This window comes from Sminthopsis crassicaudata, chromosome 2 (genome assembly GCF_048593235.1).
Source record: "Sminthopsis crassicaudata isolate SCR6 chromosome 2, ASM4859323v1, whole genome shotgun sequence".
Classification (NCBI taxonomy): Eukaryota; Metazoa; Chordata; class Mammalia; order Dasyuromorphia; family Dasyuridae; genus Sminthopsis; species Sminthopsis crassicaudata.
Window position 1 is genome coordinate 300,453,491 of NC_133618.1, and position 72,089 is coordinate 300,525,579.

The following is a 72,089-nucleotide window of genomic DNA, read 5'->3' on the forward strand; positions in this document are numbered from 1 at the left end:
TTCGGAACACCTTTTCATAAGACTAGAAATAGTTTCAATGTCTTTATCTGAAAATTGTCTGGAGCAAGTTCATTGGTTGAAGTATTTTTTCCCAGAAGCCCCTGAGTTATTCCACGCCCATTCTCTGGGAGGATAAAAGAGGGCAGCTCTCTGGAGGAAAAGAAGTCTCCACTCTAGGTCAGAGTTGGAGCGGCTCTGCTCAAAAATGAATTTTGTGTTAACTCCTATTTCCAAAATGCATCTGACTTGGATTTTACATAATTCATGAAACTCCGCAAGCCATAACAAATTTTCTCCAGGTTCCAGGCATGTCCTTGCTATGGATTTCCAATCATTCGGGGTTAGGACTTCATAAGACAAACCATCTAGTAACATTTTAACATAAGCTGATGTAGCCCCATAAAGGGTACAACCTTTTTTCAAATCTTTAATTTTATTCAAATCTAAAGGTGCATATCTTCTCCTTTTTTGACCTACAGAGTCAATATCTTCAATCACAGGATATGCATGTATAAAATTACTTATATCCTGTCCTTCTCTCTTAGCTTTAATCAGTGCTTTTTCTAATCTTGTCATAGGCTACTTCACAGGAGATTCTGTTTGTATTTTTGCCTCTTCCCCTCCTCCTTTTTGCTCCACCCCTGAAGGATTAATTGAAGGAGGAGATGGGAAATGCTCCTGTTGCTCAGAATTATACTTAACTCCATTGTTATCTGATTCATAGTTTTCATCTAGTTTAGTTGACACCTCCCCATTTTGCTCCTTCTTCTCTTCCTTTAGAATAACAATTTTTAAAGCCATTTGGATTAAATTGTAGGTATGAAATGTATCTTTGGAAATTAAGTTTGGTTTGGAATTGTAGTGTTCACCTAATTGCTCTCCTACTAATTTCCACTCATCTGGATCCAATTTTTTTTCCAGAGAAAAACAAAGACATATGACCTGCATTTTAAAAAAGTTTTTAAAAGTTCAGTAATCTCCTCCAAAATTATAATCAATCCTTGGCTTTTCATAACCTTGATAATGCTCTCTAAACAATTTCCTTGAACAGAAGGGATTTGCCCCATTTCATTAAAATTCTACTTTAGCTCTTTAACAAAGTTTAACAAAGTTTCCTTGTTACACACATTTCTGGGTCAGAGAGGCTTTTCTACTGGAATCAGGATCTTGTCTGTCCCTGTTAGGGCACCAAAATGCTAAGGTCTGTCTTGCGCCAATCCAAGAATTTCACCTCTAGTGGCACAATATGAATGCCCCCGGTCTTTAAAGGGAGTTTTACCCCTTTGAGCTTCTGGGGAGGAGCTTAATGTTTAAGAGGAGCAAGTTCATTGGTTGAAGTATTTTTTCCCAGAAGCCCCTGAGTTATTCCACACCCATTCTCTGGGAGGATAAAAGAGGGCAGCTCTCTGGAGGAAGGAGAGTCTGGCCAGGAGATTGAGTTGAGACAGCAGATCTCCTCCCAGTGAGCAGATCCAACTCTGACCTAGAGTGGAGACTTCTTTTCCTCCAGAGAGCCGCCCTCTTTTATCCTCCCAGAGAATAGGCGTGGAATAACTTTTAGAGTACAGTTTTGACTCAATATGCATCAATAAGAGATAGATAGATAGTAGTTCAATGGATAGAGCATTGGATTTGGAATGGAGAACACTTTAGATAAAATCTAACCTCAGGTGTTTAGTAGCTGGGTGAGCTACTTAAGTCACTTAACCTCTGTATTTCTCAGAACTGTAAAAGGAGGGTAATAATAATGCCTACCTTGTTGTGAGGAAGGAAGAGAATAAACATTTATTATGTACCTGTGTGTGTGAGAAACTGTGGGAAGCTTTTTCAAATATTTCATTTGAGCTTTACTACAGTCTTAGGAAATAGATGTTATTATTATCTTAATTTTACAAATCAGGAAGCTGAGGTAGACAGAAATTAAGTGACTTCCCTGGGGTCACATAACTAGTAAAAGTATCAGATTAAATTTTAACTCAGATTTTCTTAACTCCAAACGTATCCACTAAGTTACCTAGCTTCCTTTTAACCTAATATCTGTAAATATTTTGAGATGGGTAGAAAGCACTTAACATAATATACATAGATTGACTTATAGTAGAAGCTCTATAATTTTCCTTCCTTTATTCTCTTCTTTTCCTAACATTTTGATGTCAACCAAAAGAACAAAATGAAACCTTAGATTTTATCAGCAGACTAAGTGTAGTGCAGTGTACAGAAATAAGGACAGTCTATATATCTGCACAGGTCAATATTTTTTATGCACTAGTGTTTAATTTTGGAACTTTATTTCTGAATAAACTTTGGCAAAATGAGTTGATCTTTCAGGATATAGAGGCTGAAATGAGATATCCAAATTAAAACTGAAAATTGTGAAGCTGAAAATTTTGTAAATCGAAGCTCCTATTATTGTTATTATCATTGCTGTTTTTTTTTTAATTTTAACAATTGTCTTTAATTCTATATACATGAATTGTAGTCACATACATAAATAGTAAAGTCTCCATGCATCGTTCTATTTTAAATTAAATGACAATCTTATAAGATTTTATGGAAAAGTATCCACTTTGAATATTAAATGTTACAAATCCTTGCAATCTCTGCTACAAGTTATACTAATATTTTAAAATATTTAACCCTTCAGCTGACCAAATCTGGATTCCAGTGTCATCTATTACACATTAGCCTACTTACTGCTTAGGTTGATGGTCCTAGGGTGTGATGTCATCCTTGAACTTTAGCACTCTATATTTATTCCTAGTTAGTTATAGAATAGTCTTAGGGTAGGAAAAGGACTTTTTTGTTTCCCTTTACCTCCTTTTGCTCCCAATTGAGCACATTGCTTTTGCTCTCTCACTATAGAACTGAGATTCAGAATCATTTTCTTCCTTGCTTACAATAGTCCAGTGGAATAGATGGAATCAAGTATCATTTGTTCCCTTTAAAGTCCAATGAAAATCAGTAGGAAATTTCTTTATCTTCCCAATTGCATTTTCTCTATACAAATTTTTGTCTCTGTTAGGACAGAAGTCATATGGGTTGGAAAAATATTGAGAAATGTGCTGGTTAGGAGAACTCTTCTCTAACACCCCACCATTTTTTTTACAACAGAGGTTTCAAATTGATTCTGGCAAATTCCTAGAAAATTTAAGCAATTTTTTTTCCCCTTAAAGCAAGGGAAACTGTGTAATCTGTCTTTGTGTGATATTGTGAGTGTAAGTAATTTCCCAGTGTGCTCCATTACCACTTGTTCTCCTAACAAAGGAAGGAAAATGTAAGAGCACAATGGATGGGGTAGAGATCACTGAAAGCCTATAATGGACCCTGAAGGAAAACAGTTAACCTGATGAAGCATTTTGAGTAGCTAGCCTGAATGGATGTTTTAACTGTTTTTTCCAGATTTCTAACTCTTCCAACTGTCAGATATACCTCTAGCTACAAATCCTAATCCTTAAAACCACAGCCTATAACTTTCAGGGAATGTAAGAAGGAGGTGATTTCCATTTACTTCAGTGCCTTTTTTCTGCCTATTCTGCTATAATGGAAAGCTTGGAAAATTTTTTCTACCAGTCAAGAACACAATAATCTCTTCTCTAAGACAGTGTGGTAGAGCAATAGATTTATAATTCAAAATTTTGGGTCTGAGTTCAATTGCTATCACTTATTATTTCTATGAACTTGAGCAAGTCATTTTATGTTAATTTAACAAATTTTGCACTATTTAATAAATATTTGTAAGTGATTTGTTAACAAATATTTAGGAAGTATTTTGCCTGCCTTATTCAATTTACTGCAGTAGGGACTAGAGCCAGAATGATAGAAATGGTGGGGAGGAGGGGTCGGGAAGGAAGGAAGAAAAGAAGGAAACAAGCTTGCATTAAGCATCTACTATGTGCTAGGTATTGGGCAAAGCACTTTATAAATATTACCTCATTTCATCGTTACAGTGATCTTAGGAAGGATATACTATTATTACAATCATTCTATAGTTCAGGAAAGTGAGGTAGACAGAGATAAAATGATTTGTCTAGGGTCACAGAGATAGCAAGTGTCTGTGATTAGATTTAAACTCATCTTCCTGACTCTAAGGCTGGAATTCTATCCACTGTTCCACCTAGCTGTTAATTAGTTTAGACTCTTGAGGAAGAGATAATACTATGTTCCTGGCAAATAGTAGGTGCTTGATAAATGGAATGACTAGTATATTTTTCTACCTCAATGGATCTGGAAACCTCACTTATATGGATAATGAAGCTCTTATTTGCCAGCAAAAGTAGAAGTTACTTCCAAAATGTGAATTCCCTAGCTAGAGTGAGCCTTCAGGAAAAAGAGATGAGGATGTTGCATGTTTGGAATGCAGTCTGGAAAGGAATGAAGAATAGAGAGCTTCTTGGAGAGAAATTGCATTTTAAGTGACACAAAAGAGCTTGCAGTCTTCCAAACATCAATTTTATTTCTCTGTATTTTCCTACAGTAAGTATTTTGATGATGGAGATCAATGAAGACATGGCTAGCCCTGGGCACTCTCTTTCAATGGGAATTCCTGGAAGATCCATCCAATCAGAGGAACAGGCTGCAGGGTTGGAGGGCATTTCTGTTGTGTAAATTCTGTAGCTAGAATGAAAAGCCTAGAGAAACTGATACCAATTTTAATATATGCATGTCTATCAGTATTGGTTTATTTTGATTTTCAATGAACTATAATATAATGCCCAAGTCTCAGTTTCTTTATCTGTGAAAAAGGGATATTTTATATGTCTGTTTGTCTGTATATAAGTACATATGCTAAACTTATGGCCCTTTTCAAAAATGAAGGAAAAACAACAATGATGTGAGAAAATGGATTTGTAAACCATTAACTATTATGCAAATGTTATACAATCATACAATTAGTAACTTTTAATATTCCTACCCAAACATGCACCTACATCCAAACAAATGTTTTCCCTCTCTATGTAGTTATATTGAGAAAATTATGCTTCTTTTCTTAAAACTTCCATCATTCAAAAACATTTGTGAGTTCCTCTTTTATAAGAACAATTTTATTATGGATGTTGAGCAATATAACCAATCAGTGTGTGAAAAAATTCTCTGCAGAATAATGACAAAATTAGAAATAGAAAATATGATCTCTAGCCCAAAGCTACCTATGATACCATGAAAAAATAATACAATCACAGTTTGATATGGCACACAAATATACTTTCTAAATATAAATATAACTTGTAAGCCACACAGAACAATGAGTGGCAGCCCAGTAATAAAAAGAAAGTTATTTATTGAGTCAGAAGATCTGGATTTGATCCCTGGATCTTTCACTGTGTGTGGCCTTGAGTTACTTTTTTTTATTTGAGACATAATATCCTCTTCTGTAAAAATAGATTTAATTGTACTTCTGAGGTAGGTACAATGGGACAGGGAGTAGAAGTGGGAGTGAACACTGACTATGGACATAAGACTGCCTGAGTTCAGATTCTGATTCTGCTTCTTACCACTTGTGTAACTGAGTAAACTGCTTCAGTTCTCTGCATCTCAGTTTCCTCATTTGTAAAATTCAGGGGTTGGATTATATGGCTTTTTAGGTCCTTCTAGTTCTGGGTCTAAATCTGATGGTTGTTTCTAGTCTCTCAGGGAAGCTGTTACAAATAAGATAAAGCATGGGAAAACAAAATGTAATTATAGGTTGTGTATATGATATTGAAGATCTTTATTTAAAATGTTTCCATAAGTTTGGGTACAGTTGTATGTGCCTTTGATACACATGTTATATGGATGCATGCATATATTCATGTGTGCATATTGACAGTATTATAGAATGACTACTTTGTATGGATCCAAATTGATAACTGTTCAAAGTTTTCCTGGGGAGCTTAGTCTTTTGCATGTCGTTATATTAGAAAAGGAACAGGGGAGGAGAATGGAGAGGAGGCAGAACAATATTATAAAAAGGGACAATTTCACACTGGAAACTTTCAAATCAATGATTTGCAAAATAAGACTGTCACCACTGACTTGCAGAATTACTTTATCATGTACTATTATTAACTAAATAGTTATCTATGTGTCTCATCTCTCTACTAGATTATAGATAGCATGAAGACAGACTGTTTTATCTACACTTTTAATCTTTTTGAGCCAATTGACTCCATTTGAATTTTCTGTACACTGGAGCAGCTTATTAAATGTCTGTTTTTAAGTACGTTGCAAAGATTTTCCTTGATGACATCAATATATCCTAATGAAATACTTTTTTTTTCCTCTTGTGTAAACCAACTAGTCTGGTATTATTAAAATGTCTGAGAATTCATTTCCCACTAATATTCTTGCCAAGTTCTTTAGAATAATGGAAACACAGTTAAGGGTATTTCTTCCTAACCTGTAAAATGGCATACAAGCAATATTTGGTCAGTAAATTATAAAATAAAAAACTAGAATGCTAAAATTGAGCTTTAGAGATCACTTCATCCATTAGTCCCAGGGAAACTGAGGCTGCACATAGTCAAGGATTACACCTGTGGAACTGAAGCCCTGAACTTTTTCACTGTAACATTAAAGCTCTTTTCTCTACATCATACTTTATTTGTAATTGTAATCATAATGCATATACAAATCTTACATATATATAAATGTATAAACAATGTATAGAATGTGATAAGTATGTATGGAATATGGTAAAGGCATTGTTCCTACACTTGAGATACCATAATACATGGCAAACAGTACAAATGACAGAATTGAGGTTCATCTATGATACTGTCTACATGTGATATTCAACTTCCCTGAGTCTCAATTTTGTCTGTGGTATAATGGGAATAACAAACAATACTACCCCTATTTGCATGCTTTTTGTTTTGAAGGAAGAAATGATTTTTGAAATTATAAGATAAATTATAAAATTATTAATTATTAAATAATTTAACTGGAATGGAAATAAAAGGGAGATTACATAATTATCATTAAAATATAATTAAATTTACATGTATAAATATCTATAGTGATAATTGCATGATGTAGACACAGTGTATCATGATGAGAGGAGGATTGGCTTTTGCCACAGCAATGTAGCCATAGGTAAGGTATTTGATCTTTATGCCTTAGAAAAGATTTTTTAAGACTAGGGTTACTACTTTATTGAAATGATCTATCTATACCAGGAATGTCTTGTATCGGAAAAGATAAAATCACAGGTCTAGAACAAAAAATTGGAAAACAAAACCAAAAGTCAAATTGATATGAAAACAAAAAGGATTTTGAGAAGAAATGAACTAATATATATGGACATAGTTGATAACATGTCAACATTGAAACAGAGAGATCTGCCTAGTGAAAGGGTTTATTAAAACTTGTGTTTCTCAATATTCTGTCACTTTCTGAGGACATTTCTAGTCCAAATGGCTAATTAATCCTCATCAACATAGCCAAAACTTCCTCCTCACCCAATCCTATCTAGACTCTTATTCTTGTCTCTGTATATTTCCTATAATTGGTGAGCAGCTAAACCAAGTCATATGTGATTGATAGTTGGCCGCTGTCGTTGGGCTACTTTAACACAGTATAGTGGCAGACTGCAAACCCATCCAAATCAATTAGGTTGAGAGATCTTGCACATATATTCATGTATCAATTCTCTTATTTTTGATAGTAATAGCATCTTATATCTCTCTGATACTTTACATGTTTTCCTATTTAATGAGGATCTCAGTTGATTCTCACAATACTGTGAGATTGTAAAAGTATGATTGTTCTTATTTTACAGATGAAAAAGTAAATTATTTACTTGAAGCAACATAGTAAATGGTCATATTTCTCAAGTCCAATACAGGGCTTTTCCATTAAATTATTCATCAGTATTGTGTCTTTAATGCATATGTAGTTGAATGATGAGATTCATTCTTTTACTGGCTATTCCACCATATCATGTTGTTTTCAGATTATTAAAATAAGGGCAGACTAACTGAAAATCATTGCCATCTGTTTCTTAAAATAGGTACACAGAGGGTAGATTAAGTAAAGAGAACACTGTTGGATTCACATTTGAGGACCTGGGTTCAAGTCTCATATCTGCTCTTATTAATTACATGACTTCAGGCAAATTACTCAATTTTTTTCCATTTTATCTATAAAATGAGCATGGTAATTCCTGGATTTTTTAAGGACCATATGAGAGCATGCTGGTGAAAGTGATTTGTAAATGGCCTTATATGTATGTTATTAAATATACACAATAACTCTAATGGGATATTTGTAAAGCACTTAGCACAGAGCCTTAGAACATATTGGGCACTTAATAAATGCTTTGTCTACCATCTGTCCATTCATCCTTGAGAATAAAAGAAACTGAATGCAATGCAATTATAATAATCAACTTTGGGTCCATAAAGAGATTAGCATCTGTATCTTCCTTCCTTTTTTACACAGCTAAGGATGTTGAACCTTAAATACACTGACGGATCACTTGTTAGTGTTGTTGAAATGATATTTTTAACTCACTTTTTTTTTCTTTGTTGGAAAGTATTGTTGTCTTGAAAGGGGAAATGAAAGGGTATTTTTAAAAATGAAGGGGATGTCAAAATAAAATAAGAACATTTTAAATAAATTTATATTATCATGAGTCCTCATAATACAATTTTGGAAAATAGTAGAAGCTTAATAAATAGATTTCAAAAGACCTATTATGGAAATGAAGATTAGGATGGATCTAGGAGACATAAAACCGTTTAGGAACCATAAAATTATGGAGTGACATTTTAAAAAATGAACCATGGACATAAAGCAAGTACCATTCCATCTATTGACACATGGTTTCTGAGTATCTACCATATGTAATTCAATTTCATGAAATTCAAACTATATTCATGAAGTGCCTGCTATTTTTAAGACATTGTACTAGTCCCTGGGATATTGTATGCTACTTTAAACCACTTGTTAAGTTTTTTAGTGTGAACATCTATTGCTCAGAAATCAGGAAATGCTATAAATTTGGGGCTTGATTTATTGTTTTGTTGACTACATAAGACTTAAGAAAGTGATAGAAAAAATGTTATTGTTGTAGATTACACTTAAAATGTGTTAGAAGTTATATTTTTTCCTACAAAAAGTCAGTTATTAAACATTTACCAGCATAGCTCTGCATTGGTGATAAAAATATGAGAAATGAAATTGTTCCTATCCTCAAGGAACTTTTATGACCAGCTGGAAGGACATAAATTGTATATGGTGAATATGATGAAAAGGTAAGATGTGAAAGAGAGAAAAAATGATGACGAGGAAGTTTTCTTGGATATTTGAATTTGACCTCAACTTTGTTTTATTAGGTAGATTGACGCCTGACAGAGGAAGAATAGTTATTCATATTATAATACAAACTGAATGGTGGAAAGGGAAGTAATAGAGTCCTAATGACTATAATTTGTAGCCAATATCAAATTGCTTACACTCTCTGGAAAGGGACAAGGAAGTAGAAGGGGAAGGATTTTTTTAAATGGATGTAAAAATTATTTTTTACATATGATGAGAAATTTAAAAAATAAAAAAAAACACAGATAAGGCCTAAATAAAGGCACTTGGAAGTTATGTGACTTGTTGGAAAAATACCTCAAAAAAAAAGATATTTGAAACCAAATCTTCTTAACTCCAAGCATAGCACCATATTTATCAATTAGGATCTTATGTCTAGAGGTGGAAACGATTTCAGATGCCATCTTATGTAACTCGTTCCCTTTCTTTATTCTTTCATAAAAGCTTCCATTTTATATAGGAAGTAACTGAACCCAGTAATATTGTGACTGATCCAAAGTCATAGAAGTAGTAATCCCTAATTCAATTTGTGTTAGGGATTAAAGGAAGCAAATAAGCATTTATATAGCACTTGTTAAATTATTAGCAGTATTCTTCCTTCTGTTTTGTTTGTGAGAAGTGGTAGGTTATGGGGGGTGAGGAGGAACTGAATTTTGATTCAGAATAAGGAAACAAGGAAACAAGCATTTATGAAGTGCCTATTACATGTCATTGTGCTAAATTTTTAAAATATTATCTCATTTTGTCCTCACAATAACCCTGGGAAATAGGTACTATTGTTATTGCCATTTTACACTTGAGGAAGCTAAGGCAGATAGAATATAAATACTTTTTGCCTAGGGTCATATAATTAATAAATATCTGAGACTGAATTTGAACACAGGTCATGTTGATTCTAGGACCAGTATTCTCTCTATTGCACCATCTAAAATCCTCAAAATAAGTTCTTAATTTAAATTCTGGCTGCAAGATTTACCAGTTTTATGCTTGAGGAAAGCTAAATCACTTCTTTGGGGCTTATTTTCCTCATTTGAAAAATGAGAAAGTATATTAGAGGAACACCAACTATAATGGCTTCTTTCTCTCTCTATTCTAAGATTTTTTTCAATCCCTTATTCATTTACTCAAATTTTGATCTTCTCTCCAGATATATATATATATATATATATACATATATATATATATATACATATATATATATGTATATATACATATATATATATATTGCATCCATTATTCATGCTTATCCAACTCGTATCCTTTAAAACTTGAAAATGTCGTCACAGTATTTATTCTATACCTAAGGACTTCAAAGACAATTTCACAAATTCCCACAGTGGAATATTGCCCACTTTGGTATATGCTTTCATGACATTCTGGAAAAGTCACTTAAATGGTCTGATATTTATTTTCCTCATGTATAAAATGTGATTAATAATAATAGATACTATCAAAATGCTAAGAAATTATTTTGTCAGCAAAAGGTATAACATAAATGTGAGCTATTCAAATATAAATTTTATTATAAGAATTATCATCTCATTGCTTTACTGTGGCATCAGTGAAAAGAGCACTAGACCTTGAATCAGAGCACTTGAATTCCAATTCAGCCTCAGACAAGAATTCTTGCATTCAGGAAGGGCTGAATTCAAATCCAATCTCAGATTATCTGTGAACATAAGGAAGTCACTTAATGTTTATCTGCCCCAGGTTCTTCATTTGTGAAATAAATATTATAATAGCACCTACCTCCTATAATGTTGTGAGATTTAAAATAATAATGTAAAGCACTTCATGAATTTTAAAACTCTATAATGCCATTATTTTTAGTATACTATGATTATTAAATTACTGTACACATGTGAACTTTTATGATATAGTTTTTAAAATTTTATGACTCTACCTCATTATATCTCATAATGATGATGGTATTTATTCCTTTTTGTATAACTACATTGAGAAACTAACACTCTACTTGTCTCCAAGATGTTTATTTTTCATAAAGGAAAAAAAAAATCTGTATTGACTGTTAGTCTTCCCACAATTAAGCATTTCAAACATTTGGAGCTATTTTGGTTAAAAAGGGGAAAAATGTTGAAAAAAATCTTGAGCTGGCAATGTTCGAACACATTGTAAAACAAACAGAAACCACAGCAATTGGCCACCCATGCTGAGAGAACAGGATTCTGTGATTAGTTAAACGTCTTTACAATGACTGTCTATAAGTATGTGGGACATTTGAATGGAGAATTTGAGAGACCATGTGAACCTAACTAACCTAATTCACCTAACTAGCTAACTGGCCTATATTATCATGAGCTGTGAACATAGGTTTTATGACCTCTAAAATACATACCAGGCATAAATGTCTAATTTAACTAATGTTGCCTTCAACATTGCCTTTCAGAAATGAGTGAGGGAACCCCAAGTCTTGTTGTGTTGGTTGCTATTGTAGAATAAACATAGCATTGGTGGAGGAGGCTTGAATACTAATCCTAGCCATATTAATATTACTAGGGAAAATACATTTAGCTTCACTTAGTATTAGAGTTTTGATTTTATTTTTCATTAGTACAATGAGAAGAATGAATAAAAATGAAAAAGTTAATGTGAAAACATTCATTAAGTACTTACTATGTGATACTTTTTCTGGCATGAGGGATATAAATTCCAAAGGGAGACAATCTCTGCCTTAATGAAACTGCATTCTATTTAGAATAGACAGCATATATAAGAGGGTAATAGTTAGGGGAAAGAGTTTTGGTACAGAGGAATTATGAGTAGAGTCACAGGATAGTTGATTATCATGCTCATTCTAGTAGCAATCAATAATTTGGTTATTATTCCCAGAGTAAGTATGTGTTTGTATGTGGAGGGGAGTAGGAATGGGAAGAGTAAAGTAAGGAGAAGGGTACAGTATTAGCAGAATGTCTCACTTTGTGAAATGTAAATTAGGATCTGAGTCTCCTGCTTTTCAAAGATAGCATGTCAATTCATCATAATTATTAGAAAATGTTCTTTGACCTTTTACATAATAGGTTAGGCAAATTTGAAATCACTTGTTTACCAGTCAAGATAGCTCAAGCAAAGGGCAGAGTTCCAAAGACCAGTGTATTTATTCCTTCAGAAAGCTAGGGTAAATGGAGAGGAGTTGGAAAAATTGTCCCTGGAAGTTGAGTTTGGGAGTTGATAGTTCTAGGTAGAACAAAGCTGGAGGAATTCTAGACTCCATGATATATGTATAGATAAGGATTGGGTATATGAAAATCAAATTTAAAAATTCCTACATGAGCTTTAGGTGACTGGTATGGGAATGTAGTGAACAGTTTTGTTATATTCAAACTATTTTTCTAAGCTTCTGATATAGGGAATCTGGATCAGTATTAATGAGTAAGAAAATGATAAACAACAAAGAAGAGAAATATAGAGAAATGACAGCCTCAAGTGGAACAGTAATGTTTCAGTATAATTATGTAATTTTATAAACAAAGTATTAGAGAAGAAATAATGATTTTTCTAGACTAAGGGTCCTTATATGTTTTTTTTAATTTAATTTTGTTTCATTTTGGTTTTGATTATGGATCTATTCTGGTGAAACCTTTTGGATCCATAATGACACTTTAAATTTTATAAAATAAAATACATGAGATGACAAAGGAAACCCATTAAACTGAAATATGGTTATCATTTTTTCTTTTAAAATCAGTCCCACAAGAGTGGTACCCTAAGTTGAGCTTCTCATGACAATATATTCAAATCACATGGAAATATTGAATAAATATTTATTCAAAACTAAAATACCTTGATGTGGTCTTCAGGAAATATGGAGACAACTCCATTCAGCACAAGACTTAGCAATTTTTCAAATCTGATGTCTAAAATGCTCCACTCCTAAGACTTCTGCATCTTGGAACCCTATATTCCTTTAAGAAAAGACTTAGATGTTGCTTCCTATAAGGAGTCTTACCTAATGCTATCAGTCAGGAATATTCCATTAAATTATCTGCACTTACACTTACACACATATATACATATAGAGACTTCATATGCTACACATCTATGAACACAAATGTAATGGATATATGTGTGCACAGCATTTACTTGTCTTGGGAAGTCTATGGGGTGTTCAAGGAGGCAATTCTGGCATAAGCAATTGCTAAGCTCTTTTCAGGAAGAAAAACATAGAAATGCAAGACTTCCAAGAATACCTGATCAAAATGCCAGAGATATATAGAAACTTTAAAGTTCAAATATAGGAAGTAGGAGAAATATAAGATAAATACAATTATTAGGGACTAAACAAGGGTAAACTGCTTACAATCTAAGATGCTGAGAAGATGTATGTGTCCCCTCTGAAATCATTAAGAGTCTTAGAGGGATTCTTATTATATAGAAGGCCTGAAAACAGTATTGTTAATGTTGTGATAATCTTAAAGCAATGGAAAGAGAGAAGAAAGGGAATATACTGTGATAAGTGTGAGGAGAAAGAGAAAGGAATATTAGGGAAAGTTTTCTCAAATGATTGGAAATGTAAATTAGAAGTTTTCACAAATAAGGAAAGGAAGCAGAGCTGAAATTTACTCTTATCTAAATTAGTCAAAAGAGAGAATACAAATACAGAGAGAGCGAGAGCAAGAGAGAGAGAGAGAGAGAGAGAGAGAGAGAGAGAGAGAGAAATGTGTTTAACTAATTGAGGAAATAGAAGAGAAAAGGTAGAAGAGAAAAGGGGGAACTAGAGTGAAGGTAGATTAAGAGAGATTAAGTCCTAAGCAGAATAAACACTGAGTTTTCATAAAAAAATTTTCTAGGTCTTTTGAGGTAAAAATAAATGGTAATCAGAGGAATGGCTGAACAAGTTATAGTACATAAAAGACATTGTGCTATCAGAAATTACAAAGAAGATGATTTCAGAGAAATTTTGAAAAAATATTGCATAAAGTGATGCTGTTAGTATGATGTAGATCATAATCAAGAGAACAATTTGAATAATTACAATAATATTATAAAGACAAAAAAATCTTTGAAAGATATAGGAATTTTCACCTGTGAAATGACAACCATGATTCCAGAGTATTATTGATGAAACATCCTACCTACATACTGACAGAGAATTGAAGACTCCAATTCAGAAACAAAGAGAAGCATAGAGGTACACAAGACACAATACATATTTGAATATATATGTGTATGTATACACATATATCTATATCTATTTGTCTATCTGTCTGTCTATCATGTGGTGGGAGAGAAGAAATGCTAAAAATTAAAACCTGTTTAAAAAATGATCTGGCTTTTAAAGTCCTTTATAATCTGGCCCCTTCCTACCTTTCTAGTCTTTCATACTTTCTTTCCTTCCATGTACTGAGCCATCCAATGATAGCAAATTAATCAATAAACATTAAAAATCTATTATGTTCCAGGCACTTTACTAAGTGCTGGGCATACAAAGTAAGCCAAAAGACAGCCCTTTCTCTCAATGAGCTTATAGGCTATTTAGCCTCCTTGCTGTTCCTGGAACAAAATTCTTTATTTCCTAACTTTAGACTTTTTTACTGGCTATCTTCCATGACTAGAACTCTTTCCTTCCTCATTTACACCTTCTGGCTTACTTCAAGTTTCAGCTCAATTTCTACCCTCTGCAAGAAATCTTTTCCAGTCCTCCATAAACTTATTGTCTTCTAATATCTCCAATTTTTTTCCTTTATATATCTTGTTTACTCATAGTTGTTTGCATACTACTATCCCTATCTCTTTTTATGTGAATTTATGATAAAAGCTGTTTTAAATTTTATTTTATTAAAAAAAAAGAATAACAGAAAAGGAAAACAAAAAAATATCAAAACAAGACAAAACAGAAAATTGTCATGTACCTAGCAGAACATCAGGAAGGATTCAAATATATAACAATAAATTATTATTTCAAGAAAGGGTATATAATAATAGAAGGAATTCTATTCATGAGTGTCCATCTTTTCTTTACTTGTTTGTAGGTTGTTCTTTTGTTTCCTGCCAGGCATTTTTCTTTTTACTTTATTCTTCTCCCCTTCCATCTTCTCCACCTCCCTCAAGCAATCTATAATTAAGTAAGAATATAGTTGTGTATACATGTGTAGATATATAGAAGCACACACACTTGCTAACTGTTTCCTTTTATTCTGCTTTATAACTTGGCTTACTCTTAATTATCCTTTGCCCACCCAGAGATTTCTCTCTTGTCTTCTTCCCTCACCCTTTACTCCCATCTACCTAACCTTCCCCCATTATTTCTTTATATATTTTGGAGGGTGCTATTTCCTCCATGGTATACCCAATTACTTTTGTCAATCTTAAACATATGGTATAAATTTCCATGTTAAAAACATGGAACATAAACAATTTGGTCATGTTAAGTTCCTTAGATCTTTGATCTTTGAAATTGATCTTTGATATTAGCTTTTATATGTTAAATTTTCTTTTGAGTTTGATTGCAAGTCCTGAAAAGTTCATTTAAAGTCCATCTTTTTTATTCAATATTATTGATAATTTTGCTTCAAATGATATTGTGGCTATAAGCCTAGTTCTTTTGATCACCAATTATAATTACAGCACCTACATTTTTTTTTTACTTTGGCTGCTGCTAAATACAGAAAAATTTTCCTTGTGTTATTTCTTGCATTATTCAGTAAAAGCTGTTTTATTTATTCATGGCTTTGAGCTAATTCAATTATTCTTATATTTTCCCTTCTTGATTTATTCTCCAGATCTGTTGTTTCCCTTATATTTCACATTCTGTTTGATTTTTTTTTCATTCTTTATATTCTATTTTGTTATTCTTTGATCTTTTGTAGATGGCTTTCCCTTACCCAATTCTAATTTTGAAAGAGTTATTTTTTTTTCTTTAAGACTGTTTATCTTTTCTAGTTGAATAACTTTTTATAATCTTTTTGGATGATTTTCAATTACGTATTTATATGTTTTCTTTTCCTCAATGACTCTCATATGATTTTTAAATTCTTTTTTAAGTTCTATAAATTCTCTCTGGGATAATGCCCATTTATCATTAACCTTTGGGGTATAAAAAGCTTATTTTTTACTTCAATGTCCTCCTCTGAAAATGAACCACATTTTCCCTATTCTCAAAGTAAGTATCTATGGTTGGGTTCTCTCTTTCTTGCTGGTTCATTTTTATATTAATGAGAAGTGAAAGTGTAAGCACCTCTAATCATGAGGTAGGGGGACAGTGCCTCTAGCCTCACTTCAGCTATCTCCTCTGATCTGGAACCCCAAACCAAGAGCTCCACCCTTCTGCAAGTTCCCACAGCTAGCAAGGTCTCTGCCCCACTGTTCTTGCACTTATCCCATGTGCTCATTCCTTCTAGCTTGGGGACAGGGCTCTTCCACAAAACAGAGCCTGGGTCCCTCTGTTTTCCTGGATTCAGACCCCCATTTCCACAGTCAATCCAGGAGACAAAAGATCCTGCTGGAGCTCCAGTAAAACTCAATTAGCCCCAGGAGTCCCCACTTGGAGTATTTCTGTGGAGCTAGCCCAGAGGTGTTTGCACTTCACACTGGCTAATTTCTGCCTGGGGACTTTCTTAAGATTTTAGATTGTTTCAGGAGGACCCCTATTCTGGCTGAAATCCTCATTTTTCATTAGTCTGTTTGCCCTGAGGCACAAATTTGTTTTGTTTATGGGAGAAATCAGGAGAACTTGAAATTTACAATGTATTCTGTCATTTTTCCAGAATCCTCCCCAGAGTTTTTTGTTTGTTTGTTTTTTGTTGTTATTCCTTTCTTTGTAGCCCCAAAGTTAACTTAATGATATTTTTAAAATTCTACTATTGTCAAATATAATGTGGTGACTCCCAATATTCTAGTCCAACTTGCTGATTATAGATAGGGAAATATAGGCCAAATCCAGTGAAGTGACTTGCCTGAAATAACAAAGGATGTTCCTGTAGAATACACAAGGTAAACTTCACACACTCCCACTCTCTACCCTCGACTGGACCATGGTAGATGCTTATGGAATTGAATTGAATTGAAATAAAATTTCATTTGTACTTTTAATTTTTCCCCAAATTACATTCCTGGATAGATAGCAGAAAATGCATTGAGTGATACATAGTGCTTCTATAATAATAGATGTTCAGTAAATATCCATTGGCTGATTAATGCCCTTCTCAACTTCTGGCAGGTCTCAAAATCAGCTTAAATGTTAAAGAGAAAAGCAAAGTATTCAGCAGTGGAACATTGTGCAAAATGAAAGGGGAAAAAAAAAAAAAACTAGTCAAGGAGCTATGACTATGAGTGGGAAACCATTGAACTTCCTAATGAGTCCTTAAACTCTCTTTAGAGATAAAGAAATGTCATCATAACAATGCATGAGCAGTTTAAGGATATTAAACATGGCCCAAATGCTCCAGCCTTGGAAGATAAAAGGAACACTTTCTCAAGTTGCCCAAGATAATTTTTCTGCACGTAATAATAGCATCCCTCCTCCTCCTGTTTTAGCTGGGAAACCTGGCAGGGGCTGATAAGGTTCAGGCTGAGAACTGCCCAGGTTTAGTAGGCCCCTCCCTGGCTGTGGCCACTTCAAAGAGACTTGGCATTATCTACTGCTTGACTGGGAGACAAACACATGGCAGCTCTGATATTTAAATTCCTCTCATCCCTATAATCATTTCACCCTGTCAAGGGAAAAGAGAAGGGAAGAAAGAAAGGGAAGGGGAGGATAAAGGAAAAGGAAAAAAATAGAATCCTAGAACTTGGGAGCTTCCAGTCAGGGGTCAATTTTAACTGTCTTCATCTGTGACTTTCTTTTTACCCTCTTTTCTTTATTTCCTACTTCAGGAATACTTGTCTAGCTTGGTGAGAAAGGAGTATGGCTGTGGCTTGTGAGCTGAAGCTTTCTGGTTATTGTCCAGGGTGAGGCTGGCTCTAACTGCTTCCCTTTCTTATGTGGGTATCTTTTAATCTTTTCATGATTTCTTGTGTGCAGTGCTGGTGTATGTGGTTAAGTAATAGGATGTTTCAGTTCTGCAACACTGCCAGCCACAGTATCTCCAGTCCTGATTTGAAAGGCCAAAATAACTTATTTCAATTACTTTGTCAAGCATAAGCCTGAAGCCTCTTTAAAAAAGGAGAGGGGTGGTGATGGTGGTGGCATTTTCCTACTGAGGTGAGATTAAATTTAAATGATAATAAAAGTGCCAAAGTAATGTGAATGCACAAGCCAAAAGGGGTGATGCCCTTCTTGGCTGACTGGTTCCCTATTGGGTGCCTGTCATAATTTATAAGATGTAATCCTCATATGAACAGAACAAAGCCCTCCAATGTTGATAAGGGAACTCTGGTGCCCCTCGGTTAAATGGGGCTCGATGTCATAAGGTCGTTCAACACTGGTGATTTAGGAATTGTCCTTCGCAAAAGTACCAGCTTGACCCAGCCCAGGACAGTCAAGTTAAGGAATAGGATGGAAAACTCATGCTTTATATTTTGTTTTTTCTTTATTTTTTAATCTTTTCACTTTTTCTCCTTCTTTCTCCATCTGCCTTTCTCCCTCAAGAATGCTACCTCTTCAGTTCAGTTACAAAGCAACAGAAATTCCTTTCTATAAAAATAAGAGGTCTGTTTTATATAAAATGCCATTGCATATACACCCACACCCACATTTGCTTGTTTTTCTTAGCAGAGTCCAGATCTTAAAATAATTAGTCTAGGAAGGTGGAGTTGGGGTTAGAAATCCTTTTTTGGGGGGAAGGACAAAAAGGGGGATGATTGATTAATAATTCTATGCTTTTCAAGTGAGAGATTAGATAAGAAAAAAAATCTAAGATTTAAGGAATGCATCACATTATATGTGTATACATGCAGATAGTTATCCTTGCCTGTTCATATAACTGAAGGATTTCAGAAATATGGTGAATAGTTCAGATGATTGAGGTGAAACATCAGTGAAAATGTACTTGTTTTCCCAACTGAGAGTTCCAAATACATTCCTAAGGTAGCAATTTAAGCCATCTGTATTCAAAATACAATAAAGTATTTGGAATTTATAAGTGGCAAACGGTGAAATTTTATATCCAAAGTACAGAAATTTTGTAGTCTTTATAAAACTCTAAATTTTGGCTTTAATCAACCCAAATATCCTTAGTCTTTGTGTAATCATGATCTTGTACATAAAGATTTAACATCTAAAAGGAATGAAATCAGTAACCTGCTAAAAACCAATTTCCCAAGGAATATCTCTTCCATTAGCTTTCTACTGTGTCTGAGAGTCACACCTTTGGGCTAAGGCATTATATCCCTCATAGGCTACATTAAAATGCAAATATCACATTGAAAAGCTGTTTAATATGCTACAAAATGTGGAACTTGTAATCAGGAGAACTATGAATTCAGAACCATTACTTGAAGTGTAAACATGGCCAAGATTTTCAATTTATCTGAGCTTTAGTTTTCTTTTCTGTAAAATGGAAACAATAATAATATCCGCTAATTATGCATTTATTTCACAAGGTTTTTATAAAGAATCATTCTAACATAAATGAGCATATATTAAGTTCTAAGTTTTAATAAAATGACATTGAAATTAGATAAGGTAAATTCATAGGAGAGTCAGTCATCATGGTTCTTTTAGGGACTGGGAATAGAAGGCATCAATAATAGAGGAAAATTCACAGGTAGGCTTCAGCAAAGTGTAACAGGCAATAGCTTTGGGCCTCAAATTTTTGGAAAAGAGGAAAAGATAGAGTTAAACTGTGAGTAAAAGTCTGAGATCAGAGTAGAGGAACAGAAAGTCAGAGCAAGAATGATGGTCTGAAGGAGGTGAAGGTAACAATGAGGATTAGCAATGGATTTAAGAGAAGAAAGGCATAAAATGAAATGAAAGGAGGTTATGATCTGATAAAAGAACATCAGACTTCTTGATAATTCAAGCAGAAGATGTATAGGAGAAGGAAAGATCAAGAACATGACCATTTTTATGCATGAAGTGAAATAGAGGAATAGCTGATTGGAGTTGAGTCAATTGAGGAACTGGAACAATGAAATAGTTGAGAAAACAAATGCATATGTTAAAATCTCCTAGCATAAAGACTTTATGGAGAGAAAGACAGTGAGTCAGGAACTGTATTCAGAATGCCTGGGTGACCTTGTGTAAATCATTGGTGGCTCCCCCAAATGAAGTTCACTTCAATAAACTCAGTTTCTTGATCTTCAATAATAAAAGTGTTGAATTTGATCCAGATGTCTATCCCTTCCATGTTTATAATTCTAGAAATGAGAATCTTTCTGAACAATTCTTCCAGAGAAAGATCAGCATAGAATTAGGCCTTGGGGAAAGGAATTTTAAGTAGTAAGAGGCACTGTTCAATAAAAAAAGGGCAGGGTATGAACTGATACTAATTCAGGAGGTAAGACACTATAGGAAATCAATTTACTTTTTAAATGTAGGGTCAGGTCTGTAATTATTCAAATAAAGGACCCTGTTCTAAGGAGGAGGAGAAGGAAGAGAAGAAGAAAGAAGAAAAAAGAAGAAAGAAGTAGAAGAAGGAGGAGGAGAAGGAGGAGGAGGAGGAGGAGGAGAAGAAGAAGGAGAAGAAGAAGAAGAAGGAGAAGAAGAAGAAGAAGAAGAAGAAGAAGAAGAAGAAGAAGAAGAAGAAGAAGAAGAAGAAGAAGAAGAAGAAGAAGAAGAAGAAGAAGAAGAAGAAGAAGAAGAAGAAGAAGAAGGAGAAGAAGAAGAAGAAGAAGAAGGAGAAGAAGAAGAAGAAGAAGAAGAAGAAGGAGAAGAAGAAGAAGAAGAAGAAGAAGAAGAAGAAGAAGAAGAAGAAGAAGAAGAAGAAGAAGAAGAAGAAGAAGAAGAAGAAGAAGAAGAAGAAGAAGAAGAAGAAGAAGAAAGAGGAGGAGGAGAAACAAAAGGAGGAATAGGAGGAGGAGGAAATTAATTAGTTTTCCATATATGTAAATATAAACTAGGTATGTGTGACCCCCCCCCCCGCCAAGAATCAAATACTAAAATTATCACCCCTGCAAATTTCTTAATACCACAGTGCCAAAACAGGAGGCACAGCTTTTCTTAGCCCAAGTATAAATCTAAATTCTCTGCCATTATGGATGATTTTTCATAAAGATATCCTCCCCTTTGGTAATTCCAAAATAAGTTAATTTCTAGTAGAAAGTACTCCCAAATTCAATATTTCTCCAAACCTACTCCTTGGGTGGTATTTCCATTTAAGTTTATTTAGAGTTGTAAAGTGAGGAAGGTCACACTAGAGTGATAGAGTTTCAAAATTTAACACTGTTTCTTCATGCTTCCAATAAATAATGAATAAGGTAGATTCAGATTCTCAAACACCTAATGAATTTGCATATATACACACACACATAGGTATTAGACACATATCTATATAGATATGCAGTGTTTTACATATGTATAATATATGTAATGTTATATAAAAGTAATATATATATATATATATAAAATATACAACTTTATCCATGCAAAATATATTAAGATTGTTATATATATATATATATATAGTCTATGTGCATATTACATTGTGTATATAATGTTTTAAAATTTCCACCTGTGATATATTGGATTAATGATTGGCAAGCGTTAAAATTCTTTAGATTTTAAACTTGATTCCAGTAAGTACCCCCTAAAGATCAGGTGCTTATTCCACATAAACAAATCCACTTATCCTGAAAAATTACATAACCTCAGGAGGTCAGCAGCTTTCAAAGGCCTAACAAGGCTTCTCAATGCCAGACCACCACTTTTTTTTCCTATGGCATTTGAGAACTCTGTGGTTTTGCTTTCAGTTCCAAGTGAAAGCCAGAAACTTTAAAAGAGAGTTTTCCATATCTTTAAAATTTGCTTTAAGCTTTTTTATAAAAATGAGCAAAGTTTACCAAGATTTCAGGAATTTATTTTAAAGCAATTAAAAGTTCATTTCTTAATGTAGATTATGGGAAGCAAAAGGAATTCGTATATACTGGTTTAACTTTTGAACTTCTGAGAAGCTGTAATTATTTGAAGAGACCCATCTAAATTCATCCTCACTTCTTTCCACCCTCTTCTTTCCCATTGATCTTTTAATTTTTTTCCTTCTACTTTTTAAGGGGCAACTAGGTGGTACAGTAGATAGAACTTGGGGTTTGGAGTCAGGAAGACCTGAGTTCAAATTCCACCTAAGACACTTACTAGCTATATGGCCACTTAACACTTTTGCCTCAGTTTCCTCATCTGTAACATGAGCTGGAGAATGAAATGGAAGAATGGAGAACTGGAGGAAAATGAAGGAGGAAATCACTCTTGTATCTTTGCCCAATAATACCCTGAATAGGGTCACAATGAGTTAGACAGGATTAAAATAACTGAAGAACAACCATCCCTTAAAGTCTCAAATAACAGAAAAATAGAATTGCATTTCTAAAATGAGTTGGAGAAAGAAATGGCAAACTATCCTAGTATCTCTGCCAAGAAAACCCCAAATGGGGTCATGAAGAGTTGGGCATGACTGAAAAAGCTGAATAACAACAAAGAATTGTATCATAGCTTGTCAAAGTTAATAGAAGAAAATTATTCTATTTCATATTATCTATATATCTTAATCCCTCATATCCAGTCAAACCTAATTATATAGTCAAAGAATGAAGACTAGGCATCAGAAAGATCTGAATTAGAATTCTATCCTTGACGATAGGTATGTGACTCTTGGCAATTAACTTAATTGCTCTCTAGTATACTCATGTAAAATAAGAATAATAATAGCATCTACCATACAGCATCCTGGTAAAAATCAAATCAAATGAGATAATATATGTGAAGAGTTTTTCAAACTTTAAAGAACTATTAATGTTTGACATAAATATTATTGTGAACTTCAAAAGAAGCTCTTATATAAGATAAATTTCTCAATGTTTTCTTTTCCTCTTATATTCTTCTGTCTTTCACTTAATTTTTACTTATTTGAGGAATTTTGTCCATGTTTCTTGATTTGAGTCAAATTGATAATATATTTATGTTTCAAATAAGTCACCTACCAAAAAAAAGTGTGTGTTTATATGTGTGTATATAAATATATACATAGATGATACATACATACATACATGTAGTTTTCTTTGTGGATCACAAAATGGCTCATTGCTTTAAGAAAAGATCCTCAGCTTTTTCAAAATTCCACTCTGGAACAGTGACTAGACAAAGACATTAACAAAATATAGAGTTATAAATGCTCTAACAGGACAAACTATGTCCAATACTCTTCACCTTCTTTCTAATGCATCCCTCTTTTCCCTTGTGAGATCTTTATTACCCTACTCAAATATTTCCCTCTCCCTCTTTTATTCTCCTTTTCTTACCGACAAAACCTGTTTTTGCAACTGTTTGGTCATGTATACATATAGAGTATTTAATTTATACTCTAACCTATTTAACATGTATTGGTCGACCTGCCATCTGGGGGGGGGGGGAGGGAGGGGAGAGATTGGAACAAAAGGTTTGGCAACTGTCAATGATGTAAAATTACCCATGCAAATATCTGGTAAATAAAAACCATTAATTAAAAAAACAAAAAAAAAAACTGGTTTTTCCCTTTAAGAGAAGATTTTTTTCCTCTGATCCCCTTTCCACAATGAAAATTAACTATCATCAAAACAATCTTGTCCTAACTGACATTCCAACAGGGCTTTGCTGGGTCACTAGTTTGCTAATCTCTGATAAACCAATTTTGCTTGATCTTCCTCTGTATTTAGTTTGTCCACTCATATCATTTTGAATCATATCAGTGACTGATAGTTTAATTTGTTACTCTTTGCAGGGGTTTTGGCATTTTGAAATGCTTTCACACTCTCTTTGAAGACAATTTCAGAGACTGTGGTAGGTTAGTTATGGTTATACTGGGAAGGAAAATGTTTTATACCATGTCCTTGTCCCTCCTCCCCTTCCCCAAATGAACAAAGCTAATTTTAAAAGTTTTATTTTATTGGTACTTATATCACTCCAATAATCCTAAAGATAATTAAATAGGTTATTTTGAATTTTTAAAACTTAAGAATGGTTAATGCTATGAGTCACTTACCCATTTACTACTTATCAGTTATTTTTAATATTATAAAAAAAATTATACCAATGTAATAATACTGTATGAGAGATATTATACTTTAGATCCTTTCAGAAATCACCAATCAGATTGTCTCAATTAAAATAAATAGCAAGGAAACCTAGGTTCAAATCCTATCTCTGACACTTGCTGTATGTTTTATCTTGAATAAGTTACTTAACTTTTTCAATATCAATTTCCTCATTTGTAAAATAAGAATAAGGTTATGTTTTTGTTTCATGGAGTTGTTATTAATGTAATATAATAAGATTCTAGGCATAAGAGAACTGGAATTCTGGAATACTTTACCTTTCTCTTTAAAGATCCTCATGGACCATGTCATGTCTTAGACTACTGAAAAGAAGGGTTGAAACTTTTTTCCCCCTCATATGCTCTGGATCTTTATGATCCCATTCCCCAGCTTCAAAGGAAATCACTAAAACCTTAGATTTGTCTTATATCTATAAAGACATTTGCAATAGAAAGTAGAGAGTTATATAAGGAACATATTAAATAAATCACTTATGAGGCAACTATTTATTTCCTCTCCTGAAGAAAATAAGTTTAATAAATAAAAGAACTCATGCTAATTGACAAATGTCTATTACAAGACTCTGATTTAAAGTACTGGAATATGAAGTATTTAATGGAAACTATAAAATATTCATTTCATTTTAACCCAGGCCCTGCATTTTATAAACATCTCAATGAAAGTCCATATCTTTTGGCAAAGAAGGATATAAATTGACCTTGTCTTTCGGATGGTGGTCATCTTCTTTTCTGAGAAACATTATGGTATTCATAAGAGGAACCTTCTAAAAGGTATTTATCACTAACTAAAGGACTCAGTGACTTCCAAAGAATCCAGTGCTGAAAATTCCATCTCTTAGGATCCTTATTCAGATACCTACTTTGAAGGAAAAGTATCCAAGGCAGAAGAGTCAGTCTGCTTCTGGGTCCACAGTCATACTTGTCTGAAAATCTCATGTGCTTAAAACCTCCACAAGTTGTATGAGGAGAAGGTTGGTAAGAAGAAATCCCTTTCCTTTCCCTTCTCTTCTTAGGGAGAAGTCCTGTAAAGACGTTTAAGGCCCATGTTTAAGAGAATGAGGAAAAAAGAAAAAGGGAAGACCTAAGACTTTTAAGGTCTACTGAAGAAATCAGTTAATCAGCAAAATAGAAGAAGTACCTACTATGTTCATGGAAACATGTAAAGTGCCTCAGATACAAAGAAAGGCAAGAAACAATACCTGCTTTTGAGCCCCTCTTAGAATAGTAGTCATTTCTTTCTGATCCAGATTTTATATAGAATTATCAATTCACAGGCAGTATTTGGAGCACAATCTGAAACTGATAATTGTCCATGCCTTTTATCAAGGGACCCACTGAGAAACAAAACAAAATAAAACAAAAAAGTATGTTATCACAAAGATTCAGTTTCAAAGACAGTCCTCGTCTTAGCCCAACACATTCATTCTTCTTGTGATACTTTATCCAGCTCCAATCAGGCCCAGGACAAGGAAGGGGAGATTGCCCTGATTATATACATTATGTGAAGACCAAATGAATCTGAAATATTTGAAATTACAATTATGTAAAATCAGTAATAGGTTCTAATCCAGTAGAAATTTACAGTGAGATTTTAAATAATGTAACCACTTCAGTGGATTTAATATTTGCACTAATTTGACCCCTACTGTAAATACATACAAAATGCTTGGCAAATCTTAAAGGACTATACAAATAACTGCTATTTGATACATGAATATATAAGAACCCAAATTCCTCATGAGATAAAATAGCTAAGTTCACAAAGAATTGTGAATATTAAATTCTACTGTAGTCCAGAATTTGTTGATGTACTTTCTGAAATTATCAGACTCAATAGATCTGGATGTTGATAGGTAAGGAAGCAACAGAATTAAATAATCAATAAAAATGATGTGAATAAACTGACACGGTTGAGAGGAAGACACAACAATAAGTAATGTTGTAAAGTTTACACTGTGAAATGAGATTTAAAGAAATAAAATCTTTGTGGAGTGATGAATGAGTGAATGAAGTGGTGTATTAAAAGGCATATTACTTATTATCTATGAGCCCAAGCAGTAATTCCCTTTCTCTCACCCTCTCAGTTCTTGACTGTAAAATGAAAAGGTTTAACTAGATACTAAGATATTTTTCATCTCTAAATCTATAATTGTTATATAAAATACATAATATTAATATTATGTAAATGATCCTACCATAAATATTTGGGAAATAAATCTTTTTATTTCAGATTGATTTTCCTAGTTTGGGAATCTTTTGAAATTTTTATTATAAACAATTTACTTTGAATGCCTTCTCAACTGTCTTCCATTATTTGTTCTATTATGACAGGTACAATTACTATGAGATATCGAAGATTTTCAAAGAAGTGAAACAGAAAGGAGATATATATATATCTCAATAATCTCTACAATTCTTGGTTCCTTTTTTTGATTCATGTATCCTGTCCCTGTTGGTCCCCTTTTTCTTAACACATAAAAACTCACCAATGCCACTTAAATACAAATATAAACATTAACTTTGCTTGTTGAAACAATTCTGAGTAAAACACTTCTGGAAAGAAGGAAAGAAATTATTTAAATTCTGAAGAATAAGTCATTTAAAGGAAGTTTCAGTGTTCAGAGAAAGGAAAGATGTTGTTGAAGCTTAAAATTAGATTGACCAATTACCTAAAAATCAGGAGGATTTTTCAAATTAAAAAAAAAAAAAAAGAAAATCTAACTAACATTGAACTATTTAAAAGGAAACAAGATATATTTACATACTAAATTCCCAGAAAACTTTTGAATTTGTGGATAGAAGATATTGACCATTTTCTCTACCAATGTAAGAAGCCATCAGCTATCTATATTAAAGAACACATGCTTTTTTTTACTGGGGCAAGGAAGTGAAATATTAATTTTGTTGTAGAAACTGGGCATAGGCACTGGGCTAAACACAAAATCATTTTTGACTGGGTGACCTTTGTTGTTGTTCAGTCATTTCAATTGTTTTCAAATCTTTGCGATCCCTTTTGACATTTTCTTGGCAAAGATACTGGAGTAGTATACCATTTACTTTCTCAGCTCTTTTTACAGATAAAAAAACTGAGGCAAACAGGATTAAGTGATTTTCTCAGAATCACACAGCTAGTAAATATCTCAGACCAGATTAGAACTGAAGAAAATATATTTTCTTGACTCCAGGATCTGAGCTCTAACCACTGTGACATCCTAGACAAGCCAATAAATTATATACAATCTATGAATTGGGAGATGTAGCAAATTACTGATGAGAGGATACAAGTCCATCACTGTGAGGAGGAGGAAGTAGAAGCAAATGGTTTAAAAACGAATCAAGTAAATATTCAGTCAATTGGTAAAACACAATGACTCTTTGGGGATTCTAGTTTGGATTGAAGGAATGCCTGTATTATTCAGTAAATTTGATAAAAGAAAAGAAAAGTTTCTGTCATCTTAAAATGAGTGCTATTTTGTCCAATTTCTAGCAGCATTATGTGGTCTATGCTGTGGTGTTTATTCTCCATTCCAAGTAAATTTGGTTTGAAATGCTCAAGATGAGATGAAGAATGAAATGTGTAGGTAGGAGTAAACAACTGTTTTATTTTTCCCACTTTAAAATTAAGAGAGTTCTATGCTTTTTCTCTTTTTTAGGTAAATAGAGCACTATAATTCAGTTTTTATATATTAGAAAGGAATGAATAATTTTTCATTTTAAATTATTTTCCTGAATACCTAAAATAATGTACCTTACAATAACTTAACTGTGTGATCACACTTTTTTTTTTTTTTTTTAACACAGCATCACAATGCTCTAAACACATGGATGGCAAACAGGTCAAATTCCAAATTGCTGAGACTATGGTTTATGTTTGCCAAAGGCAGAACTCAGTTCACAGTGGTATGGTTGGTTATGAAAATGTTTGATGGCCCTCATAAGGACAGAAGGCAAGAAATGCCTTGCTAGCTATGTAGCCATAAAATAAAAGAACTTCATACCTCATAAATCATAATCTAAAACACCAAGTATTTTAATTGCCCCATTAAATAATTAAGTCTGACTTTGGGAATGAGTCACTCTTTATCTTGGAGCAACTCTAGAATAGACAGTCTGAACACTTTTCTGATGAATAACCTATCTTTAAAAGTTAGCTACCTTCCTTCACTCTATTACTCAAAGACCTTCTATGCACAAGGCACAGTGATAAACACTAGTGATAGAGAAAAAAAAAATGAAAAAGTCCCTGTCCTCAAGGAGCATATGTTTTCAAGAGGGAAACATATTTGACATGATTTATACAGAAATACAAATTATAGCCACGATAAATGCAAAGAAGTATAGAAAGAGATGTAATAACATGTAGTAGAGCTGATCTTGAAAAGAAACTAGAAAGTCTAAGAAGTAGTGGTAAAGAAGGTGTATACCTCTATTTCTCCTGGTGGTTAGAAATATCAGAGATATGGAGTATGTGGGGCGGAGCCAAGATGGCGGAGAAGAAACACACGACTCAGTGAACGTCCTCACTCCCTCACAACCAATTAGATAAATTAAGTCTCAGAATTAGCTCAGGACTGATAGATACCACAAGGACTGGAAGCACGACTTACCAGCTGAAGAGAATCTGGAGTTTCAACAGGAAAGGTCAGTTCTCAGGGGAGGAATAAGAAAGACCAGCACAGACGGTGGGGTAGGGGCACACTGCGCCCATTGCGCTGGGAAGGGCTCTGGGATCAGAGAAGCCACTGAGGTAAAGGAATCTGGCACAGGCTGTTAGCTCTTCTCTGCTAATTATTTAGCAGTTCAGAAGAGAAAGCCAAAATATTTTAAAACTCAGATTAGATTTCCCCCCTTCCCCCCCACCCTGGGGGTGACTCGGCAGACTCTGCACCAGGGGGTGTGGCCTCAGCTACCTCCTGAGAGTAGTTAAGAGACTGACAAGTGGGTGGATACGGCCCAAGGCAACACACACTGCCTAGCTTAGCTGGAGGGAGTGGAACTCAGCTCCAGGAAGTCCCAGAGAAGCGGAACCTTTGAACTAGGGACCGCGGTTTCTGGCAGACACTTCCAGTTTGAGCACAGGGGCTTCTCACGTCACCTGCTGCAGACATCCACTCCCCACCCGGACACATAGGCTGGGCTTCCTGCAGTCTTCACTATTCTACGCCCTCGAAGCACAGCAGTGCTAATCACCTCTGAGGCACTCCCAGGGAGAGGGTGGGGAACTCTCTCCCAGAGCTCTCTCTTAGCTCAGGCTCAGGAGCCGCTGCATCCATCCGGTCTGGGAGGAAGCTGGTAAAGAAGTAAATAATTTCCTACCCCAGGGACAGACCCCAAAACATTTTTTAAGTATGAGCAAAAAAGCTAGAAAAACTATAGATTCCTTCTATACAGAGAAAGAGCAGGTATCCAACCCCGAGGAAGTTAACAGCAAAGATTCAGAAGATAACAACCTAAAGGGGAACGATTCCTGCCCCCCATCACATAACTCTCTCCTAGAAGAAGCTCTTAAAAAATTGACGGAGATCGAAGAAAAATGGGGAAAAGAAAGGGAAGTTATGATAGAGAATAACAACGTCCTGAAATTGGAGTTGGAAAAAATAAAGAATTCACAGGAGATGCAGGGAAACAAAATTAGTGAATTAGAAAAGGTTAAAAAAACACAGGAAAGTAGGATTTCTGAATTGGAAAAGATAAAAAAGTCTCAAGAAAATAGAATTTCTGAATTGGAAAAAGAAAATAATTCTCAAAAAAAAAAATTAGGGAAATGGAAAAAAACTCAATAGAGCAAAATAATTCATTTAAAAACGAAATTGGGCATTTACAAAAAGAACTAAAAACTGTGAAAGAAGAAAATAACTCCTTAAAAGTCAGGATGGAACAAATAGAAATGAATGATTCACAGAGAACCCAAGAATCAGTCAAACAAAACAAAAAAAATGAGAAGCTGGAGAACAACGTCAAATACTTACTGGGAAAATCTATAGACCTGGAAAATAGATCTAGGAGAGATAATCTGCGGATTATTGGACTTCCAGAAAACTATGACCAAAAAAAGAGCCTAGATTCTATTTTACAGGAAATTATCAAAGAGAACTGTCCAGAGATAATAGAAACAGAAGGGAAAGTAGATGTGGAAAGAATTCATCGAACTCCTTCTGAAATAGACCCTAAAAAAAGAACACCACGGAATATTGTGGCTAAGCTGCAGAATTACCACACAAAGGAGAAAATCCTGCAAGCAGCTAGAAAAAAACAATTTAAATACCAAGGTGCCACAATAAGGGTCACCCAAGATCTGGCTGCCTCCACATTAAAAGATAGAAGGGCCTGGAACCTGATATTCCGAAAGGCAAAAGATCAAGGACTGCAACCAAGAATGAACTACCCAGCTAAGTTTAGCATCTTTTTCCATGGAAGAAGATGGTCATTCAATGAAACAGAGGAATTCTATATGTTTCTAAGAAAAAAACCAGACTTAAACAAAAAATTTGATCTACATCCACAAGACTGAAGAGAAACAGAAAAAGGTACACAGAACCCTTGAGAACTGTAACTCTGTTGTGGGTTTATAAAAAATACTCAAGGATAATTTGATTTTACTGATATAAAAGAAAAAAAGGGGGGTGTGGTAAAGGGAAGGAGGTCGGTTTAGAAAAAGGGGAAGGAGTGATAAAAAGAGGGAAACTACATCCCAGGAAGAGACATAGAAAATACACCATATCTGAGGGAACTTAGTGAGGGGGAGAATCATTGTGTGAATCTTACTCTCATCAGAAGAGGCTCAAAGAGTAAATAACTAACATATTTGTTTTTTCAGAGAATTTTCTCTCACCTCATTAAAAGGGGGGAGAGGAAAAGGGAAAAGGAAAAGGGGAATAAGTGAAGGGACTTGGAGGGAGGGGGGAGGGATCCGAAAAAAAAAAAAAAAAAAAAAAAAAGAGGGAGGGTTGCGCGTCACAAGGGGGGTCTGTAAATTAAATATCGGGGAGGGGGATCAGGGGGGTCAAGGGAAAAAAGCATAATCTGGGGATAATACGATGGCAGGAAATACAGAATTAGTAATTTTAACTGTAAATGTAAATGGGATGAACGATCCCATCAAACGGAGACGGATAGTAGATTGGATCAAAAAGCAGAACCCTACAATATGTTGCCTACAGGAAACACACTTAAAGCAGGGAGATACATACAGAGTAAAGGTAAAAGGTTGGAACAGAGCCTATTATGCTTCAGGTAAAGCCAAAAAAGCAGGGGTAGCTATCCTTATCTCAGATCAAGCAAAAGCAGAAGTAGATCTCGTTAAAAAAGATAAGGAAGGAAACTATATCCTGCTGAAAGGTAGCATAAATAATGAAGCCATATCAATACTAAACATATATGCACCAAGTGGTATAGCATCTAACTTTCTAAAGGAAAAGTTAAGAGAACTGCAAGAAGAAATAGACAGTAAAACTATAATAGTGGGAGATCTCAACCTTGCACTCTCAGATTTAGACAAATCAAACCACAAAACAAACAAGAAAGAAATTAAAAAAGTAAATAGAACATTAGAAAAACTAGGTATGATAGACCTTTGGAGAAAACTGAATGGCAATAGGAAGGAATATACTTTCTTCTCAGCAGTTCATGGATCCTATACAAAAATTGACCATATACTAGGACATAAAGATCTCAAAATTAAATATAGGAAGGCAGAAATAATAAATGCCTTCTTCTCAGATCACAATGCAATAAAAGCTACATTCAGTAAAAAGTTAGGGGTAAATAGACCAAAAAGTAATTGGAAACTGAATAATCTCATCTTAAAGAATGACTGGGTGAAAGAGCAAATTATAGAAACAATTAACAATTTCACCCAAGATAATGATAATGATGAGACATCATATCAAAATCTTTGGGATGCAGCTAAAGCGGTAATAAGGGGAAATTTTATATCTTTAGAGGCTTATTTGAAGAAAATTGAGAAAGAGAAGATTAACGAATTGGGCTTACAACTTAAAAGGCTAGAAAAAGACCAAATTATAAACCCCCAACCAAAAATTAAACTCGAAATACAAAAATTAAAAGGAGAAATCAATAAAATTGAAAGTAAAAAAACTATTGAATTAATAAATAAAACCAAGAGTTGGTTTTATGAAAAAGCCAATAAAATAGATAAACCTTTGGTAAATTTGATCAAAAAAAAGAAAGAGGAAAATCAAATTGATAGTCTTACAAATGAAAAGGGGGATCTTTCCACCAATGAAGAGGAAATTAGAGAAATAATAAGGAGTTACTTTGCCCAACTTTATGCCAATAAATTTGATAACTTAAGTGAAATGGATGACTTCCTCCAAAAATATAGGCTCCCTAGATTAACAGAGGAGGAGATAAATTGCTTAAATAGTCCCATTTCAGAAAAAGAAATAGAACAAGCTATTAATCAACTCCCCAGGAAAAAATCCCCAGGGCCAGATGGATTCACATGTGAATTCTACCAAACATTTAAAGAACAATTAGCCCCAATGTTATATAAATTATTTGAAAAAATAGGGGATGAAGGAGTCCTACCAAATTCCTTTTATGACACAGACATGGTACTGATACCTAAACCTGGTAGATCGAAAACTGAGAAAGAAAATTATAGACCAATCTCCTTAATGAATATTGATGCTAAAATCTTAAATAAGATATTAGCAAAAAGACTTCAGAAAATCATCTCCAAGATAATACACTATGATCAAGTAGGATTTATTCCAGGAATGCAGGGCTGGTTTAATATTAGGAAAACTATTAATATAATTGACCATATTAATAATCAAATTAATAAGAACCATATGATCATCTCAATAGATGCAGAAAAAGCATTTGACAAAATCCAACATCCATTCCTACTAAAAACTCTTGAGAGTATAGGAATAAATGGATTATTCCTTAGAATAATCAGGAGTATATATTTAAGACCGTCAGTAAGCATAATATGCAATAGAAATAAACTGCAACCTTTCCCAGTAAGATCAGGAGTGAAACAAGGTTGCCCACTATCACCATTACTATTCAATATAGTACTAGAAACGCTAGCCTCGGCAATAAGAGCCGAGAAAGAGATTCAAGGAATTAGAGTAGGAAATGAGGAAATTAAACTATCACTTTTTGCAGATGACATGATGGTATACTTAGAGAACCCCAAAGACTCTGCTAAAAAGCTACTAGAAATAATTCAAAATTTCAGCAAAGTGGCAGGATACAAAATAAATCCACATAAATCCTCGGCATTTTTATATATCACTAACAAAATGCAACAGCAAGAGATACAAAGAGAAATTCCATTCCAAACAAATGTTGATAGTATAAAATATTTGGGAATCCATCTACCAAAGAAAAGTCAGGAATTATATGAGAAAAATTACAAAACACTTGCCACAAAAATAAAATCAGATTTAAATAATTGGAAAGACATTCAGTGCTCTTGGATAGGCCGAGCGAATATAATAAAGATGACAATACTCCCCAAACTAATCTATTTATTTAGTGCTATACCAATCAGACTCCCAAGAAACTATTTTAATGACCTAGAAAAAATAACAACAAAATTCATATGGAAGAATAAAAGGTCAAGAATTGCAAGGGAACTAATGAAAAAAAACTCAGAGGAAGGTGGTCTAAGTGTACCTGATCTAAAGCTATATTATATAGCAGCAGTCACCAAAACCATTTGGTATTGGCTAAGAAATAGACCGGTAGATCAGTGGAACAGATTAGATACAAAGGACAAAAAAGGGTACATCTATAGCAATCTAATCTTTGACAAACCCAAAGATTCCAACATTAGGGATAAAAATTCATTATTCGGAAAAAATTGTTGGGAAAACTGGAAATTAGTATGGCAGAAATTAGATATGGATCCACACTTAACACCATATACCAAGATAAGATCAAAATGGGTCCATGATTTAGGCATAAAGAGGGAGATAATAAATAGATTAGAGGAACAGAGGATAATCTACCTCTCAGACTTGTGGAGGAGGAAGGAATTTATGACCAGAGGAGAACTAGAGATCATTATTGATCACAAAATAGAAGATTTTGATTACATCAAACTAAAAAGTTTCTGTACAAATAATACTAATGCAAACAAGATTAGAAGGGAAGTAACAAATTGGGAAAATATTTTTAAAAACAAAGGTTCTGACAAAGGTCTCATTTCCAAAATATATAGAGAACTGACCATAATTTATAAGAAACCAAACCATTCTCCAATTGATAAATGGTCAAAGGATATGAACAGACAATTCTCAGAGGAAGAAATTGAAACTATATCCACTCACATGAAAGAGTGTTCCAAATCACTACTGATCAGAGAAATGCAAATTAAGACCACTCTGAGATACCACTACACACCTGTCAGATTGGCTAAGATGACAGGAACAAATAATGACAAATGTTGGAGGGGATGTGGGGAAATTGGGACAGTAATACATTGCTGGTGGAGTTGTGAAAGAATCCAGCCATTCTGGAGAGCAATCTGGAATTATGCCCAAAAAGTTATCAAACTGTGCATACCCTTTGACCCAGCAGCGCTACTACTGGGATTATATCCCAAAGAAATACTAAAGAGCGGAAAGAGACATATATGTGCCAAAATGTTTGTGGCAGCTCTTTTTGTTGTAGCTAGAAACTGGAAGATGAATGGATGTCCATCAGTTGGAGAATGGTTGGGTAAATTGTGGTATATGAAGGTTATGGAATATTATTGCTCAGTAAGAAATGACCAGCAGGAGGAATACAGAGAGGGTTGGAGAGACTTAAATCAACTGATGCTGAGTGAAATGAGCAGAACCAGAAGATCACTGTATACTTCAACAACGATACTATATGAGGATGTATTCTGATGGAAGTGGAAATCTTCAACATAAAGAAGATCCAACTCACTTCCAGTTGATCAATGATGGACAGAGGTAGATACACCCAGAGAAGAAACACTGGGAGGGGAATGTAAATTGTTAGCACTAATATCTGTCTGCCCAGGTTGCATGTACCTTCGGATTCTAATGTTTATTGTGCAACAAGAAAATGATATTCACACACATGTATTGAACTTAGACTATATTGTAACACATGTAAAATGTATGGTATTGCCTGTCGTCGGGGGGAGGGAATAAGGGAGGGGGGTAATTTGGAAAAATGAATACAAGGGATAATATTATAAAATATATATATATATATAATAAAAAAAAATTAAAAAAAAAAAAAAAAAAAAGAAATATCAGAGATATGGGGCTGATATAGAATACTAAGAGGTAGCAGTAACAGTAAGTAGTGGTTAATAAATTAATCTTCTACCTAGGTAACCTATGACAATGAATTATAGGTATTCTAAGTGTGTGTGTGTGTGTGTGTGTCTGCATGATCTCTCTCTCTCTCTCTCTCTCTGTATATATATATATATATGTGTGAGTGTGTGTGTGTGTGTGTGTGTGTGTGTGTGTGTGTGTGTGTGTGTGTATCTTTTTTGTGGGAATGGGTGGTGATTTCTTTGGATTCATAGGTAAATTGTATTTAAGTGAAACTGTGCAAAAAGTCTTCAGCCTCACTCTTCCAGAGCCACCGCTGTTCAGCAATAGGACACAGTCAAGATGACTAGAGATAACTATATTCAATGGATGACCTTGATGTCTTTGAGGTCTAACCAAGCTCTAAGTACTCCATGACTGCTTCACCTGCCTTCATAGCTATTAGAACTAATTGTTCTCATCCTCCCATTCCAACAGGGGATGTCTATAACTCTTGAAGACTGTATCTGTTATTGGAACATTTAGATGGGGCATACATGGAAAGAGCATGTGAACATGGATGGATTCTGAAGTGATGATATTAAAGAAAAAGACATTAAGGAGTAGAAAAGGGAGAAGAAACCGAAATGAGACAAATTAGATCACATGAAGAGGCACAAAAGATCTAGTACAATAGAGGGGAAAAAAGTAAGGAGAAATGAGCATTTTCTGAAGCTAAATCTCATCCATTTGGGCTCAAAGTGGGAATAGCAAAATCACTCAGTTGGGTATAGAATTTTATCTTACCCTATAAAGAAGTAGGAGGAGAAAAGGGAAGAAAAGGGAGGGCCTAGATAGAAGAGAAGGCAGAAACACTAAGAGAAATGAGTAAGAAAAGAGAGGAGGGATGATAGAAGGAAGGGCAAGTAGATGGCAGGGTAGATTAGAAATAAAATTTTAAAATTTACTTAATATTTTATTTTCCCCAGTTACATGTAAACACAATTTTAACATGTTTTTAAAAGTTTGAGTTCCATATTCTTTTACTTCCTCCCTTTCTTCTACCTCCCCACTGAAATTGCAAGCTACTTAACATAGATTATATACATATAGCTATGTAAAACATTTCCATAATAGTCATGCTGTAAAAGAAAATATAGACCAAATATTTTTTCCCCCTGAGGCTGGGGGGTTAAGTGACTTACCCAGGGTCACACAGCTACGAAGTATTAAGTGTCTGAGAACAGACCTAAACTCAGGTCCTCCTGACTTCAGGGCTGGTGCTCTATCCACTGTGCCACCTAGCTGCCCTTAGACCAAATATTAAAACCAAAATATAAAAATATAGACCAAAAAACTAAAACAACTCCTAAAGATAAAGAAAATTAAAAGCATAAAATGACCAAAGAACCTCCCAAAATTATGCTTCAATTTCCACTCAAACACCATCGGTTCTTTCTCTAAAAATGTACAGAAAACAGTTTTAATCAAAAGACATTCAAAATTGTTTTGGATAATTGTATTTTTAAGAATAGTTACATCTTTCATAGCTGATTATTTTACAATATTGCCATTACTTTGTACACAGTACATTTCACTTCGCATCAGTCCATGGAAGTCTTTATAGCTTTTTCTTAGACCATCCTAGTCATCATTTCCTACAGCACAATAGTATTCCATCAAAATTATCTAAAACAATTCTTTTCCTTTTTGTTTTTTATCTCTTTTAGGATATTGATCTAGTTGTGATATTGCTAGGTCAAAGAGAATACATGCTTCCAAATTGTTTTACGAAGTAGCTGAATCAGTTCACAACTCCAACAATGCATTAATGTTTCATTTTTTCCATATCCCCTCCAACTTTGCTATTTTTCTTTTCTTACCTATGAGTCAATCCAATAGGTATGTAGCAGTATTTCAGAAATGCTTTAATTTACATTTCTCCAATCAAGAGTGAATTAGAATATTTTTTTTCAAATGGCTATAGGTAGTGATGATTACTACATCTGAACACTATTCTTATCATTTGATCATTTATCATTTAGGGAATGGCTTTTATTTTGTTTGTTTTTAATAAATCTGACTCAGTACATTATATTTGAGAAATGAAGTCTTTATCAGAGAAACTTGATTTTTTTGAAACAATTACTCTTCCTAACTGAATTTCCCCTTGTTCATTCTATTCTGTCTCTCTTTTCATGCCATTCCTCTTCAAAAGTATTTTGTTTCAGACTATTCCCTCCTTCAAAATGCTCTTTCTCCTATCCCCCCACATTCCCTTCTTCTCCTAATATCCTGTAGGGTAATAGATTTCTATATATAATTGATTGTGTATATTATTCCTTCTTCAATAAGGTTCACTTACTACCCTTTACTTCTATCCTCTTTCCTTTCACTGTAAAAAGCTTTTTCCTATTACTTTTATGTGTGATGACTTCCTCCATTTTACTTCCCCCTTTCCTTTTCTCCCAGTATATTGCTCTCTGATGCCATAATTTTATTTTTTTACATACCCTTTCACTTTCAATTAATACCAGTACCTTCTTTTACTTATTTATTTATTTGTTTGTTTATATTTGTTACACATTGCTTTATGAATCATGTTAGGAAAGAAAAATCAGAGCAAAACAAACAAAAAAAAAGGGAGATTTTTTAAAAATAGATAAAAGCAGTGAACATAGCATTTGTTGATTCACATTAAGTCTTCTTAGTTCTTTTTCTGGATGCAGATGGAATTTTCTGCCCAAAGTCTATTGGGATTTCTTTGGATCACTGAAGCACTGAGAACCAAGTCTTTCATAGATGATCACCTCACATTCTTTCTGTTATCATGTACAATGTATTCCTGATTCTGCTTCTTTCACTCAGTATTAGCATCAGCTAGAAATCTTTCCAGACAGGCCAGAATGTTCACCATTTTTTCCAGAAAAATAATATTCCATTATCTTCAAATATCATAACTTGTTCACTGATTCTCCAATTGATGGGTGTCTACTCATTTTCCAATTCTTTGTTGCCACAAAAAGAGGTACTACAAATATTTTTGCACATGTGCGTTTTTTTTCCCTCCCTTATGACTTTCTTGGGATACAGACACAGTAATGGCACTGCTGAGTCAAAGAGTATGTACAATTTCATATCCTTTGGGGATAGTTCCACATTGCTTTCCAGAATGTTTGGATAATTCCACAACTCCACCAGCAGTGCATTATTCCCAGTTTGCCCATATCCCCTCCAACATTTATTATTATCTTTTTCCTGTCATTTTAGCCAAACTCAGAGGTAAGAGGTGGTATCTCAAAGTTGTTTTAATTTGTTTTCTCTAATCAATAGGGATTTTACAGTATTTTTCATTTAACTATAGATTGCTTGAATTTCTCTTTTGAAAATTGCCTTTTCCTATACTTTGACCATTTATTATTTGTGGAATGATTTGTATTTTAATAAATTTGACACAATTCTTCATATATTTAGAAATGACACCTTTATCAGAAATACTGGTTGTAAAACTAATGCAGATAAGATTAAAAGTGAAACAATAAACTGGGAAAACACTTTTATAGTCAAAGATTCCGATAAAGGCCTCATTTCCAAAATATATAGAGAATCAACTCTAATTTATAAGAAATCAAGCCAATCTCCAATTGATAAATGATCAAAAGATATGAACAGACAATTCTCAGATGAAGAAGTTGAAACTATTTCTAGCCATATGAAAAGATGCTCCAAGTCATTATTAATCAGAAAAATTCAAATTAAGACAACTCTGAGATACCACTACACACCTGTCAGATTGGCTAGAATGACAGGGGAAAATAATGTGTAATGTTGGAGGGGATGTGGGAAAACTGAGACACTGATACATTGTTGGTGGAATTGTAAATACATCCAGCCATTCTGGAGAGCAGTTTGGAACTATGCTCCAAAAGTTATCAAACTGTGCATACCCTTTGACCCAGCAGTGTTACTACTGGGCTTATATCCCAAAGAGATCTTAAGGAAGGGAAAGGGACCTGTATGTGCAAGAATATTTGTGACAGCCCTCTTTATAGTGGCCAGAAATTGGAACCTATGTAAATGCCCCTCAATTGGAGAAGGTTCAATAAATTGTGGTATATGAATGTTATGGAATATTGTTGTTCTATAAGAAATGACCAACAGGATGATTTCAGAGAGCCCTGGAGAGACTTACATGAACTGATGCTGAGTGAAATGAGCAGGACCAAGAGATCATTATATATTTCAACAACAATACTATATGATGATCAATTCTGATGGATGTGGTCATTTTCAACAATGAGATGAATCAAATCAGTCCCAATAGAGAAGTAATGAAGTGAACCAACTACACCCAGCAAAAGAACTCTGGGAGATGACTATTAACCACTACATAGAATTCCCAGTCCCTCTAATTTTGTCCGCCTGCATTTTGGATTTCCTTCACAGGCTAATTGTACACTAATTCAAAGTCCGGTTCTTTTTGTACAGCAAAACAACTGTTTGTACATGTATACATATATTGTATTTAATTTATACTTTAAGATATTTAACATGTATTGGTCAACCTGCCATCTGGGGTGGCTGAAGGGGGGGAAAATTAGAACAAAAGGTTTGGTAATTGTCAATGTTGTAAAATTATACATGCATATATCTGGTAAAAAAAAAAAACTATTAAAAATAAAAATAAAAAATAAAGAGAAAAAAAGAAATACTGGTTGTAAAGATTTTTCTCAGCTTTGTACTTCTCTTTTAATATTCTTTCTATTTGTTTTGTTTGTGCAAAACCTTTTTAATTTAATGTAATCAAAGTTGTACAATTAACCTTTCATAATGTTCTCTAGTGCTTCTTTGGTCTTACGTTCCTCCCTTCTCCAAATATCTTATAAGTAAATTATCTCTTACTCTTTTAGTTTGTTTTATGCTTTATGGCAAAATCATGTATACATTTTGACTTTATTTTGGTGTAACATGTAGATCTACTCCAAGTTTCTGACATAGTCTTTTCTATTTTGTCCAGCAATTTTTGTCAAATAGTGAGATCTTCTTTCAGAAGCAGAAGTATGGGAGTTTATCAAAGACTAGATTGCTAAAGGCCTTGATTATTGTGCCTTGTGTATCTAATCGCTTCCAGTGATCCACCACTCTATTTTTTTTTCATTTTTTTTCTCTTTTTTTAAATTAATTTTTATAATTGTAACTTTTTTTTGACAGTATATATATATATATATATATATATATATATATATAGGTAATTTTTTTTTTTTACAACATTATCCCTTGTACTCCCTTCTGTTCCGAGTTTTTCCCCTCCTTCCCTCCATCCCCTCCCCTAGATGGCAGGCATTCCCATACATATTAAATATCTTATAGTATATCCTAAGTACAATATATATGTGCAGAACTGAATTTTGTTTTTGTTGTTGTTGCAAAGGAAGGATTGTATTCGGAAGGTAAAAAATAATCTGGGAAGAAAAACAAAAAAACACACAAACAAACAAAAATGCTCACAGTTTAAACTCATTTCCCAGTGTTCCTTTTCTGGATCTAGCTGATTCTGTCCATCATTGATCAATTGGAATTGGATTAGCTCTTCTCTATGTTGAAGATATCCACTTCCATCAGAATACATCCTCATACAGTATCATTGTTGAAGTGTATAATGATCTCCTAGTTCTGCTCATTCCACTCAACATCAGTTGATGTGAGTCTCTCCAAGCCTCTCTATATTCCTCCTGCTGGTCATTTCTTACAGAACAATAATATTCCATAACATTCATATACCATAACTTACCCAACCATTCCCCAATTGATGGACATCCATTCATTTTCCAGTTTCTAGCCACTACAAAAAGAGCTGCCACAAACATTTTGGCACATACAGGTTCCTTTCCCTTCTTTAGTATTTCCTTGGGATATAAGCCCAGTGGTAGCACTGCTGGGTCAAAGGGTATGCACATTTTGATAACTTTTTGGGCATAATAACAAATTGCTCTCCAGAATGGTTGGATTCTTTCACAATTCCAACAACAATGCATCAGTGTCTCAGTTTTCTCACATCCCCTCCAACATTCATCATTATTTGTTCTTGTCATCTTAGCCAATCTGACAGGTGTGTAATGATATCTCAGAGTTGTCTTAATTTGCTATTTCTGATCAATAGTGATTTGGAACACGCTTTCATATGAGTGGAAATAGTTTTAATTTCATCATCTGAAAATTGTCTGTTCATATCCTTTGACTATTTATCAATTGAAAAATGGCTTGATTTCTTATAAATTAAAGTCAATTCTCTGTATATTTTGGAAATGAGACCTTTATCAGAACCTTTACCTGTAAAAATGTTTTCCCAATTTGTTACTTCCCTTCTAATATTGTTTCCATTAGTTTTGTTCATGCAGAAACTTTTTAATTTGGTGTAATCAAAATTTTCTATTTTGTGATCAATAATGGTCTCTAATTCTCCTTTGGACACAAATTCCTTCCTCCTCCACAAGTCTGAGAGGTAAGCTATCCTATGTTCCTCTAATTTATTATGATTTCGTTCGTTATATCTAAATCTTGGACCCATTTTGATCTTATCTTAGTATGTGATGTTAAATGTGGGTCTATGCCTAGTTTCTGCCATAGTAATTTCCAGTTTTCCCAGCAGTTTTTGTCAAATAAAATTTGAAAATTTTTATACCAAAAGTTGGGATCTTTGGGTTTGTCAAAAACTAGATTGCTATTTTTATTCACTGTCTTGCCCTGTGAACCTAACCTATTCCACTGATCAACTAGTCTATTTCTTAACCAATACCAAATGGTTTTGGTGACTGTTGCTTTATAATATAGTAGATCAGGTAAAGCTAGACCACCTCCATTTAACTTTTTTTTTCTTTTCTTTGCTAAAACAAACATTTCTAGTTCAACTTTGAATAATAATGGTGATAATGGGCATTATTGTTTCACCCTTAATCTTATTGAGAATGTGTCCAGTTTCTTTCTATTACAAATAATGCTTGCTGTAGGTTTTATATACATACTGCTTATTATTTTAGGAAAAACTCCCTTTATTCCTAAGCTCTCTGTGTTTTTAATAGGAATGAGTGCTATAGTTTGTCAAAAAGCTTTTTCTGCATCTATTTAGTTTATCATATAATTTCTATTGTTCTTGTTATTGATGTAGTCTATTATGGTAATAGTTTTCCAGATATTGAACTAGCACTTCATTCCTAGTATAAACCCTACTTGGTCATAATGTGTTACCCTGTTGATAAATTGCTATAATTTCTTTGCTAAGATTTTATTTATAATTGTAGCATCAATATTCATTAGTGGATTGGTCTGTAATTTTCTTTCTCTGTTTTGCTTCTTCCTGCTTTAGGTATCACTGCCATATTTGTGTCATAGAAGTCATAGAATATAGGACTCCTTCTTAATCTATTTTTTCAAATTGTTTACTTAGTATTGGAATTAATTGTTCTTTAAATATGTGGTAGAATTCACCTGTAAATCCATCTGGCCCTGGAGATTTTTTTTTTCCTTAGGGAGTTCATTAATGACTTGTTCAACTTTTTTTTTTTTCTAAAATAGGACTATTTAAGTAATTTATTTCATCTTCTATTAACTGGGCAATTTATATTTTTGTAAATATTCATCCATTTTAGTTAGATTATCAAACTTGCAGCCATACAGCAATAATTATTGCTTTGATTTCTTTTTTCATTTCTGGTAAGCTCACCATTTTTATTTTTGATGTGATTATTTGTTTTTTTTTTTCTTTCTTTTTTGAATCAAATTAACCAAAAGTTTATCTATTTTCTTGGTTTTTTTCATAAAACCAATTCTTAGTTTTATTTATTAGTTCAATAGTTTTGTAAATTTCTGTAATTAATCTCTCCTTTGAGTTTCAGAATTTCTAATTTGATATTTAATTGGGGAGTTTAAATTTGTTCTTTTTCTAGCCTTTTAGTTGCGTGCCTAATTCACTGATCTCCTCTTTCTCTATTTAAAATATAAAATTTCCCTTAAGAACTTCTTTGGCTGCATCCCATAGGTTTTGGCATGTTGTCTCATTATTGTCATCCTCTTTAATGAAATTATGGATTCTTTCTGTGATTTGTTGTTTGATGCATTCATTCTATAGAATTAGATTATTTAATTTACAATTTTTTTTTGTCTATCTTTCCCTGGCCCTTTATTGAATATACTTTTTATTGCCTTGTGGTCTGAAAAGAAAACAATTACTATTTCTATTTTTCTGCATTTGATTATGAGGTTTTTATCTCCTAATACATGATCAATTTTGTGTAGATGAAATGTACTGCCAAAAAATGATATATTCCTTTCTGTCCCTATTTAGTTTTCTTCAGAGGTCTATCATATCTAGGCTTTCTGGGATCCTATTAAACTCCCTAATTTCTTTCTTGTTTCTTTTATGGTTATATTTGTCTGATTCTGAGAGGGGGAGGTTGAGGTTCCCACCAGAATTGTTTTGCTGTGTATTTTTCCTATAACTTCTTAAAATCACTTAAAATCTTCTCTAGGAAGTTGCCTTCTCTATCATTTGATGTATATACATTTGATATCACTAAGACTTCATTATATCTTGTACCCTTTATCAAGACATAGTTTCCTGCCTTATCTCTTTTAATAAGATCTATTTTTATTTTTGCTTTACCTGAGACTGAGATCAGAATTGCTACCCTTGCTTTTTTTTTTTTTTTTTTTTTTTACTTCAAATGAAGCATACTAAATTCTTTTCCAATCTTGTGAACAACATATTTTAGGATTCTGTTTCTTAATCCACTTTGCTATTTGTTTCTGTTCTATGGGAGACTTCATCCCATTCACATTCATAGTTATGATTACCAACTCTCTCTTTCCATCTGTCCTTAATCCTGTGGGTATTTTTTTTAGCCATCTTAACCACTAACTTATCTCCTATCACTCCTCTCTCTTCTCTTACTAAATTTTTTTTTTACTCACCCAATTGACTATCTTATCTCCTTCCACTTCTGTTCCCTTCTCTTAGTAGTGTTTTTAACCCACTTTTCCCACTACCTTGTCTTCTATCAACACTTCTCCCCTTCTCTTACCATTTCCCCTAGTGTTTCTGCACTCCCTTCTTTTCTTTCCCTTCTTTTTCTTTTCCTCTTTCTTCTCTTACTTCTTGATAGGGTTAAATAAATTTCTATATCCAACTGAATGATTAAGTTATTCCATCTTAGAGCCAAAACTGATGAGATCAAGCTTCAGACAATGCAGATCCCTCTCTTCTTTTACTGAATTGTATAGGTCTTTTGCATCTCTTTCTGTGAACTAATTTTCCTGTTATGTTTCCTCTTTCTTCTTTTTCCACTACAGACCTTTCCCCATTCCTTAATGTCTTTTTCTTTGATGTTATCACATCACAGTCCATTCTTTGGATATAGGCACAGTCTGTTTCTACCCCATTGACCAAATGGAGATGTAACCAAATGGAAAAAGATATATAAAAGCTAGCTGAAGAAAATCACACATTAAAAACTAGAGCAGAGCAAATGAAAGCTAATAACTTTGTGAGAGAACAAGAATCAGTCAAACAAACTGAAAAGAAAAGTAAGGAGTTACAGATATCATTTTCCCCTGTAATGTGTAATGTGGAATTACACTGTATCATGTAAAATTCTAAAATTGTAGGTTTGTTTTAGGCAAATTGGTAATCAAAGTCAGTGAAATGGGTTTTCACACTGAAAATTCCCAATACTATAATATCATATTGAACAGATCTATATCCTACCTCTGCCACCCTCCCAAATTCTAAATAAATATCATTTTAATCATGATGACTAAATACTAAAGGATTCCCTACAATATCAAAAGTTATGAATTGTGTTGACAAGCCCCAGGCTTTGTTTTCCCTTTATTAATGACTATATCTATTTTCCTGTTGAACATGGGTTGATAATTTTACTTTTTATGATATAACCAGAAGAAGGAATAGAATGATTCCATTAATGTCATTTTAGATTGGAACTTAAGTCTCCCTTGTGTCTCAGGGTTCCCTCTTATGGTTTCTCATATTACTAATACTAAAGGGTGAAGGAAATTCCCTATGTTACTATCTCAGCCAAAAATAATGGTATTGAAATATTGACCTGAGATGATTCAAAGAATTGAATGGAATAGGATATACAAGTTCGTTTCCCTTAGATTTTTTGAAGGGTATATAAATTTACAAATGTACAGGCAGGGGAATGATGATTGTAGTCACTTGCAATTATGGCTCTGCCAAAACATTTGTACCTTTTGTCCCAGAGAGCTAGTTTTTGGATTCTTTTCAAAATCTGGGAGAATTAAACTTATTAGCTTAAAGTTTTGCTTCATCTTGCAAAGTTGTGAATGCAGTTTGACCACATGTGTATATTATTTCTTGTCAAGAATATTCCCCATTCAGTTTGTCTCAGTTCTATATTTCCTAATTTATTTTTATGATAAAATTTGAAGGAGGACATCATGCCATTCAGATGTTACATTTAGGATTAGCATAAGTTGAAACCACCTGTCACCATATATCTGTAAAAATAAAATAAAAACAAAATTAAAAATTGGGTGAACTCTTTGGGCAATAATGAAATTTATCTCTATTCTCACTGAGTACATCTATCAAAATCTCCATTTGTTTAAATATATCTTCTGATCAAAGAAGATATAGTGAAGATATAGTCTGAACAAATCCATTTGAACTGAAAATTCTCTAATTCCAAAAACTCAAGTGATGGTAAGGAACAGCTGGTGTGTTCCCAAGATATTTTGTGCTCTTTCATGCAATTAGCAGCAGGTTCACATGAATTTCCAAAGGGATTACTTACAATTATAGCTAATTATTATATGGCAATTGTCTCTTTTTTAATGTTTCATTCTCTCTCTTCTTTCTCTTTCACACTTTTTTTCCTTCCTTCTTTTACTCCCTTTCTTCTCTCCTTAATTCTTTTCTCATTTTTCCCAGGTTAGATAATCAAGTTAAATATTTTCTAGATATGAAGGCATTGATATTATTTGTACTTTTACAACTTGATCAAAGACCAACAGGTTATGGACATATGTAGAAGTTTGTTATAATCAGGAATATATTTAATCTGATTCTTTATCTTTAAAAATTAGTCTTCTAAGGTAGGTTGTATGTGAGATTTAACAAATAGCCAATAATACTTATGTCTTTTGAGTTTTATAACAAGATGTGGGATGGGAAAAAAATAAAAGCCTTTTCAAGGAGTGCAGTGATTGAAAAGTAAGTTCTACAACTGTGGCACCATAAGGTGAATAGATTAAATGTATTTTGGAAGGTTTTTATTTGAATAGTAATTAACATTTCTTGAATTCTGCATACTAAAGAGTGATTGAAAGCAGGTAGAAAAAGTCTTCAAGATTAACTTATAAAAGTAATAAATAAATGAAGGAATTAGGAACAAAGAAAGTTTCTTTGTCAATTACATTTTAAGTAATTGGGCAGGAACACCATTTAAGCAATGATTCATTATTAATTTAATTTTACACATCAATAAAACCAGTTAATTTTGCTTTGCAATTATTTACCATTAAATAAATTAATCCTGGAATAGAAACTTCCAGGTAATTTTGTTTTCAGTGAATCTTCCTAAGTTCCCAATAGAATTCTTTGTCCATTTATCTCCATTTGTCATAGTTTATGTAGAATTTTTCCTGGTTTTGACTTGTCTTCTTGGAATTTTTTCCAAAAGATGCCAGGCATTTTTTATTTTTAGGGAAAAAATGTCCATTTTATGTGTATCATGACATTCTCTTATATCCATGTAACAGAATTTATTAAGCTATTATCCTATGTTTAACATTTATTTTCAGGTTAGTTCCTCCCCAACAATAAGGAATTCTGTTACAAAAAAATTTAAAATCAGGAAGCTTTCTTTATTTTCTTTTTAAAATAACATTCATCTTTTAAAAAAATTTCAGAAACTGAATTATGTAAATTATACAATATAAAATGTTATAATTGTTTTCATTACTTTTACTACCAGATAGATTTTCCAAAAAATTCTTACTAATTTGCAATTCAATTACAAATAAATTTACCTATCTCTTTAGATCCCCAGCAGCATTTAGTTTCATTACTTAAAATTATTTTTTGTCCTTTTGATTTATGTGAAGTGGTGAATCATAGTCACCTAATTTGTTTTCTGACTATTTAAACATTTGAACCTTATTTTCAGGTATTAACAATTTATGTTTCTCCATCAAAGACTGTATGTCCATACTCTTTTATTACCTTTTGCAGGCTTAGTTTAAAAAATTATAGACAATTTTTTTTTTAAATTAACCTATAAAAATAAAAAGAGAGAGTTTCTGTTATTTAACAAAGACCTTGGAAAAATAGGTTAGGTCATCTGGAATTAAACTCACATTGTAGACCATGTACCATAATTATTTCCAGTTGAACAATAGACTTTTTAAAATGAATTGTAAAGAGCTAGAAGAAAATTGAACAATGTATTTCAGATGAGATCAATGTTTTTAAATGAAAATAATAGAAATCATTAGGGACATAATAGATGTGTTTCATTACATTAAAATAAAACATCTCTGCAACATAAAATAATATAAAATATAAACAAAAGAAAAAGAAAAAAATTGAATATTAGGAAATATGTTTATGATGAATATGACAGATAAAAGCTTGAAACACATGGTTCAAGTGCAAGATTATAAAGAATTAGAATCTAGGGATAGGAACAAAACTTGTCAACTGTTATGTAATTTTGGGGGGGCACTTAGTTTTATAGATTTATTATAATATATATATATATATATGTATATATATATATATATATATACATATATATATATATATTCTTTTCTTTTAATCTACTTGTGAAGTTTTATTATAAATCATTTTATATCACAGTTATCTTCAATCCAGTCAAACTGACCTTATTTTTCTTCATATATAAATTTCTGCTTCTCACATCATAGATTATATTCTATTCCTGAAATGTGCCCCCCTCCTAAATTCACTTTTTCAAATCTCTAATATCCTTCTAAATTCAGCTTAAGTGCTACTTTATATATGAATAGCCACTTTTTTTTTTTTTTTTCCTGAGGCAATTGAGGTTAAGTGAGTTGCCCAGGGTCACAAAGCTAGAAAGTGTTAAGTGTCTGAGGAAAGATTTGAACTCAGGCCCTCCTGACTTCAGGCTTGGTGTTCTATCCACTGCACCTCCTATCTGCCCTGGCAAGTCACTTATTATATGTGTATTTTAAGTGTAACTATAATGGGAATATATTGAAAACCAGTTTAGGGAATTGGATTGAATTGGTTATTAACAATATAGGCTTTTGAAACCTATCAGGAGATGGTCAATTCAATCCATAGAAATTTATTTATTCATTCAAATATAACTTCTTACTATGGTAGTTGCTTTTAAAAATAGGAAAGAATAGTTTATTCATTAAAATTGTCACAAAAATACTTTGAAATTCATACTGCACTATAAAAATCCTGCTTTGATTTCTCACTGTGGAGCAGTGATATTTTGGAGTCCTTAAAATCTATGCAACAAGTTTTAGAAGCTCCAACTAGCCAATCACAGCCTAAAGTGCAAATTTAGGATCTATTTGAATACCTGTCATCTAAGGACTAATAGAACTAAATAGAGTATACATAACTAAAAGGCTGAGCACTATATCCACACACATATACATATGTATGAATATAAATGTATGTATATAATCATAATTATATATACATACATATATACATACATACATACATACATAGGGACTATTTACTAAAATACATAAGGATTTTGATCTGTGCTGTTACAAGATTACTCCTAAGTTATATTAGTACTTTAAACAATCATTCAGTCAAACGTTAGTACAATTAGTCTTTCTAATTTTTTCTTTCCTTTTCTCTTTTTTATGTGAGCATCTGTGCTGATACTCAGGAAAATCTTTTATCCCAATCAGCCATGACCAATAGTGCTTTGATCACAATGGAATAATAAATAAGCAGCATTTGACCGCTAATATAAAAGAAAATGCTTTTTTTTGGTGATAGAGGATTTTTCCCCCTATGAGCTTCCTGTTAAGGAGATAAAGTGAGAGCACTATCATATACTCCATGAAAAATTATTAAGAATCTTGAGGAATTAAGAATTTTCTTGAAACTAATTCATTTAGCTCAATGACCAATTTCTTCTTTCTGAGTTCTTAATTCCTTTGAAAGTTATATTTCAAGACTTCAGAAATAAAACACATTAAACTTGTCTTCTGGTTGAATACTACCTTCTTCAATGAGAATATATATTCTTACAGAGGCCCAATCTCCATTTATTTTCCATTCTGCACTCTTGACTATTTGTAATTAATAATAACAGTAATAATAGATTATAATGGACAGAAAAAGTAGTTGCTTTGCTTTTTTCAGTTGTATTTTTAGAGATTCCATTCATTCATTCATACCTTCATTTAAAAATTACTAACCACATATTATGTTGACAGCATTATAATAGGTACTGCATTAAGAGAATCCTAGATCTGTAGCTATAAAGGAATACAAAAGGCAACTAGTTTACTTTCCTTCATTCCTCACCAACCTATTTTTAAAATAAAGAAAATTACGTCCAAGGTTTTAAGTGATTTGTCCATGGTCCATTGAATCCGGAATCTGTGATCTTTTCATTATTTTTCATTTAGTTAATTGTGCATTGTCTGTAGTTAAATAAACTAGCTAAACTTATTTAAAGAAATACCAAGAATAATTTATGAATTACACAAGACAAATCCACAAGATAGTGCAAAAGTGTACCTACTCAGAGATTCATTCATGTTTAATATGAGATGTTTATAAATCTACTAATACATATGGGATATATCCATATATATACACACCCATATATATGTTATGCATGTATCTTTAAAGGGTAGATCAAATTTGTTTCTAGTCAACCCTTTAAAGATACTCCCATGGTGAAGACTGCATCCTAGATATTTACCTGACTGGGAAACAGGGGAAATGACCTCTTGCTAGAGGAGCATCTCTGTCTCTTGATCCGCCAGTTCTGGCTCATTTATGTACTGTTTCCGATTTTGTGAAGACAGACAAACTTTCAGTAGAATAAATCTGCATTCTTGACTTAAGGGTAAAAGTGATCTGGGATAGGTTCTTCCCTCCAAGAGTATTGATGCTATTTTGTGGCACAAGCACATGACACTTTGCCCTACTGACTAGACACCTTTTCTCATGAAGCTAAAAAAGGGGGAAAGGATGGAGATATCTACAGTATCCTTGTGGAATATCTTTTTTGTTTGTGCTATGTCCAAGTAAAATTCCTTTTATTAACTGTTTAATGACCTTATTTTATCACAATTTTAAACTTGCATTAACAGGATACTGGCCAGAATTGGAATTGACCCTAACAACATGCATAAATTTCAACTCCTCTGGAGAGGAAGATTTTAAAATTCTTAGGCAGAATGATTCCAGAAACCAAATTTCTGGAATGAAAAGGAAGGTTTCTTCGACATCATTAGTTTGGGAGTTGCCTCATACAGAACTTATAAGAAGAGAAATTCCTGATGCAGAAGAAAAAATGTCATCCATATCAATCCTACAAAGTAATTGAGTCATTTAAGAATTTAAGGCCCACAACTTACTTGTTTAGCAGTTTCCAGAAAACATTTACCTTTGTTTGTTTTGGAGTGGGGTAGTGGTAGTGATGATGGTAATAAAATAGCATTTTGATTTTGTGGTGAATTATGTGGAATTTTTTGAAAAAGATGGATTCTGATAGCAATTACACATCCACTTCCCTTCTAAGAGAAGATGATGGACTTTTTTCATGCCATATGTATACCTTTGTATGAATTCAGGGACTCCTTTGAATTCTTTGCATTTCTTAAATTTTCTGTGGGACAAAAAAGGCTGTCCTACACCCAATAGATTTTAAGTTCCATGAAAGCTGGGAAAAGCACTGAGGACCAGTTAATTGCTTTCGGATTCCTAAATCCAATGTAGGCATTCTCTAACTATATACTATAAGCAGTATACATATTAAGAGATTTTTCTAAAGTAATTCCATATTTTGTTAATGAAAATCAAAGAAAATCAAGTGATCTTAAAATCTACCCCAGTATAAAATCCAGATTTTGTAAATTCAGTTATTCTTTGTATTGGAGTTTATGTATCTTTGACTAACTTTTTTTAGTTATTTAAGTCATTATTAATTAATCATAGTGGAGTAAGTTATTGAGCATAAAAGTATAGTTTTCTTTACTTTATTGCTTTATAGAGTCAGAATGTACTGAGAAGATTCTTTTGCACTATGAAAATGATGATATTGACAAGAACTACTTACTAGACAGTGAAACTGAACTATTAAGGGTTTGGGGATAATTCTTTGCCATTCTTTTCTTTCCCCTCTGTTTCCAGAAAAAAAATATAGCTGATAAATAATAGTAAAATGCTTGATTATGTCTTAACTGACTTGGTCAGAATCATATTATGCCATGATTTTCAATTTTTAGAAGACTTGGAACCATATTGGAATATTGCTGAATTTAAAGGTTCAGGACTCTGAACTTAAAGGGAAGATTATTTGCATGTCTGATTGTTTTTATTGTTATTTATGTAATTATGTCTAGTCTTCTTGTCTAAACTGGACAGTTCTTAGAAGACAGGAATTGTATATTATAGTTCTTTGTATTGCTAACAGTACAGAATGCCTACAAAAGCACCCAATAAGTAGTGTGATTTTCCATTCCAACTTTATTCTAAAGTATCATGAGAATTTTAGTGGTTAGTGCTATAAGCAATAAGCATTAATTGAAATAAGCAATACAAATAAATTATGGGTAACATTCACTTTCCAAAAGATTCCTCATTTTAAGAAAGTTTTACTGCATTGATTTCTTTAAAAAGGGAGCTCCCTTAGTGAATTTCAAGGAGAATTTTATTTATAAACATTATATATATTTCAGTTTTTCAGGGACAGGACTCATATGCAAAGTGAGGTATATCTGTCCTAAAGAATGAATGACTTTTTGCTTGACATTTACAGGTATAAGTCATTTTTGTTTGGCCACAAGAATGAAATATGCTTCCTTGCTGTGGATAAGCTTTTACAGAATTTGTTGATTCTTTGTCAAAAATGAAACCATTTCCATCATTTTTATAAAAAAGAAAAGAAAAATGTGAAAAGTGAAGAGAATGTTTCTTTGATCTAAATCCTCTAGTCATTTATATGACTTAGTCTAAATTCTTAGCACATCCAAGTCATCAATTTGTGGATGAGATATGCTCTGGCTTACCAATGTTGTTCCTGATGCTGAGAACAGACTGCAGTACTCCAAATGTTACCTTACCCAGGAAAGATTTCAGGAGAACTATCTCTTCCCTACTTTCTGCACAGTCTGCGTTAGACTTTTTAGGCTCTTACATCTTACTGTTGACTCTTAATGAGTTTTGAGACGTCTGAGACTTCCAGATCTCTTTCACAAGAATTCAATAGAATTTTAGCAACAGTCATTGGATAACAGGCTTTACTGCTGAAAGGGATCTTAGAGGACAAATAATTTAACCACCTCATTTTGCAAATGAAGCCCCCAAAATGAAGTGACTTACCCAGAGTGATATTTCTGACTTTAAATACATGCTCCTTTCACTGGACTATATTATCTTTTTTAGAAGAAATTCTATTAATTGCCTCAGTGGCTTTTCTGAATTTCCTCAAGGATATAAAAGCTGTAACTTTTGGAAATAAATCCTCCTGAAGTCAGGAAGACCTGAATTCAAATCCAGCCTCAGACATTTAATAACTATGTGACCTTGAAAATGTCACTTAATCACCATTTGTCTCAGTTTCTTTATCTGTAAAATAATTAATCATAATATCTATGAGAATCAAGTTAATATTTATAAAGTGATTTGCAAACCTTAATTTCTTATTGTTTAATCATTTTTTCCGTTGAGCCCAATTCTCTGTGACCTCAACTCTCTGTGACCGCATTTGGGGATTTGCTTAGCAAAGATACTGGAGAGTTTTGATATTTCCTTCTCATTTCCAGCTAATTCTATAGCTGATGAACTAAAGCTAATAGAGTTAAGTGACTTTGTTCTGGATCACACAGCAAGTAAGAATCTGAGGGCAGATTTGAACTCTGGAAAATGAGTTTTTCTGACTCCTGGATGGGTACTCTATCCACCATACCACATAGCAATCTTTAAAGCACTATAAAAATGTCAGCTATTATTATTTTTCTATTCTAGTAAAATTAATATTATCCATTCTTTTGTCTGAACTTGACCAAGACTTGTCAAAGTTCATTAAATAGAGTAGAATATAAGCTTCTTGAAAACAGAGGCAGACTTGTTTTTGCCTTTGTGTCCCCAGCATTGGGACAGCCAGTTGGGACAGTGAATAAAATCAGAAAGAACTGAATTTAAATACAGCCTTAGAAATTTACTAGCTCATGGAGATACCCTGATGAAGAAAATGGCAAAGTTCTCTGGTATCTTGGTCAAGAAAACTCCATGGATAAGTATGGGGCCATGAAAAATCAGACAGAATTGAATCATTGAATAATGGTATCCCATTTATTGAATATAATGCCTAAGCTATTTTTTGGCACTTAATAAATGTTTGCTAAAGTGAACTGAGTATATGATGTTTGGGTAGGAAAATAGATGGCTGGCAGAATTTGATAGTGTCAGTTTCACGAGTTATAATTATATATACATATATACATATATATATATATATATATATACATATATATATATATATATATATATACGCACACACATGTGTATATACATATCTCCTCACACATATATGTATATATACATATACATGCACATGTATATGTGTGTCTATTTTTCTAGTAGCTAGTTATATCTCGAAGCCCAGAAAGGAAAACACACCCTACATTAAAGACTTTGGTTAACCACAGTTTTCTCCCCAACCACACTTACAGGACAAAAGTCCTCCATTAGGACTTCAGAATAACAAATGACGTAGAAAAGAATAGTGTAAAGAATGCTGGATCCAAATCCAGCCAAGGGATCTGAAATCAAATCCTTTCTCTTCCACTTACTACTTTAGTGACCATGAACCTAAGTAAGCCATTAACTACTCTAAGCCAAAGTATTTTCATATTAAAAAAAAAAATGGAAGATGGACTTTGATGCTCACTTCTAACTCTGAACCTATATTTCTCACAGATTCAGAAATGTCATGGAACTATTTTATATTTTTGAAATATTTTATTCCTTTTTATGGAGTGGGCTGCAAATATTGATCCAAGATACCAGCAGTATATAAGAGACCTTTCCTTAAACTTATTAGCCCCACATTTCCCCTCCTATTACTCAGAACTCCTAGGAGTTAATTCTTCATGCTCAGATACATTTCAGTTTCCAGTGATTGGAAGATTTATGGATTTACCACTCAGACCTGTCTTCACTCACAGCAGGAGTAGAATAGATCTCTCACAGAAAGGAAACATCCTAAAGCACAAAGATAAAACCCATGCAAAAACTAAAGGAAAAATAGAAAATATTTAGGAGAGTGATGACTCTCTAGAAGTCAGTCAGTGATCTTCAATTTCCTCAATTGGGATAACCTCAATGGGATCCAGTTGAAAATGAGATGAAGATTATGTGCGATTCTAAATCAAGGCACTTTCCAGAGAATTAGTTTTCCTAATTTATTAAAAGAGAACATCTATGTGGAATGAGAGGCTACTATGGAGTAGTAATAAATAAAATGAACTTCATTACACCTATCTAATTAGAATCTGAACTATGTAAAGAAAATCGATAAAAATCATGGCCAAGGTACAGGATGTAGAAACACTTTATGATTTTCAGACAAGATATGTCATATTAAAATTTTTAACCAATGAATCAGACATATCCATAGCCTTTAGACAGTTGACCCAGAATCCTCTGCAAATTTCATTTGTCTTATTGAGAATCTTACTTGGAAGTTTGGTATTTCCAGTTTCTCTACCATGACTTGAACATGGTATATACTTCATAACAACACATTAAATCGATGAACAGAATAGTTTTATAATTTTTTTAATTTGTATTTTTGGAAGTTCAATTTGAAAGGCATTAATATAGCAGCACAAATTTAGATCTAGCAAGATCAGAGATCCATATATAGAGACTGTAAAGAGACCTTAGAGGTCATCTAGCTCATTTTATAGAGAAGGAAATTGAAGCCAGGAGAAGTAAGTTTGCAGTCAAGATTTGAACCCAAGTTCTTTGACTATTCTAAATCTAGAAATAATAATATTGTACTATATTGTTACTAGAACATACACATGTATAGATATATATGTAAATGTACCCATACAAATGCTTATACATATACTGGTATACATAATAAACAAATGTATTTCTAATCAAGGTGTTTTAAATATTTGGCAAAAATATTATTTATTTTATTACTTGTTTGTTGCCTTAGAATTTTTTCTTTTTTGTTTTATATTATGTATATCTGATCAGAGAGCCAAGTTCTTTAAAGGTGCTAGTTCCATATCTAGAGATAGAAATGCTTAATGAGGTACATAGATAAGACACAAGCTCTTTGTGACTACAAAGCAAGTCCGAGAGTCCTTAATGTTCACTTAGAAACTTGCATTCTTGTAAATTTAAAGAATTTTGGCTTCTTCCATTTCTTTTTAATTCTTTACTTTGGTCTTTTCATTGTCTAACATGTTGACTCTTTTTAAATTTAATGTGACATTGCAGATATCACAGGTTTGTTTGCTATACATTGGGTTTGTAGAATGCATGTATTCTTTCAACCTGGTTTCACATTGAATTTCCTTCCTTTTTAATTTTTTGTTTATTTGACTTTGCCTATCAGCCTTGTCCTGAATCACAAAGTTTAAATCACTTTTTTTTCTTTAGAGAGCAGCAGAATGCATCCAAATTGAGAGTCATTTTTGTCTTCTTACATTACAGTTGTTCAGAACGAGCTGGATCATGTTTGTGTAACACATATTGTCTGTATCTGTTCTTTTGTATTCCGCTGAGATTATGCCACAGACAACAGGCTGCTTCACATTTTGCTATATTAGCTGTAGAAAAGGCTAGACCCAATCAACAGTAACAACGATAGCAACAATCATGCACTGATTTTTCCTGATTCTCAACTGTTCCATAAAGCTTTTGATGGGCTTGATGATTGCAATATTCTACTCTGGACCTTTGCCACTTAAAATGTGCCTGAGTTACTGATCCCAATGTATTTTACTTCCAAATGAAATTCTAATAGTTCTGCTCCTGGATGCATCTAAATAATTCTTATTCCATTCATACCCAGTGATTATGCATGTCTGGAGAATGGAATCACGTCCAGACATTCATATGACAGGTTGAGTACTTTGTTCTTTGATAGCTATTTTAAGTCCTTTTTGTTTAATTAGGCATTTGTTCACTGTCTGTTATTGAGTTTGGAGTGTATTTATTATACTGGAAGGCATATAATAAAGAGCTTCAATAGGAAAGACTCAAAACTCTTGCTATTTCTCAGAAATAGATATTGTTTTTTAAAAAAAATAGCATGTTCACTGTCTGTGAAATCAAGGCATTGAACAGTGCTTCTAAAATCTTTTGAGATAGTATTGATATTACCAAATTTCTTACATTTGCCATAATTAATCTCAGATCAAACAAAAGCAAAAATAGATTCAAAGTGATAAGGAAGGAAACTACATCTTGCTAAAGGGTATCATGATGAAGTAATTTCAATTCTAAACATATAATAAACCAAGTGGTTTAGCATCCATACTGTTAGAAGAGAAGTTAAGAAAGTTGCAAGAAATAGACAACAAAACTACTATTGGGGGACCTCAATTTCCCTCTATCACAACTAGATAAATCTAACCATAAAATAAAAAAGAAATTAGGGAGTTAAATGGAATTTTAGAAAAGCTGAGTATGCTAGGCCTTGGGAGAAATTTGAATGGGAAAAGAAAGTAATATACTTTTTTTTTTTCTTAGTGTTACATGAAACCTCACAAAAATTGACCAAGTATTACAACATTAAAAACATCACAATCAAATGCAGAAAGGAAGAAATAATAAATGCATCCCTTTCAGATCATGATGCAATAAAAATCACATGTAATAAAGGGCCAGGGGGGAATAGACCAAAATTAATTGGAAACTAAGTAATTTAATCCTAAAGAATAAGTAGATGAAGCAATAAATCAGAGTAACAATCAGTAATTTCATCCAAGAGAATGCCAATAATGAGACAACATAACAAAATTTATGGCATACAGCCAAAGCAGTTCTTAGGAGAAATTTTATCTCTCTAGATGCTTATTTGAATAAAATAGAGAAAGAAAAGATCAATAAATTGGGCATGCAACTAAAAAAAAAAAAAACTACACAAATAGTAATTATAAAACTCCCAATTAAATATCAAATTTGAAATTCTAAAAATAAAAGGAGAGATTAATAAAATTGAAAGAAAGCCATTGAACTAATAAACAAAACTTAGAATTGTTTTTTTTATGAAAACACCAACAAAATAGATAAACCTTCATTTAATTTGATTGGAAAAGGAAGAAGAAAATCATTGAGCTCATGGGTCTTGATTTTTTTTTGTAAGCTTATAAAGTAAAACACTTAGCATTCCTGTCCTTCTGGGACATATACAAGTTAGCTTTTCTTTTCTTTTCTAGCAATAATTAGATGTATTCTAGAGCAAGTCATTCAATTCATCAAGTAGCTTTTAGGTGCCTACTATTTTCAAAAAATTGTGTTAGGGGCTTAGAATGAAAAAATTAACCATTTCTCTAGAAAGTTGATGGTATACCAGTTCCTGGTGTTTTTCATGTATAAAATGGAAATAATAATATCTGCCATATTATCTCAGAGAGTTGTTGGGAAGAACAAATGAAATGATTCATATAAAGTGCTTGGAAACCCTTAAAATGCTCTATAAATATCAGCTGTTGACTTGTTACTAACTTTGGGCAGCTAATTTAGTTTCTCTAGACTATAGTTTTTATCTATAAAATGAAAAGGATGGATTAAACAATAAGCACCCCTACAATAAAAACGATGATGATAATGATGATGATAGTATAATAGCAATTTTTTGTTTGGCAAGTGTTTAAAAATAATATTTCAATCCATTCTCATAACAACCCTGTGAAAGTGATTTTATTATTCCCATTTTATGGATGAAAAATTTGATTCTATATAAGGCTGCCTTGTTCTAGCTCCCAGATTATATTTTCCGGCATAACAGGTCAGGGACTCAGCATTCTTAAAGAAAAAAAGAGATCCACTTTTATTTTCTACAGCCATTCACAGAAATCGGTGTTCCTCTTTGTTATTGAAGAGAACCAAAGACATCTGATGGAAAGACTCACAAAAGTAATTATGTCCTGTACTATGCTAGGTATGTTTTTCAAGGTGGGCTTCTATTTTAATACTGATTTGATATAACTTTGTAAATTCTGACAATACCAGGAGAGATAACGGTACATATCTGTTGAAGCTCTTAACTTGCCTGCTGTTTCTTCAAGACAGCTGTCAGGACTGATAAAAATTGTCATGTTTCTCTTGGCTGTGCATCTATTAAATAGGAAATGAATATCACAGTAGGAAACAGAGTCAAGAGACAGTTCATAGATGTTGTATTATTTTGGGTCTTCTCAGTTGCATCATTTGGAGATACTGATGTTCCATCATGCTTTGAACATGTACCAGATATGCATCTCTCTAGTGTTTACTTTCTAGGACCAAGTATCTGCTGGCTATCATGCTTGAAAACTATTGCTTTCAATATTGTAATTAGAATTACATATTGTCTTATAACTAAATTACAATATTATAATATTGAAAACTATAAAATAATTATAACTGGAAAAGAAGAATAAATGATAGTATCTATAGCTAGTATGAATCAGATGGTACTGAATACTAGATGCAGTGAAATTAGGGAATACATATTTCCAATTAACTCTCATTCTCACATGAGTCAGGTGCAATTTAATATTGGTAAACTAATTATTAACAATAACTTTATTATAATTTTTGATTTAAGGCCATTTGAATCTAAGACATATATTAAGGAATTTTCAATGCCACCTTGAAGGGTTACAGATTTACTAGAAAAGTTAAAGCCAGTCTGTAATCTGTATTCTCTGTTGTAATCTGTCATAATCTATAGTCTGTAATCTCAAGGATACTAAACAGCTAAACCACGGTAAACAGTTCTGTGGAAGAGTATATCTTATTGCCAACAAACATGTATTTAAAAAATAAAAAAGCTATATTTTGCTCCGTGAAAATAATGCATCACATGTATTTTTCTTTGTCCTTAATTTCCCTTTTTCTTTCTTTCTCTTTAAAAACATGTTTTAAAATAGGTAGATGTTACTTTAAAGATTAGTGTTGGAAGCAAGCTATAGAGGTAATTATAAGAGATAAACTAAACAACTTATTTTACATAAATTATTCAAGGTTCTATGAAAATAAAACTAGAATAGGAACTAGATGTATCTATACAACTAGACATACAATATATGCAACCAGATAAAATTAATGCCACCTAGGAAAGGAATTTTGTGGAAACCATATTAAATACCTCTCTTACTAATTTGTACAAAATAAAGATAGCTATACATGTAAGATGGTCATTCCTAAGAAACATCAGTTGTACAGTGATATGAACAAATGATTTTCCAAAAAGTAATGCAAATGATCAACAACCATATGGAGAAATATATTAAATACTAATCATAAGGGAAAACTCAGATTTCACTATATGCATCAAATTTGGAAAGATAAAATATTGAAAGAGTCAATACTGAATGAACTACGGGAAGATAGGCAAGTTAAAATTTGTTGATGGAGGTGGAAAATGATTTAAACATTGTGGAAAATAATATGCAATTATGTGAAAAAATCACCATCGAATCATGCTTTCTGACCCAATTATATGTCTACTGAGAGATCAATGAAAAAAAGACAGGTCCCATATATAAGACAAAAAGTTCAGATGATCATCGTTTAGAGAATGGATGAAGAAATTGTGTAATATTGATATTAGAATATTACTACATAGTAAGAAGTCAAAATGGAAACAATTCAGTGGAAAATATTAAGGGATACATAGCAAGAAAGCAAAATCAAGTGAACAAAATATTCAATGACAATGATAATTTAAAATAATACAACAAATACAAATCCAATTCAAATTGATTATAATGAACAATATTGGTTCCATAAAAAAAGAAAGGGTGAACTATGCATTTTCTTAATAAAGAGATAATGGGGAGGAGAATGGTGAGAAAAGAGTTATTAGTATAAAAAGACTACTAAATACTCAGTTAGTCTTAGCAACTTTGATCCTCAGAATTGCTTGTGTTTTTTTGTTCTGTTTTGTTAAAACAAAGTGGTGGAGGGCGTAAAGAGAGAGAGAGAGAGAGTGAGAGAGAGAGAGAGAGAGAGCAGAGAGAAACCACTGATATAAACTATTCAACAAAACACATCTATTTAAAAAATAGTATAATCCCTTAATCATGCTTCTTTACTATCATATTTTTATGCTTTCTCAAAGACTCTTTGGGGCAGGCAGGAAATTTATATGGAAATGTGATCTTAAAATGAATGAGTCAGAGATATAGTCTTTATAAAGCCTATAAATTGTCTAGTAATACAATATGTGCCTAAACATCAGACAACTCTAAAGCATAGCCAGGCAGACAACACTCAATTGACTCTCAGTCCCTTTTTAAAAGAACCAGACAAAAAGTAGTGAATTCTTAGACATGAAAGAAAAACTACTTAATGGTATATGAGTCTACATATAGACACACATATATGTATGTGTACATTCATACACATATGTAAGTATATAATCATTAAAGTCAGACTATCGAATATTTTTAATGAATAGTTTAAATTCTAAAGGGTCATGTTTTAATTTAACAACAGTGATACTTCAATAGTACCATTTAAGTGCTTAGTAAAAAAATATCCATTTGATGTTTTATTTAAACAAAAGTAGTTTATAAAATTACCTCTTATTTCCCTAAAGTGATATCTCTGAATAAACATTTAATCTTTTTTTTTTTTACTTTATTGTCCTGTGACACAATTTGTTATGAGAAAGGAAAACTATAGAATAAGTGATCTTTCTTTCAATATCATAACAATAATAATTGTAGCTTATATGTATCCCGTATTTCAGGATCTGTACATTTAAATCTATTTTCTCATTTGATTTTTATAACAATTTTATGTGATAAGTATGACTTTAAGAAGAAAATCTGTCCTTTCTTTAATCTTCATTTTCTATCAATCATATATGTTTGAGATGAAAGTTTATTTTTTATGAACTTCGGGAAAAGAAAATACAATTCTGAAACCGTTAAAATTTGGGGGAATAAGAAGAATATAATTTTACCTTACTTTCTCTACTCTGTATACTCTTTTGCACAAAATCAAAGCAATATCTTGCAAATGTCGGCTTATATTTGAAGTTACGTGACTTGAGATAACCGTAGTTTGGGACAGTAAACGAGTTTCCCTTGTGGTAGGCAGCTAACTCAATTCTACAATTTATTGTAAAATATATCACAATAAATATCATATTGGTCAATTATGAAAAGAAATTATTTGCAATGTTTCTATGTAAGAATTTTCTTTCACTGCGACTAGGAAAGAGTATGCTGCCATCCCAATAAACTTTAGTACTCAATATTATTCAGTAAAAAGGCAACTCATTTGTCAGGTATTTTAGTTTCAAATGGGAAGGCTGACATGTAAAAGAATCATGCAAATATTTTTGTCTTAGTGTTACCAAATAAAGATATAAATGGCAATTCCAGTGCTTGCTTCTTGTTTATGCTAATAAATGTATTTCACTAAAAAATTGCTATTGTTTTCTAGCAAATGTAATTTTCTGTAGTAGTAAACATATGTCAATATTTCCTATTTTCTTAAGTGAATTACATCTAAAACTAACAAGTGTTATTTTTTTTAAAGCTAGAAAAGTACTTGGAAATTAACTAGTCTAACATTAAATTCAATATGAACATTTTAAAATAGATTTTATTCGTATATTGTGTTTCTATATCAATTCCTCCTCTAAATATATCCCTTCTCAGTGAATTATCCATTGTAGATAAAAAAGAAAAAGAAGGTAAGTTCTCAAATGTAACTAAGCTGTTAATTGAATCTGACAAATACATGCAATGTCTTGCACTCCTTCTCCAGTGAAATGAGGTTCATTTTCTTATCTATTCTGTCCTCATCTTTTTCTTTCAAAACAATCTGGAGACTATTTTTCAAAGCACTAATGGACTAGTTGAAAATTAAAATGAAGAGAATAAAATAGCAGTCAAAGTAAGTAGCAGTGATATAAGTCAGTGAACTGGACCTGGATTCAGAAAGTTCTAGTCTAGCCTCGGACACTGATTTGCTATGGGAGCACAATCAATTCATATAACCTCTGCTTCAGTTTCCCCATTTGTAATAAAACCTACTTTCCAGATTTCTTGGAAAATGAAATGAGATAATATTTATAAAGCAGTAATGTAATAGTTATTATTGTCATCATCACAGTAGTAATTCAGGCAAAACACTTGAAGCATTTATGTTTATATATGTAGAAGCAGGCATAGCCATAATTAAGCTAAATTGCCTGGTTTAAATGTTCAATTATAGTGAGGGTGAGATCTTGGGCTGCTTATAAATAGATGGAGAGGATGAAGAGGAGAAATTTATGATAGCCCTCTTGAAATATTTAGCTCTCTTATAGGGGGATTAGATCATCTCTGCTTTGGCATAGAAAACTACAAGCAACATGTTGAGATTCCAAAAAGGCAGATTTTGCTTCTCATTAAAACATAATTTTGAGAATTAGTGCTATTCCATAGCTGAATAAGACTCCAACAGTAATGATTCTTGTTCTCTAGAATTCAAATAAAAATGAGATGAACACTCGATAATATATTATAAAGAATCTTTTTCATGTATGGGCTCATCTAGATGATCTCTGAGTTCCCTTCCAATGCTGAACTTCTGTGATTCTTGTAACCTTTATCAAAAGCTACATATCCAGCTTTAATTTCCTCATTTCAGAAACTTTGTCTTGATCATCCTATAATCATGAAATTTAAAACAAAACTCGTACATGTAATTGTTTTGTTACTTATAGAAACTACATTTTAGGATCTTTGAAATCATCTATTCCAGCACTCTCATTTTATTTTATTTTTTAAATGTATGTAATCCTTTTATTTTATTTTTATTAAAGCTTTTTATTTAAAACATATGCATTGATAATTTTTCAACATTGACCCTTGAAAAACTTTGTGTTCCAAATTTTCCCCTCCTTCCCCCTACCTCTTCCTCTAGATGGAAGGTAATCCAATACATGTTAAATATATTAAAATATATGTTAAATCCAGTATATGTGTACATATTTATACAGTTATGTTACTACACAAGAAAAATTGGATCAAAAAGGAAAAAAAACCTGACTTATTTTATTGATAGGGAATCAAGACCTAAATAAATAGGAAATATGTCATCAAAGATCTCTTAGTAGTAAAGTCAAAATCTTCTACCCACTGCTTTTTCCATTATTTGACACTGTCTTTGTGGAACATCAGCTTTTCATCTAAGTATACCTTACTTATAATCAACTATATCAACTTCATTGTAAGAATATTTAATCTAGCCACCTGTAAAAGTATAATGAGTTGGTTTTGTTGTTGTTAATTTTATATAAAGTTTGACAAAATATGATTGGGAATATAGAAATAAGTTAGCTAACTTAATGTGTCATTTACTATGTATCAGGTATTATATACTTTACAATTATGATCTCATTAGATTTCCTCCAACAACCAAGATATTATTATCCATATTTTGCAGATGAGAAAGCTGAGGTAAATGAAAGTTATTTGACTTGTCCAAACTACTAAGTGTCTGAAGTCACATTTGAACCTAGATTTTCATGATTTCAGGTGTGATACAATGAATAGAGAGTCAGACTTTATCATAACACCTTATATGCAAATAACACTTTAGATTTCATAGAGTATTTTTCTACTTAATAATATTGACAGAGAGAGGGCAATTCCTAGTTGTGCTATTAACTTATGTTAACTCTCTGAACTTTACTTTCTCCATCTATAAAATGAAGAGGTTGTATTAAATGATCTCTCCCCACCTTGAAATTTCTGGATGTTTTTTAAAAAGTGAGAAAGTAAAAGTACATGCAATATTTAATATTGGACAATGTCTTGTGATAAGTTAGCAAATATCTTGGACTGGCTCAAAGATGAAATTACTTTTTTTCTCCCTTTCTCATACTGTAGTTCTTTCCTCACAATTTGTATGAAATTTAGTGCCCCACTGGCTAAGTAGGTGCCATTTTTTTGAATGACATTCACAGGTTAGAACTAAGCTAACCTGCCAGGTCTGTCCTCAGCATTCCCACATGATTTTAGTTTCAGGAAAATGTAGTAGAGAGGATGAAAAAAAAAATGATGAAGAATTCTAGGTTCTTGGAGTCTCAGTTTCCTCATCTGTAAAACAAAAACGATTATGCTAGTTAAATTTGTGGATTCTATCCAGCTCTGATATTATGTGATTCTATAATTCTGTAAAACAAGGGAGGGTCAATCCTTGAAGTCTGTCTAGACTTTTCTCTTCCTGATTCCAATCCAACCATATGGAAACGTTAGGGAGTCAATGTACAGCCAAGAGTCAATCAGGGATTGATAATGTGTGGTGATAAAATCTTTTCAAATTAGGTTCAAAGCTGGAAGAACTATTATCAAAAGAATTACTTAGTAAGATGATGTCCATCTCTCAGTCTTTTTTACCTGACAGCTTGGAATGAGGAAGGGCTACTTTGAGCTGCCATGTGGAGAAGGAATAGCACGTTTCATTCTTTGACAGAGCAGTCATAAGTCCATGAGCATGTGGTGACTCTATTCCTTTTCTGTTTGTAATGAGGGAAAGGAAAGAGGGAAACCCATTTCTCAGCACATAGATAATAAGATAATCCCATGAGGCACAGTGTCCCCTGTAAATGAATTTACAGGTCTGAAAACCTAAATTGATAAATAAAAGGTTTATTGTAGAAATTTGGAAGTAAAGTTCTGTTAGAAAGATGCCAGGGCTGAAGGTGGCCGCTGGGTGGGCAGGAACCCTTACATGGCTGGAAGGATACCATGTGTTGGTGGGGAGGGCTCCTGCAAAGAGAGAGCTCTGGTGTAGCCCTTTTTATACCTAAGAGGAGATGGGCAGGAGATGGGTGGTACCCCTAAGTTCTCGGTGGGCTTTTCAATTAGCTCAGATCAGGGGAGGGCTGGGGGAAGCTGAGATGATAGTGGGGCTGGGGCTGGATATACAAAGAGTGCCTTTGACCAGGATTTGTGAATCAAGGTCAGCCATGGGTTGGGCAATTAGAAAAGAATCTTAAAAGGACCTCAACCCCCATCATTTCCCCCCTTAAACAGTTGAGACTTAAATTCATTTAAGAAAAAAGGAAAATTTGGGGCAGTGACCTTAATTTAAGGAAAGGTTGAAGATTTTCACCAAAGATCTTCAGAGTAATAGGGTCCCCTCATCTTGTTTCCCCCTCAAACCATCGCCTCCAGATGCATGTGGGAGAAGGGGCATTGATCTCTCTTTAACTGCTTCGAGCTGACAAGGGTCATAGAGATTTGGGGTTCCATGCCAGGAGGTGAGGCGTGAGGTGTGGGGGATGGCAGCAGGGCATCAAGGGGGTGTCCCAGTCAGTTGTCCCCAGTCATTTGTTCCCAGTCAATGTTCTCCAGACTGAAAGGCCAGCTGAGAATCCAAAGTGTGAAGCCTAGAGAAAACAGATCTCGGGAACAGATTAAAAGTGGGGTGTCATCCAGGGTGGAGATGGTGACATTCAGGAGAATGGGGCCTTTAGCAAGAAATGCATCAGGTCCCTTCTGTGGGTTGTTTGTCTGATGGCCCATCTAATTATCCAAGAGAAATAGGAGAAAATGCTGAGAGAAAAGATTATTTGTAGCCTAGTTCTTTCACCCTTAATTTCCAGGAAAGCAAATTTCTCCTGGGATTGGGATTAAAGGGTATGGACTCAGAAGTCAGGGGAGGCAAGAGGCCTTGATACCTAGTAGATTTAATGAACCACTGCTCTTTTGTAAGGCAGGGTCTGGGGATGGGTATATCCCTAGTTGTCAGAGCTGCAGATCAAGATAAGAATGCAGTTTAAGTCTTGGAAATGTTGGAAAAACTGTGCTGTTTTTCTTGAAGAGAGTTGGTTATTCAATAAGCAAAGATCCTGAATCTTTTCCTTCCTAGTTTCCCCACTCTTTATGGGGGGAGGGGTGAAAAGCATCAGCATAGCCTACCCAGCTTACCGGCCCTTGAGGTGTTCGGGCTATCCGGAGATAAAAGGGAAACAGGGCCAGACCTCAAATTCCTACCAGGAAGTAGGACACTGGGGGCCAGTTCAACCTTTGTGGTGCTCTGTGGTGGTGAGAAGGCAGTTCCTCCTGCTCAAATTCAGGACAGCTTAAGTCTAGAAGATATTTGCATTAAAAGAGCACTTCTGCTTCTCTGATTGTCTGGAGGCAGGAGTTGCCCTAAGAAGAAAACTGAGAATCTCAGGTTAACTAGATAAACCAACAGGTGTTAGAAATCAATTTTGGTCTTACAGATCTCTATTAGTTGTCCAGTAGCAGACCAGGTTAAATACTTATTTGCCCAAGTATTTAGGATATAATGATTACCACATAATCAGGCTAGAAACAGCAAGGTATGACATAATTGAATTGCATTAACAATTTCTATTGATTATTGCTCTGATCTTAAAATCAGTTATATGAGGAAAAAATGCAAGAACATAAATTCTAAACAAATATTTATCATAACCTTGTGTTGATAACAATAAGGAATTTGTCCCAATGAGTTCATATCCAAGTAGATGTTTCATAAGTGAACATTATTCATACAAATCAGTTTGTTTTTAAAATACTCAATGCAAAAACAATCATATACAGAATGTCTAATTCCACATAAGAGAATTCAAGAAGTTAGCAGTTAAACTTAAGTCCTACCGAAGTATGGATGACATTCACAGAAACTCAGGCTAAGTTTGAATATTGCTCTTTCCCAACCTTTTGGCTTCAAAGGACTCAGGAGCTTTGCTGGGTGTGTCCTAACAACAGGGAAGCCCTGTCAAGGTGAGTGGAGATAGATTAGTTAATCTCTTCAGTGGAGTTTATTAAGAGGCAGTAACCAGACCCCAACTCTATAGCCTTCATTCCCTTTAGGCATCCCTAAGAGACAGAGAGATATGACAAAAACGTTTAATTTCACCAGAGCTGTGCCATGACGTCTCAATGAGCAATGCTTGGCTTGAGCGCAGAACTCCAGACAGCATCAATCAAGTCCCGGGAAATTGATCTGTCCCACCTCGATGATAGAGTGTGTGTGTGTGTGGGGGGGTGTTACCTCATGAACAGGAAGACTGAAATAGAGGCAAGAGCAATATTGGAGTAGGTCTCTAGAGAGATGACATAATCAGTGGGGACAGCATCTTGATAAGAGATTCCCATAGCTTGGGATGGGAGAGGCATTCTGCTCTTCTGAAACATAAAACCTTATCAAGTATTCTCATAAAGAGGCAGGGGAGGTTTTGTAGAACTAAGAGGCAGGGAAACTGAGTCAGGACAATAAAACAAATAAACCAGACTAAAACTAGGAAATGCAAGGACTTGTGGCAAGGACCAGTTTCTCCTCGATAACCCCAGAATTATTAGCATAAGGAACTGGGGTAACAGGGGTGGAGAAACAGATCAGAGAGGCTGCCAGTCCTTGGACAGGTGTCTGATTTTTGGTTGTTTCTAAAGAATAATCCCAAAGACTGAATAAGGGATTTCAAAGTTAAAACATAACTCAGCAAATCATAGTCTAATAAATTTTTGAGCAAAGAGTAAAATAGTTTCCAATTTGGCCTGAACTGAAATAAGACATCAGTTTTTCCCAATTTCCTGACCAGCTGAAATCTTAGTTTCCTTCCTCCTCTGTTTACAGAAATTATCAGATTATACATAACAGACTAGTAAATTTCCTGAAATAGCAATAGTCAAACAGGTTTATACAGAAATAGTTAAAGTTTTCTCATACAGAACAATAGTCAAACAGTTTTAGCAAGTCCCCCAGTTTTAATGAGTCTTAAAAAAATAGATCAATTAATTTGAAAGCCAGCCTATCTCACTCAGAACCTTTTTGGTAGAAGGTGGGTGTGGAGAAATCCCACCTGGCCCCTCCCTAATCTGTTAGAAGAGGCAGGGGGAGGGGAAGGCAGCTAGCATTTACCTCAGTGTACAGGTACTTAATGCAGAGAATAGTGGCAGAGTCGAAGACAAAAGACCCTACCCCCACCCTTTAGTGAGTAGGGTGTGGGGTGTTTGGGGCATTTAAAAAAGTCAGACTCTAGTTGGAGATATGTGACTCCTGAAAAGAAAGTTGGGGGTTGGGCGAGTAGAAAGAGATTGGTACTCTACATAGACTTCAGGTGTTAATTTAGCCATTCTCTAAAAGGCAGCTTGAGAGAGAATCTATTCCTGTTCTATATCCCTGGCTTCCTGGACTAAAATTCCAGAGAACTGGAGGCAAGAAAGAGACAGTTTAAGGAAACTGAGGCAGTAAAAGAGAACTGTCACACACCAGAACAGATCAAGATTCTAGAGAGGTGCCAAATTAAAAGTAGTTAAGGAGCATTTAAATAGTTTCAATCTCTTTAATTCACCCCTGCCTGCCTGCAGTCAGGATGGGGGAAAAAAAGGAGAAATCAAAAGAAACTATTTTCACTCTCTTAACAATTAATTTGCTTGGATTCGGAATTCATTCCCCAGCCAAAATTACAAATATCTCCTTTCTGAAATGACAATATGGCCAAAGCTGCACTTCAGAAAAGAAGCCTTTACTTATTGGCATATGGGGCATAGAATGCCAATGCTTGAGCAGTTTAAATTCTCTGTCTAAGCTTTAGAGAGCAGGTAAGTATGCTCTGAGGTTTAGAAAATCCTATATCCAGCCTAGAGAGCATGTTCTGATGCAGGATGACTAAATCAGGAAACGGAGTCCCGTTTTAAAATGTATGGGACAAGCTAGTTCTCTGAGAGCATTGGAAGTCTTTAAGAGCCAGGTAGACAGGGCAGCTAGGTGGTGCAGTGGATAGAGCACCAGCCCTGAATTCAGGAGGACCAGAGTTCAAATCTGGTCTGAGACACTTAACACTTCCTAGCTGTGTGACCCTGGGCAAGTCACTTAATCCCAATTTCCTCAGCAAAAGAAAGAAACAAGCAGACTTTTCTAGAGATCTTGAAAAGAGTCCCCAATCTCCCCACTGTACCCCAAGAAGGGGACAGGATGGGAGCATTTAAATGGCAGGTTGCCAAGCCACATGGGAGAGGTTGAAAAAGAGAGGATGGGGGAAGGGAGAGATGTTATCTTACCCAGTGCTTCTCTGGTGGCGAAGGTGAAGGCTCACACCATGGGGTAGAGACACATCCCTGATCCAAACTTTTCACCCTGATCCAAACTTTTCCTCCTTCTGGCTACACTACAGTGGAGTGCGAGAGGGGCTCAAACACAGATTTCTCCCCCAGAAGAGATCAAGGAGACTGTTGGCTGGGGACCCAAGAGGGATGGCCATGTGGTGGGGGAGAGGTGAAGAAGAGATACTCTCCCTTGTGTAGGAATTGCAGCCTGAGGGCAGGCTTTTCTGGCCAGATAAAGGGATTAGAAATGCCTTAGAAAAGGTCTTTTGTCTCTAGAATCAGAGTTAGACAAAAGGAGAGCTTTTTTCCTGAAATGCTAGTAGTTTCCACAGGAAACTTGCTCGCACCCCAAACCTGGTCTGGATGCCCTATGTTTTAGAGATAGAGTGAGACGAAGGTAGGAACACAGACATTCTTCCCAGAAGCTGCAAGAAACTGCTAAGGACCAAGGTTGGTTCTGAGAGACCTGAAAAGGTTAAGGTTAATTTCTGAGGTAACAATTTTCGGGGTCCCCATAGGGCCACCAACTAATGAGGGAAAGGAAAGGGGGAACTCCATTTCTCGGTGCATAGATAATCCCATGAGGCGGAGTGTCCCCTGTAAATGAATTTACAGGCCTGAAAACCTAGATTGATAAATAAAAGGTTTATTGTAGAAATTTGGAAGTAAAGTTCAGTTAGAAAGATGCCAGGGCCGAAGGTGGCCGCTAGGAGGGCAGGAACCCTTACATGGCTGGAAGGATACCATGTATTGGCAGGAGGGCTCCTGCAAAGAGAGGACTCCAGTGTGGCCCTTTTTATACCTAAAAGATGATGGGCGGTACCCCTTAGTTCTCAGAGGGCTTTTCAATTAGCTCAGATCAGGTGAGGGCTAGGGGAAGCTGAGCAGATAGTGGGGGCTGGGCCCGGATATTCAAAGGGTGCTTTTGACCAGGATTTGTGAATCAAGGTCAGTCATGGGTTGGGCAATTAGAAAGGAATCTTAAAGGGACCTCAACCCCCATCATTTGTACTTTCTTGATCTTTGTAAATGAGTAAATTAACATAAACATGTTGTTCAAGCATGAGCCTTGTGACTCTAGGAGATCCACAGATGGCACTGGCAACCAAAAACAATAAAGTTGCTGTTTTTAACATCTATTCCTGTACCTTTATTCTCTTAATAAAAAAAAAAAAAAAAAAAAAAAATCTAATGGCTAATAGAATTAGTTGGTTGATTTTTGATGATAACCCTAACTAACAGCCAGAAGGTAAAGTGTTAAAAGCCTCAGGATTATTTCTCTTCAAATTAGTAGTCCATTAACTTCAACCTCAGGAGGATGAATGAAGGATAAGGGAGTAATTTCAGAATGATTACAAGTTCTTTTACTGGATAGACTTTTATTTCAAGTTGAGGAGATACAAAACAAACAAACAAACAGACAGACATTTACTTACCCAACTGCTTCTCTTGTCTCTCTTCATTTTCAGAAGAATAATTATCTCTTACATAGGAGAAAATACACAGATATTTATTGATGGAAGGAAAAAATGTTTCTGTTTGTGATGGACAGGACCCTTGACTCCAGAAGAATTGAGAAAAGAGAAGAAAGATAGAGTTGAATTTTATTTTTCTTTCCTTAAAGAAAATTCTTTGCTGAATCTTACCATCCCACCTCATATCTTTTTCACATAAGCCAAAAGGGGAGCTTTGAACTAAATGTTTTCTTCTATGCTTCAAATCATTATAATATTATTGTGTGTGTTCCTTCTAAAACATCCATCTTAATTTCTACAGCATTTGTCTTATTCTTCCCTCAGAATAAAAATAAAATTCTCCAAAAAGCTTTTGTAATGTCATT